Consider the following 72,089-nt stretch of genomic DNA (forward strand, 5'->3'; position numbering starts at 1 on the left):
AAAATACATCACACTTCTGGAATGAATGAATTAGTGCTATATGTTCATGATTTTTTTCATTACATGTACCAAAATTCAAGCATAACTTATTTGGATGTTTTCATTTCAGGTGAAGAATCATATCTGGACAGACTGAGTCTAGCACAACTGACACAACTTTACTTATTCTCAGTCATAGAATATCCTTTCTATAAGGTAAAAACAAAAGGTGTATGGCATTATTTCAAGGAGGGCAAACAGGTTTCTTCTGCCCCTTCTGAAAACTAAGTCTTTTCTCTTTTGACCTGTCTCCATAACTTTATTAAAAGGGAAAACTTTCATTTACTTGGAGCTAGGTGCAACAGCTGGCCTTTTCTTTGATAAATTTACCCCATTTCTGTCTTGTCCTATAGGACCAATTCCTGCTGTGTGAGATTTCTAGATGGTTTCAAGTGTTGAAGGCATACAAATCTTAATATTCCTTGATTCATTTCAAGGGTTTTAAAGGGCTTAGCACGCACAATAGCCATTTGATTAAAAAGTCTGAATCTCTGAACTCTACAAATCCTAATTATTTCTGAGTGTATTTTTTAACCAAGTCAGAAATTTCACTCTTCTCTGGTAGACGTTATTTTAGGTGGTATCTGTGCTATAAAGATTCACTCTCATAAACTTCACAGCACATCTTTTTTGTGTGATTGGAAATCGTCCAAACAGACTTCATCACCTTCTGCTTTGTCCTTCAAACTTGACTCAGGATCATATTGTGGTAAAAGGTAAAGAAGTGGAAAGTCGTTACTCTTTTCTTTTAAAACATTTTTAACAATGCCAAGGCATATAAACACTAAAATTAGTTAACCCCAAACACCTCCCTTCCCTGAAATAACAAATTTGTAACTGTGCTTTCTATGCCCAACATACACAAATATATAAACCAATTTTCTTTTCTCTTTATGTCCAGTATATCATATAATTTACCATTATGTACAGTATACATAGACCTTCCTCAAGGCCAATGTATGTGGAACAAATACGTTCTTCCTCAAAGTGGTGCAGTATTTTATGGGACTTACTCACCAGTTTCCCAGCTTATGATCTTTCAGGTTCTTTCCAACTTTGGTCTCTATCAGCAGTGCTGTAGTAAACACCCTTGTGTGTCATTCTACTGCAGCCCATGTTCCTTTAAGCTGCAGACTAGAATGTTAAGAGTGGGACCACTGGTGTAATGTCAGTAGTGACTCTGAATGGTAGATGTCACACCTCCCCAGCAGTGAGTGAAGGTGGCTGTGTTTTTTTAGTCCTGTTAGCTTTTGCCACTCAGTTCATTGGAAAAGGGTGTCTTGTCATGTATTTAAGTAGCATTTGAGTGAGCAGTAATGAAGTTGAGCATTTTGTCAAATGTTTTTGTCCATTTGTATTTCCTAGGTATTGCCTTCCTGCTCCCTTATTCATCTTTCTATTGCTTTGTGTTTTTAAGTTTTGTGTGACCAAATCTACCTGTCTTTTAATGGTTCCTGACTTTTCCATCATGCATAAGATTATTTCACCAAATATGGGTTAGTGCAAATATTTACTAATTTTTCCCCATTGGATCTTTAATCCACCTGTGATTTATTATATAGGTATACCTCAGACATTTGGCTGGTCGAGTTTCAGGCCACCATAATAAAGTGAGTTACATGCATGTTTTGGTTTCCCAGTGCACGTGTACTATAGCCTTTTAAATATGCAAAGGCATTATTTTTATTTTTAAATGTATATACCTCAATTAAAATGTGACACAGATGAAGAAAGCACACATTGTTGGAAAACTGGAACTGATAGACTTGCTTGACCCAGGATTGCCACAAACACTCAGTTTATTTAAAAAAACAAACAAACACAATATCTGCAAAGTGCAATAAAGCAAAACTCAGTAAAAGGAGATATGCTCACAGTCTGATGTTTGGTAGGAGTTTAACTCTTCTTTACTAGACAGATAACTAATTTTCCAGCACTAGTTGTTCCATTGCAATCCTTTATTTATTGAATTGAGATGTCAGTTTTATCATTTCTTCTTGGATTAAAAATTTTAACTGAGTGTCCTCCTTAAAGCAATTCTGAGAGTTTCAGAGATGTTTCTTGAATTTGACAGCATTGTCATGATGTTTATTGTTCTTTTTTCAGTGACTACTTTTAAAACACATTTTAAGAATATGTTGAGCTATTAGACTTTAACTATAACAAGAATATTTTTCATTGCTGTGTTAAGAAAGATATCAGTCCTAAGTCCTAGAAAAATATCATTCATTAAAGGAATTTTGTATCAAACTTTTACACATAGGTAACTCAATACCTTCACTTTATTCTCTGGTTTTGTATCTTATTTTTCTCTCATGTTTGAATATATGATTTTTAGGATCCCAAACTCCTTCCTAAATATCAAATGAAATCATTTTTTACTCCATACCATTCCCTGGAGACCCCTGTGGATTTTCACTTTCATAAATCTCTGGTAATTGAATTGATCGACCTTTTAGGAGCAAGATCCTATTTTGCTTCCAAAATGTTAATAACCTATTGGTATACAGTAGGTAAGTAACAGGGGATTTATTTACAGAACCTTAGTGGTTGTTATCTCTTTGGGAGACAGCTGGAGCTTAGTAGCCACAGAATGCAAAATGGAATCTTCCCTGCCCCACATGAGGCTCTAGAGTGTAGATGGTAGAATATAGTTTATAGACTGTATTTGAATCCAGCTTGCCACAGAGTAGCAGAATGTCTTTGCACAGTGTGCTTACCCTTTTTAACCTTTTTCTGTTTGCTTCCTCATCTGTAAAATGTGATTAAGAAGAATATTGACCTCAAACACTTATGGTAAGAAGGAATAAATGAGGGAATAACACAGTAAGTGCTCATGTCTGTTTAGCTGCTCTTATAGTCTAGGCCTGCACTGTCCTGTATAGTAGCCACTAGTGCACATGGCAACTTAAATTTACATTAAACATAAGTAAAGTTTATAATTCATTTCCCTAATCATATATCACATTTCAAGTGCTCCAAAGCCTCCCATAGCTGGTGGCTACCACATTATCACAGATATAAGCACACAGATCCTCCCAGAAATAGCTGCTGAACTATGCTGACTTTGAGTCAAAGTCCTTCCTTTCATCAATTAAAAATCATCTCAAAGAGAACCATCTCTGATAGGCTTCAAATGGTCACATGTTCCACCTCTCCTGCTCTCATGGTCCTTTCTACAGAAGGAATGGCATATACCAGAGGGCTGGGAAGGGAACTCCAGCCACTCCCCTTGGCCACATGTTGCAGTTGTGGGGTGCCACGGTCATGGGCTGCATTAGCTGTCAGGAGACATGGAAGAGAGGGATGTGTTGAGCTGCTTAGTTGTCTAATTTTGCTGAACTTAGAACATTTTCTTCACTGTCTGAATTGAAAGTGTGCTCCCATTTGTAAGGAGAAGGAGGAAGTGTGTGGTTCCTCCTGCTCCCCTGTTAATTTGAGGACCTACTCCTTGCTTTAGCCCAGGAAGCCTCCTTAATTTCAGGCTGACAGGCTTGTTCTTGAAGCTGAGTGAGTGAACATCCTCATTTGGTTGTGGTCATTACTTTGCAGGCTTCTGTCCTATTGGTAAATACAGTTTGGAAGAAATCAAAACAGAACAAAGAAGTAAAGGAAGATAGTGTTTGTGAGGGTATCACATGAAGAATTTTTTCCTTCTCTCACTAGATATTGAAATTAAATTAGATAAAGAAGGATTTGTATTACCTTTTACAGTTGATGAAGATGTACACAAAAGATAAAGAAATTGTTCTAGTTTTTATATTAAAACGCCTGTTGAGGTGAATAGGAAAGGATCATTTTCTTAAAAAGGTGAGAAAAATAGATGATTCCAGAAATTAAAACTACATTTCAGGATATGTTTTCTGGAAATTCCTTGTAATATTTTATAAACAGGATCATTAATTAAGCCAAGTACTTTTTCAGTAGACTAAAGAGTAACACATTTATGACTGATGTGAGAGTACTGGCCATTAGGAAAAGCCACATTTTGAGTAAATTTTGGCCAAAAAAATAATGTTTTGGATTGTTATAAAAACTAAGTTTATTTCTCTTTGATTTTTTTTTCAGAGGAGCACTATGCATTAATGGCCCCAAAAGAGTGTGTTTTAACAGCAAAAATTTACTAAGAAAAGAGGCTATTAAACAACGGCAACTCCATTTACTTGGTTTTCAAGTTGTCCAGGTATGGGACCATTCCCTCCACCCCCCAAAGTAATCCCTCATTCATACTTGCTTTTTCCAGGGTCCTAAGTAGTCTGCTAGGACAGTGGGCTGAGAATCTTATATCTCTAATTGAAGTACCCACTTTGTTAATTAGGCTTTTCAATGTACTTGTTATTTTTTATAAATTTTTGGCTTATGTTTTGAAATACAGATTTTTTTTTTTAAGATTTATCTATTTTATTTATTTCTCTCCCCTCCCAACCCCCACCCCGGTTGTCTGTTCTCTGTGTCTATTTGCTGCATCTTCTTTGTCTGCTTCTGTTGTTGTCAGTGGCATGGGAATCTGTGTCTCTTTTGGTTGCGTCATCCTGCTGTGTCAGCTCTCCGTGTGTGCAGCACCATTCCTGGGCAGGCTGCACTTTCTTTTATGCTTTGTGCTCTCCTTATGGGGCGCACTCCTGGCGTGTGGGGCTCCCCTATGCGGGGAAAACCTCTGCATGGCACAGCACTCCTTGCGTGCATCAGCACTGTGCATGGGCCAGCTCCACACGGGTCAAGGAGGCCCGGGGTTTGAACCGTGGACTTCCCATGTGGTACACAGATGCACTAACCACTGGGCCAAGTCTGCTTCCCTTGAAATACAGAAATTTCTGATCTTCAGTTTTCCAAAAGGAGAATATGCCTATATTCTTCATAACATATGCTCAACTCTGCTTTTAGAGTTATTAAATTATTGGAATATCTGTTTTAATTTCCCCCTGATGTAAGTGTAAGAATGGACAGGATGACTCACTAAAACCAGTATCTTCATCACTACCTAATGTCTAAGACCTTATTGTTTCCTTTGTAAGTTACTTAATAAGGCATTATGATGATGAGTGACTAGAATGTAGATGAATTTCCCAAGTTCTCTAAGGTATTGGTGCTAGTCTGCTCCCTGGTTTCCTCTCTGGCTTACTCTTGTCCAGTTCATCTTGCACACCCCAGACTAATCTTCTGAAAACCCTCAGCATGCCAGCCTGTGATCAGAAACCTTGTTTCTTTCCTACTCATGGGATACAGTAGAACCTCCTCTGCTCTGACTTTTGGGATCCCGTGAGGCTGCACCTTGTTACCTGTCTTCAAGCTGGTGGACTCTTCCCTCCCACCTAACCCACTCCATTCTCTCTCCCCTTGCTCCTTTGACCAGGTGCCCCCTCTCCCTCCAGACAGCATCTCCTCATGACTAAATTCTGTCCATTCAGCAACACCCCACTCAGGTCTCTTCTTTCCCCAAAACCTAAAACCCTGACCTCCTCTGAGGGCTGGAATGTTGATTTTCTTCACACACTCTGCATTGGCTTGTTGCATACTTCTAGTATTGATTGTGTCTTCGAGGACAGGAATCACCTTTGATCCTTTAAATATCCCTCTTATTTAAGCAACTAATATTTATTGAGCTCTTATTATGTACTAAGCATTGTTCTGGGCTCTGGGAGTACACAAGTAAGATAGCTGTGACTTTGCCCTCGAGGAGCTTCCATTCTTATGTGTGTGCAAGTATTTGTGGGCAGGTTGTTAGAGACAAACAAGTTCAACACAGTAATTTCAATTGTGAAGGATTATACTAGCCAGTTCCTTTTTTTTTTTTATTCTTCCCATAACAGATCCATTTTCATGAGGCTGAGATGCTAAAATCAAGGCTTGAATTTGTCAAATCTTTATCAAGAAAATTGTTTTCTCAAAACCCCGGGGTTCAGTGCTGACAAGAAGGAATAGTGACTTCAGAACTCAGATCATGAAAGAAGTTGTGTTTTTATGGGTCTCAGCATAAAAAGAGCCTTATTTGTGAATTAGCCATTTTGCAGAATTATGGACTATTTGGTGATCTGAAAAGGATCTGTCTAGATCTTACAGAGACATGGAAGGAGCCTTTATTTTCCCTATACCGTGAACACCAAATGTTAGTGATTGATTTAAAATTAAAGTTCAATTTAATATTAGTATCATAGATAATTGATTTTATATGTCAAACAGAATCGATCAAGTACAATAAATGAATACAATGAATGACCATTTTTAAATCTGCCATCTTGTAACAGTTATCTGCTAAATGAAAAGAGTATGCTTTTTAGAGACCTTCATTTCCTCCTCCTACAAATATAAGAAATGTTTTTTTTCCCATTTCATGATATACTTTGTTTGCAGATATAATGTATGGTGAGGAGGAGCAATGGGAAAACAGATGACAGCACTTTGGATTACTATAACATTTATAAATGTAGAATTATACAGAAATAATCCTTTAATAAAATATAGGGAAGTGGATGTGTCTTAAGCAGCTGGACTCGTACCCACACTGTGGTAGATCCCAGGTTCAGTTCCCAGTGCCTCGTAAAGATGATGAACCAAATAGCAAGCTGACAGGACTAGCTGACTTGGTGAGCTGATGCAACCAGATGACTCAGTGAGCTGATGCAACAAGATGATGCAGTAAGAGACACAGTGAAGAAACACAATGAGACATATGAAATGGAGCAGAGGTGGTTTGAGTAATTAGGTGCCTCCCTCCCACATGGGAGGCCCCAGGTTCAGTTCCCAGTGCCTCCCAAAAAGAAGATGAGCAGACAGCAAGTACAAACAACCAGGGGGGAGGGGTAAATTAAAATAAAATCTTTAAGTATATATATATTCAGGAGTATTCTCTTTTTAAATATACAATGAAGTAAAGTAAATTTAGGTAGGGTTGTAAGGGGGCAGGTTTGATTGGGGGAAAATCTAAAATGTAAATCATGCGTGAATTACATTGTATTTAGTGAAGTACAGATGCTTCACTCTCCAATTACGGTCAGGTTAAAGCTTGAGGGGAGAGTGAGACAAGGCAGGCAGATGTGGAAAGGGCTGCAGAGTTTGGAGACTGGGTTTCTACCTCTGGCTAGTTCCGGGGCCTTGTACAGGGAAAGGAGCTTCCATTTACTTCTCACCCACTCTGTGCTGAGCTCTATGCTAAGCACTTGAACACAGGCTTGTATGATTTCCAGGGGCCTTGGACTTGGGCATTATTTCCTCTCCAAAGCTCACAGATGGTCAATGCCTGCCTTGGATAAAGAACCACGGGTGAAGATGAGACTTGAACCTGGTCTGAGCAGCAATGTAACAGAGGACTGAGAATCTGTGTTCATGAGTCAGGCACGTGGGGTTGATTTCAACCTCTCTCGCAAATTGTATGACCTTGGGCCTCATTTACAAATGGCTAATCAGAAAATAAGGATGAAATGAGTTAATACACATAAAAACATTTAGAAAAAGGCCCACCACAAAGTAATCACAGGACATATTAGCTAGTAACGTCTGCATTTCTACCAGTATTAGGATTCTCTGAAGAAACAGCCAACAGGATATGGGTCCATACGTAAATAGGGAGGGATTTGTTAGTAGAATTGGCTCAGTGACCCTGGGGATAGGCAAGCTCAGATTTCCTAGGGCAGGCCATGCATTGGAGACAGCACAGGGGATGACTTTCCTTGGGAGAAGCTGGAGAAGGAGAGAAAGGATTTGCCACTGCTGAGGGCCTTGGTGTTGCTTTAAGACCTCCAGCTGCCGGGGTGATGGGACTCCTGTCCTTGCTGAAGGCAGTCGCCCTTGTTTGTGGATGTCATCAGCCATAGCTGCAACTGCCTAATGGTCTAAAGCCACCTACAGAATGCCCTCACACTGGCAGGCCAGGGCTTGCATCATCCAATGACTCGGCACCAACTGGATGGTGATTAACCATCGCATGACCCCATCATGCTCTAACATTTTAGATCTCTTTATCTTTACTTTTTAAGGCTTTTTAAGCTTTAGCATAGGTTATTGAAACTCTATGAGTTCTAGAGCTCTAAGTTCCCTTTTAAATTTTATGCTTCTTTGCAGAGAAGGAATGAGACAAATAGAAGCAAATGAAAGATTGACCAGGAGAGAGCTGCAATCGATTCGGATGTGTTCATATACCCAAGTGAATTCCGCTCACCTGGGGGCCAGGCCAAAAGGATTCTCACATCTCTGGGAAACCTGTGAAGTGGTCTCACTTACAGTTCTTAGAGCATTTCATGGCTTTGGGCCTGAGCACTATTCTGGATCATACTATGCCTCAGAAACCCTTCCACAGTCCCTCTTTGCTACCCAGACCAAGCCCAGTGTCACTTCTGCCTTCTGTGAGCTCTCTTGTCCCTCCCTGTCACACCCTATACCCCCCACCCCCCTCACCCTACTCCAACCCCCATAACAACAATCTCTTCCATCATCATTAGACATTCATTGCATTTGGTGAATACAACTCTGAGTACCGCTGCACCTCATGGTCAATCGTCCACACCATAGCCCACACTCTCCCACAGTCCACCCAATGTGCCATGGGAGGACATACAATATCCAGTAACTGTCCCTGCAGCAACACCCAGGACAACTCCAAATCCTGAAAATGCCCCCACATTTACATTTCTTCCTCCCACTCCCACCCCCAGCAGCCAACATGGCCACTTTCTCCACACCAATGCCACATTTTCTTCAATTACTAATCACAATAGTTCATGAATAGAAATATCAGTAAGTCCACTCCAATCCATACTCTATTCCTCCATCCTGTGGACCTTAGAATGGTTGTGTCCATGTGTAAGGAGGTGTAGGAGGAGCACAGACTGGCTTGCTGGGTCATACTTCTAGGGGTGCCATAATTCTAGGGTTCCCTACTGCTAGGTGTGCTGTACTTCTAGGGGTGCCATATTTCTAGGGTGCTCTACTTCTAGGGGTGCCACTGTAAGTGTATGGTTATTGCTTTTGTTAATTAGCATCAAGGACATGGTACTGAAAAATCTCTGAAACTTCTGCCTGAATCAAGGACATACAGGCAAGAAGCCTCCTGAGAGGGGTGCTCATTGGTCCGGGCCTGAGACCGCCCCCTCCCCTGCCTGCCTGTCCACCTGCACTCCCTACTGCCTTCCCCTTCTGAAAGCTGCACCGCCCTTGTCCTCCCTTTCTGCCACCCGCACATCAATGGGCTCGGCCTCAGGGCCACCACAGATGCTCTTCCCTCTGCCTGGAATGACCGACTGTTCCCCAGATTCCACAAGTCTTGCCCCTCTTTATCATTTATGTTTCCAGCCAGTCTTCCTAGAGCCGCCCTGGTTAAAGTATTCCAAAGGCCTGTTTAGTTCTCCTTTTCCTTTTTACTGATACACACACATCCCAGGCTTTAGAATTAAGCGAATTTTCGACAGAAGGAACACACCTCTTGAACCAGCATTTGACTCAAGAAACAGTAGAGCGCTGCGGAACAGCTCAGTTTTGCCAGATACCACTTGAATGGATTCGATTAGTGCCGCTGCACAACAGCACCTGCCAGTACCGTGAGCGGTGCCTGCTCCTGGTGACCGAGGCGCTGAAAACCGACTCGTTGCACGTTGACACGATGCTGCTGCGGACACACTGAGTTAATATACCACGGCAGTGAATTCCACTTGAGTCTTCCGCTACTGTTCCGCGGCTCCTGGAGGGTTTCAGATGCCGCGCTGCCATGGCCTGCTCTTCTTCCGGACAGCCCGCTTGCAACCCTCCGGGAGCGCAAGGGCAAGGGCAAGCAGGCGGAGGCCCCCAGTCCAGCAGACGCGGCTCCTTGTGTCCCAAGTGGGCCCTCCAGGGACCCGCAAGGAGACGGGAGGGCACGGTCCCATCCCCAGCCCAGCTGCGCCCTCCACCCTGCGCCCCTGGCCCTGCGCCCCAGCTCTGCGCCCGCCGCCCAGCTTTGTGACGCGAGGCCGCTGTTCCCCGCAACTGTTGAACGCGGGCGCCGAGCAGCCAGGGAGGCGTACTCGGGCGGGGCCCCCGGCCGGGTGGGACAGACATAGCCTGGGTGGAGAAGCTGGAAGCGGGGGGCCTAGCGGATGAGGAGGAGATCACCGCCGCCACGCTGCGGGGCACGCCAGGGCCGCCGCCCATTCCGCGCAGTCCGCCTTCACCTACATCCCGCCGCGGCGCCTGAATCCCAAGGAGCGCAGCTACTTCTCCCGCCAGACCCGGGTGAGGCGGGAGGGGCTGCACCGCGCGGTGGGGGTGAGACTGTGCTGGGGGCAGGGTTCCCCTGCCAGGGAGGGGCTGGGGCAGGGCTGTGCCACCCGGAGGGGGGACAGGACGCCCAGCGGCACCGCGTGGAAGGGATCTGGGGGCCAAGCAAGGGTGTGGGGGCGGGACCCCGGCAGGGTGGGCGATGCTTCTGTGGGGGTGGGAGCAGGACATCATAGTGGGAAAGGGCTACCGGGAAGGTCAAGTGGGGGGCGAGCAAGGAGGGAGTGCTCACCAGGGAGGAAGACTCAATGAGGCGCCCAGGGGTGGAGAGGGCAGGGGCTGCTCGGCAGGGTCGGTGAGATGGGCGCCTGGACCCAAAAGAGGAGAGCTTTTAGTACTGCGAGACACAGAGGCACCCCTCCCCCGGGCTGGAGGGGCCTTGCAGCAATCCGGGGGTGCGTGGACAGTCTAGAAAGGGAGCCCCAAAGGCTATCCAGTGTGCAGGATGCGGCCCCCTGAGCAGTATGTGCGGTGGTTCCCGCGGCCGTGAATAAGCAACCAGGCTGATGGACGGTCCTGGGCCACTGGAACCCTCTGGCCGCCTTCCCACCGACAAGGAGAACCAGGAATAGGTCTGCACCCTCTGGCCCGGCCCCTCTGGGAAGGTGTGCGTGGTGGGAAGACCTCGGGGGTCTAAGCAGCCGAAGCCCCCAAGAGAGGGCGGAAGGAAGGAAGAGAAGGGTGTTCAGAGTTGTCCAGGTCACCCATTCCTTTCTTTTCAACATTGTTTCTGTCCATCCCCAGGGTGTTCCTCAGGGCATCTGATTAGATAAAAGCCTTGATTGGGGACCCTCAGCCTGGCGGACAGCTGGGCCCCTGGGCTATCCCTCAGGCCTCCTGAAGGGATGGGACTGCCAGAAGAGGGACACCTCACTTTTCTCAGGCTGCTGTCACAAGTGCCATGAACTGGGTGGCTAAAAACACCAGAAACGGCTCTCTCAGCCCGGCAGGCTGAAACCGCAAGTGCGTGGGCCGTGCTGGTGTGTCAGTCCTGGCCGCTGGGGCGCCTGTCCCTTGGCCAGCAAGCCTTTGGTTTTCAGTGCCTCCTCAGTCACTCTATGGCCTGCTCTGCCTCTTTTCCCATGGTGCTCCCGCCCCCCACTTTTGTCTGTGTCCACACCCCCCTCTAAAGACACCAGCCATCCTGGACTAAGGGTCCACCCACTGCAGTCAGCCTCATTCAATTTAAATTATTCTGCTTGCAGTAACGCTTTTCCAAAAAGTTCGTGTTCCCAGGTACCCAGGATTAAGACTTCAAGGTATCTTTTTGGGGTACACAGCTCAACCCATAACGTGGAACACAGATTCCATTGGAAAGGAAGTTAATGGTGTATAAAATAATCCCACAAAATGCCTCCTTCCTCTTCTCCTAGGCACCCACAATCAGTGGTGCCCAGGTGAGTCCCCAGTTCAGGTCAACTCTTGCTCGAGTACTGATGGGACGCCCCTTGAGTCTGATGAGCATCACTTCACACACAGAAGCGTAGTTTCCAGTTGAAGCAACCATGGCCCTCAGCCTGCCCCCCGGGATGTCTCTTGAATCTGAGGTACCCCTCTGCCTGGTTTCTAGCGTGTGGAAGAAATGGATGGAGGAAGGGGACTTCTGGGGCCGTCTGACAAGGTACCTGGCTCCGCTGGCCATTAAAACAGGAGGGGGGTGGAACGGAAGGGTTCCTGACCTGTAAACACTCACCTCATCTGTTTTCTTCCTGTGAGCAATAGCTTTTGAACAGTTGTACATAGTTTCACTACTAAGTGGGGTTTACATTTTGAGTCTACAGTACCTATGATACTGCCAGTGAGTTGATGGCCATCATGAGATAATAGTCAAAAAGCCAAGACTCTTGGTGTATGAAGTTGTTCAAATCTTCTTTATCTAGAGAATATAAAATTCATCTGGATTTTCAGAATAACAGACAGTTCACACTACACCGTTTTGTTTGTACCTTTGAGGAGTCCCTTTCTATAAGGTGGACTGTAGACTGCTCCTCGATGGGGTGTCACTGATGGAAGGTACCGCTGAATACTGCACAGTGGGGCTTGTGGATTCTGAAGCTTAAATGTGGTAGAAATGCAGAGCAGAGCCCCTGCCCCCTGCGGGCCAGGCCCAAGAGGGAGAAGGGCAGAGTGAGCCTGAAGACTCAGTGTCTCCTTCCAGATTTTGGCGGTCTGATAAATGGCCCCGCCTTCCAGGGCTAACTGAACAAGGGCCAGAGAGGGGCCCTGAGGTAAGAAGTGACCAGGGCTCTATCTCTTGGTGGGACATCAGGAATGAGCCATAAGCACACTTTTCTATATGACAGGGTCGGCAAACTAAGGCCTGCAGGCCAAATCTGGCCGCCTGCCTGTTTTGATAAAGTTTTATTAGAACACACCCACACCCATTCATTTCTCTAACGTTCCTGTGCAGGATGTTGGGGTTGAGTGATAACGACAGAGTGCACAGGGCCAGAAGAGTTCCCCCCTGGCCCTCTAGAAAGAAAGTCGCTGACTGCTGCTCGAATGCCTTATTGCCTCCTGGAAAATGGGAAATGTCTTTATTTATTTATTTATTTTTGTCTTTATTTTTTTAATATTACATTCAAAAAATATGAGGTCCCCATATACCCCCCACTCCCCTCACCTCTCTCCTCCCCCCATAGCAACAATCTCCTCCATCATCATGAGACATTCATTGTATTTGGTGAATATATTTTGGAGCACTGCTGCACCCCATAGACTAATTGGCTTTGGCTAGTGATGGTCAGTGCCCTTTTGCTAAAGACTGGGTCCACTGGGCCAAGCCTTTCCTTCCTGATCTGATCACTGTCAGAGATGCACATGATAGAACCTTCAACCTGGGGGCTTAAATAAGCAGTTCTGGGGCATTGTCAGACTAACCCTGGCAAACTGAGACAGTGGCTAAAAGTAAAGATAGACTTCCCATGCCAAGGGGTGTGTGTGTGTGTGTGTGTGTGTGTGTGTTTGTGTATGTGGCAGGGAGGCTCTGCCCAGTCCAGTCTCAGGAACACAGGTGGTGGGCGGGTCCCCAGTCAGGCTGTTGTCCTTTCAATGTGAAGTCTTTGGAGCTTCTGGCCATGGGTGCTTACATGCTTCTGCCTGAAGAGTCTCACGTGGCTCCTTGGTCACATGCAAGCATCTAGCAGAGGAGCAGGGACAGTTACTCCTGTGGGTGACTAGGAGTGGAGGAGAATTGGCTATTGGTGCCATCTACCACTCAGCTGATCCTGAACAACGCTCTGGGGTTGTGTCTCTGGCTCCACTTCCCACTGTTGGAAAGCCCTTGCTTCTCTACCAAGTGCCCTTTCTCAGCCAGCAGCTCTACCTGCAGTACCAAGGTCTCCTCCACTGTCACGTCTGTTTCCTACCCCCAGCACCAACAACCTCAGCAACCCTCCTTCTGTGTCACTCTGCACTTTGTTCACACCTCAGCTATTTTCTGAGGGAAAACTGATGGTAGACAGCAAGGGCCAAACCAGTATCAGGAAACACTGAATTTCAATAATACTCAAAACACAAAGGGCAGGGAAACGGACTTTGGCCCAGTGGTTAGGGCGTCCATCTACCATATGGGAGGTCCAAGGTTCAAACCCCGGGCCTCCTTGACCCGTGTGGAGCTGGCCATGTGCAGTGCTGATGCGCGCAAGGAGTGCCGTGCCACGCAAGGGTGTCCCCTGCGTGGGGGAGACCCATGCGCAAGGAGTACGCCCCGTAAGGAGAGCTGCCCAGCGTGAAAAGAAAGAGCAGCCTGCCCAGGAATGGCGCCGCCCACACTTCCCATACCGCTGACGACAACAGAAGCGGACAAAGAAACAAGACTCAGCAAATAGACACCAAGAACAGACAACCAGGGGAGGGGGGGGAATTAAATAAATAAATAAATCTTTTAAAAAAAACACACACACAAAGGGCGAAATGGACATCAAGAAAGAAAAGTAAGTGGGGTTCTTTTTGCTTTGTGTTTTAAAAGCAACATCCTGTGTGAAACAAGAAATCCCTTGAGAAATGGTAATAATGAAATACCAATAAACCCAGAAGGTCCGTTTTCTGGTAGCATGTAAATCTGGGTCGGTTTTATTAATGACATTCTGCTTCAATCCATAAAGTAGTGAAAGAAAAAAAGAGGAAAGAAGAAAAATTGGTGAAACAAATCAAGGAAAAGCAGATTTTTCAGTTTGATTAGTTTTTGGAAATGGATAGTCATGTTACTAACTGAGGCTGGCTGGTGATGAATATTTTTTTCTTTATTTTTCTGTGATAGAAAATTTCATTTTGTTCTGCAAAAATTCTGAATATGTGAAATCCCCACAAAGAAGATCTGTCTAAGATTGTGATAGCATCCACCAGCATTGCTAAGGGAAGTTATTCTGAGCTATGATAGGCTCCTGGTAACTAATCCAGGGCTTGGGGGACAGGCATTGCTGCTTACTCATCATTCTTACTTTAAAGAGAGTTTTAGAACTCATTCAGAAAAGAAATGGGCATTTTTCAATAATGTTGCATATCATACTCTATTATGCTGGTTTTCTCCAGCTTACGGAACAAAATAAAGTGCCATTAGCTCTTAAATTCAGTGTAGGGTAATTGCATGTTCTGTTCTTGAGTCCATCCTTCCCCTTTAGGATCTTTCTCTCAGAATAAGAACGCTAGGGGTTAACTCAGCTCAGAAGGGTCAGAGGAAGCACAAGCCCAGCCTTTTCCATGAGGATCTTCTGTTTCCTTGTTTCCCTGCTGTTAGTGCTGCCCCCTGCTGGCTGCCCTGCTGCCCTGTCCCCTTTGGCACCAGGCTTTCAGGTGTGAGAGAGGAAGGTGCCTCCCACCTCTCCACCACGTGTCTGGAGGCCTGGTCTATGTGTTGGACCCTGTGGCTCTTCTCCAGCCACACATGTGTTCCACTGGTGGGCAGGCCAGGAAGGACTTAAGCCACAGAATGACCAGGAGCCCAGCTTCCTTCTAAGTCCTTAATTTACTAGGCATATGGAGGTGGTGTGAGTGATGGGGACCATGTTATCTTTTTTTCTTTCCAGCTGGCCTCAAGTGGGCTGGGCAGTAACTCTGAACCTCAGAGGGGAGGGTTTGGATTCCAGAACTTTCCCTGACAGGAGACCAAGTTCCTCCTTTGGAGAATTGACCTTGTATCATCCCAGAAGAGTGGGTGGGGTGCTTGGGCTTCCTTGGGTTCCTGAAGGGCCTTCTGATCTGGGGGTTTACCTACAAAGTTTCCTTCAAGAGGACATAACACTGCCAGTAAGAGGTGACTCTCGGCCAATCAACATCCTATGTTATGTATGTTAAAGATAATGTGATCTCTCCACGGTGTATTACATTTCTTAAAATGTTGGATTTTATTTGATTTAATTCAAATATCTTTAATTTTTATATAGTATAGTCATTTGATACTGTTTATGAATTCCAAACATAGATATTGGATTATGTTTGTAAACTGGTCTCTTCCTATGGGCATAATAGATTGTATTAACTTCAGAGGTTTCACTTTTACTTTGTTAAATTATGATCAGGGGTTGAAATGGCCCATGTCAGTAGGACATTGAGTCTTCACCCCCTTGGTGGGCAGGGACTCACTAAGAAAAAGACATGGCAAAGGAAGTAGTTGGAGTTTTGATGCTGGATCCCAGGGAAGTAAACACACAGGAGAAGAACACAGAGGAACAGAGATGGCTCTATAGACATGGCAGAGGCCTGGAAAGAGAGAGAACCTGATGGTCTACTGTTGACCTTGTGGTGACACCAGAGCCCCACACCCATAAAGAAACAAGCCCCAGACAGAGAGACAAGCCTTATGCCAGCCTACAGCTGAGACCAGAAGAAGCTGGGACCATGGAGTCTGAAGAATAAGGCTGAATCATCACAGAGACCAGCAGCCATCTTGCTCCAACATGTGGCAAAAGACTTTGGTGACGCAAGTAACTTACACTTTATGGCCTTGTGACTGTAAGCTTCTACCCAAAATAAACCCCCTTTGTCAATGCCAACAGATTTCTGGTACTTTGCATCAGTACCCCTTTTGTTGACTAAGGCATATAGTCAAAGTGTTTGATATTTTCTTTTTGATTTCTCCCCATTGCTTTGATGATTAAAAGGCCCTTAGAGCTGTTTTTTTACTTACCTTTTAAAATCCATCCAGAATTTTCTTTTGTCTGCAATGAAGTGGGAAAATACAAGTTTATTTTTAACCCAAAGATCTATCCAGTTTTCACAGTACCAAACACTGAAAACTTTATCACTGGCCATGGTTTGGGCTTCTTGTTAACTTAGGAGTGTAGGAGCCATACTGGAGGAGATGCTTTCCACAGAAGTGAAGGCCACAGTGGACCAGGGCACCCTGTGACCATGCCAGAAGTGGACAGGCACAGTGGACCAGGGCACCCTGTGACCATGCCAGAAGTGGACAAGCTTGAAGGCCACAGTGGGAGGAAGCTCAGGTGTGGTGGGCTTGTTCTGGCCAGTGGTGGTGTGTGAGCAGGAGCCCTGAGCCAATACTGGGAGGTTTTCTGTCCTCCCCATCCTGTAAAGTGACTTGGAGCACAGGCACACCAGATTTTCCAGCAGCTGTGAGACAAGTTCTTTTAGCATGGCACTCCTGGAGTTCTTAAGAACTTTAAGACAATACTAAGGATTGCCTTGCTGGCCTTAGCAGGGTGGCTGTGGACAACAACCAGGCTGACTTATCTTCACACCTTTCTCAGAATGACCAGGTGTCTTGCACAGGATGGAAGGTGTGTGAAGGGTCTGTAGAGACTCAGTTGAAGCTGCTTTCACCCAGTCTGAGTTCCTGGAGTCAATGAGCTTGGGGATTACTGGGTTTTCCAACATACTCTGTATATGTGCTGCATTCTCTTAACTGTACTTTCTACCTTGTGCCTTGTAGTTGGTAGAAATGCTTCCTTTTGTTACCCACCCAGAGGAAAAAAGTAAGGCAAAAACGAACTTAGGCAACCTGGCATTAGGTTCGAGACCTGATCCTGCCCAAATCCAGCAAGACCACATGTCTGAGTTCACTGTCGGGAGGATATAAACAGCCAAAGTGATATACATGGCTAACCAGGGGAGGATTAAAGAACAGCTAGCAAGTGCATTTCTTCATCTTTTTTAGATAATGAGGCAGACGTACTTTCCCTTTAAGGACAAGCTGGGATGAACATATGGAGATATTAAAAGATGATAGCTGATGGGTGGGGAAAGATGGCACCTGAGTGAATGCACTTCATAATTGTTCCTGCAAAAGGCCGGCTGAGTACAGTTGGAATCTTGCTGCAGTGGGCTGTTTCGGGGACTTACAAGGCAGGAAGTGTTTGGACATTGATTTGGAGAGACTGGAACAGAAGTCGTGCTTGCTAAGGGTAGAATTGTGGGTTTCTAACACTGAGGTCAGAAGTTGTGGAGAGGTGGGACTCTTCCCCCTAGGGCATTCCCTGAACTGTTAGTAGTGTGGCAACATTCCCAAGCCCTGTGTTCCCCAGAAGAATGGTCCCCAGGTCCATGACCCCTAAGCCACCGCAGCCCACATTCCACAGACCCACAGGCCCCAAGTGGACAATATCCCAGACTTCCCACTCCCAAATCCAGCGCTCTGCCAAATCCAGTGCTCCCTGCGGTAAGTGAATACAGTTGCCGTTCAGTGTTGGAGTGACTCTGTGAGTTGGAGGGTTTTGGTGGGAGGTGCAGAGGGGCCAAATGAGATGGGGGTTCAATTTTCAGGTCCTGACACCCCACATCTTTTTTTTTTGAGCTGGCTTGGGGAAAACTGGGGAAGAAAGGAAAGGCAAATCTGCTGAGAAAGCCCAATTTACCTAAAAGTGCTGGGATCGGAAACTTGGTCTGGGAGAAGGTGGAGTCAGAAAATCAACTAGGCAGCAGACTTGGCCCAGTTGTTATAGTGTCTGCCTACCACATAGGAGGTCTGCAGTTCAAACCTCCGGGCCTCACTGACCTGTGTGGAGCTGGCCCATGCGCAGTGTTGATGCACGCAAAGAGTACCCCTGCTAAGCAGGGGGGTCCCACACATAGGGGAGCCCCATGTGCAAGGAGTGTGCCCTGTAAGGAGAGCCACCCAGCATGAAAGAAAGTCCAGTCTGCCCAGGATTGATGCCGCACACACGGAGAGCTGACACAACAAGATGATGCAACAAAAAGAAACACAGATTCCCGTGCCCCTGACAACAACAGAAGCGAACAAAGAAGACACAGCAAATAGACACCGAAAACTGGGGGGGGGGGGGGGGGGGGGGAAGTGGAGAGAAATAAATAAGTAAATAAATCTTTAAAAAAAATTCAAGTAGCCCTCCTGTAGTACAACTAAGGGAGATGGACTGTAAGATGTGTTTTGAAAACTTCCATTAGCATATTTGGTGTTCCTGGTGATGTGTGGGCACGCTCTCTTTGGAAATTAAGAGACATTGTTTTCTCTGGTGATTTGGTTCACCAAGGACCCACTTGATTCTCCTACTGGACACCTCACACAGCTTTCCTGCTGCCCTGGGAGAGAGAGAAGGGAAAAAGGGAGAAAGGGGGAAGGTCAGACTCCTAAGCATTTTATTTAAATGCAAAGAGGATTCCTTGCTTGAAATGTTGTTCTTTTTTACTTGGGTTATTTTTTTGTTTTTCCTTCCTCTTTATAACCCCACAGCCCTTTCCTCCTCCCCCTCCTCCTTCTCCTCCTCCTCCTCCTCTTCTTCTTCATCCCCATTTTCTTGCTTGAATTTCCACCCCCACTTTTCCCCCTTTTTTCCCTTTCTCTTCTTTTTTATATTTTTTACATTAGGTGTGGCAGGGAGTGATTCACATTTGCTGTGTTTCCTCATCCTCTATTTTCCTCTTTTCTGTGTGTACTGATTTTGGCTACCAATACTTACCCCTTTCCTCTACATCTTTCTATCCTCCACCATTTAGTGTTTCTCTTACATTCCACTGCTCTTAATTTAGCCCCCAATTTTTATTTCTAATACCTTTGTACTGTTTTCTGTCTTTTATTCACTCTCTATATTATTGTCCTTTCCTTTCTCTTCCCACTTTCCTGACCACACTGGTCTTTTAATTAATACTATATTCCTCACCATATTCAGGTTACTGTCTCATTATAGATACTCCATTTTTCTTACTGTTATAACTCTACACAGCTTACATGAGTCTAATACCCATTCTTCTAGATCTCACATGGTTCTTCTGCTAATATTTACTAACAATACTACTATTATACTTTTTTCTTTTCTTACTCTTTTTGCTTTCACTTACCCTAATATTTTCCTTCAAGTGAACTTAGCCAACAGGACAGAAATAGAATAAGAAGAACAAAATGGCAAAGAGAAGACTTAACACACATGAAAAGCAGCAACTAATTAAACCCTGACACTAGACAAAGAAGCTAATCAACCCACCAAGATAAAATGATGACCAGACAGCAACAAAAAACTACAAACCAAACCAATAATCAGGAAAACATGACCCAATCCAATGAACAAACTAAAAAGTAGGAAGAAGAGCAGAACATCAAACAAGTAATTAAAGCTCTCAAAACATTTAATAGGGCCAATTTAATGAGGTGAAGGAAGAGATAAGACTATGAAGAAACACTTAGAGAGCATACAGAAGAAATTGCAATCATGCAAAAAAAAAAAAAAGACAATGGATATGATTGGGAGTAACAGCACAATCCAAGAAATCAAAAATACACTCTCAGCAAATAACAGCAGATTTGAAGAGGGAGAGAAAAGAACTAGTGATGTACTGTCTTCCATTATGGAAGATAGTACATCCTAAATCAAACAGACAGTAGAATTGATAGATAAAAAGAGAGAAAAAATTCAACAGGGACCTGAATGACTAAGCAAAATGTGAAAACATATGCATTATAGGCATCCCAGAATAAGAAGAGAAGGGAAAGGGAACAGAAGGGGTGTTGGAGGAAATAATGGGTGAAAACCTCCCAAAACTATTGACGGAGATGAATGTCCACATCCAGGAAGCACAATGCACCCTAAATAGCATAAATCCCAACAGGCCTACCCAAAGACATATACTTGTCAAATTATCCAATGCTCAAGACAAAGAGAAAATACTAAAAGCAGCAGGAGAAAAGAGAAACATCACATACAAAGGAGGCTTCATAAAACTAAGTGCTGATTTCTCATCTCAAACCAAGGAGGCAAGAAGGCAGTGGTATGATATAGTCAAAGTACTAAAAGAATAATTTCCAAAAAAGAATACTCTGTCCACCTAAACTGACATTCAATATGATAGAGAGTTCAAATATTCACAGACAAACAGAAATTAATAGATTATACCAACAAGAATACTGCCCTTCAAGAAATAGTAAAGGAAGTTCTATAGGAGGAAAGATAAAAAACAGGAGAGACAGAGTTGGAGGAGAGTGTAAGAACAATAAAAAGACAAAAAAAAGTAAAAAACCAAACAAAATATAACAAACACAAATCCAAAGAAAATATGGCTAATATAAATAATTCCTTGAAAGTGATAACACTGAATGTCAATGGATTAAACTCACCTGTCAAGGGACTCAGACTGGAAGATTGGATAAGAAAGTATGATCGATCTATATGTTGTCTACATGAAAAACATCTTAGATCTAGGGATTCAAGGAGGTTGAAAGTGAATAGCTGGAAAACATCTTACAGGCAAATAATAACCAAAAATGGGCAGGAGTAACTATGTTAATATCAGACAAAATAGACTTTAAATGCAAAATAATCGTGAGAGACAAATATGGACACTACATATTAGTGAAAGGGATAATCATTCAAAAAGGGGAAGAACAGGTGTAAACATTTATGCTCCTGGGAAGCAGCCTTGACTCAGTGATTAGGGCATCTGTCTACCACATGGGAGGTCCACAGTTCAAACCCTGGACCTGCTTGGGGCCTCCTTGACCCATGTGGAGCTGGCCCATGCACAGTGCTGATGTGCACATGGATTGTTGTGCCATGCAGGGGTGTCCCCGTGTAGGGGAGCCCCAAGCGTAAGGAGTGCACCCTGTAAGGAGAGCTGCTCAGTGTGAAAGAAAGTGCAGCCTACTCAGGAATGGCACTGCACACACAGAGAGCTGACACAGCAAGATGATGCAACAAAAAGAAACACAGATTCCAATGCCACTGACAACAGAAGCAGACAAAGAAGATGCAGCAAAAAGACAGAGAACAGACAACTAGTGTGTGGGGGAGGGGAGAGAAATAAATAAATACATCTTTAACAACAAAAACAAAACAAACAAAAAACATTACACTCCTAACCAGGGTGCCTACAAATATGTAAGACAAACACTGGAGAATCTAAGGGAAGGAATTGATGCCTCTACAGTTATAGTGGGGGACTTTAATACACCACTATCACCTTTGGACAGAACATCTCAAAAGAAAATCAATAAAGAAGAAAAGACTTTGAACAATATATTAGAGGAACTGGACCTAATAGACATATACAGAACATTACATCCAAATAAATCAGGATAAACATTCTTCTCAAGTGCACATGGATCATTCTCCAAGATAGACAACAGGATAGGTTGCTGAGAAAGTCTCAGTGAATTCAGAAAGTTTGAAATCATACAAAATAATTTCTCTGACTACAGTGGAATGAAGCTGGAAATCTGCAAAGGTCAGAGACCTGGATTTGGCAACAAGATATGAAAGTTAAATAACACACTCTTAGAAAAACAGTGGGTCAAGGAGGAACTCTCAAAAGAAATCAATAACTACCTTGAAACAAATGAAAATGATAATGCACATATCAAAACTTATGGGATGCAGCAAAAGTGGTACTGAGAGGGCAATTTATAGCCATAAATTCACACGTGATAAAATAAGAGCTAAAATTGAAAAACTAACTTCACAGTTGGAGGATTTAGTAAAAGAAAAAAAGCAATGACAAACTAAACGCAAAGGAAAAGGAAAGAAATAACAAAGATCAGAGCAGAACTAAATGAAAAAATAAGAAAGCACTTGAAAAAATAAACAAAACCAAGAGCCAGTTCTTTGACAAGATCTATAAAATTGACAAACCCTTAGCTAGACTAACAAGAAAAAAAAAGATGCAAATACAGAAAATAAGAAATGAGAAAGGGGATATCACCACTGAACCCACAGAAAAAAAGACTATCATAAGAGGATACTTTGAAAAACTATATTCCAACAAAAATGAAAATTCAGAGAAAATGGACAAATTCCTGGAAACACATAAGCAACCTATATTAATGAAAGAGGAAACTGACAATCTCAATAAATTTCAACCACAAGTAAAGATATAAAATCAGTCATTAAAAGCCTCCCAACTAATAAGAGTTCTGGGCCAGATGGCTTCAGAGGTGAATTCTACCAAACTTTCCATAAAGAACTAATGCCAATCTTGCTGAAACTCTTCCAAAAAATTGAAACAGAAGAACATTGCTTAACTTATACTATGATGCCAATATTGCCCTAATATCAAAGCTGAACAAAGACGCCACAGGAAAGAAAAATTACCGACAATTCTCTCTAATGAACATAGATGTGGAAATCCTCAACAAAATACTTACTAATCATGTTCAGCAGCACATTAAACGAATTATACACCATGACCAGGAGGAATTCATTCCTCGTATGCAAGGATGGTTCAACATAAGAAAATACACTAATGTAAACACCACATAAACATATCGAAGGAAAAAAATCACATGATCATATCTGCAGATGCAGAAAAAGTATTTGACAAAATACAGCACTATTTCTTAATAAAAACTCTGCAAAAGATTGGAGTAGATGGAAACTTTCTGAACATGATAAAAGATATATATGGAAAACCCCCAGTTAACATCATTTACAATTTTGAAATCTGAAAATCTTTCCCTCTAAGATCAAGAACAAGACAACGATGCCCATTATTACCCCTGCTATTTAATATTGTGTTAGAAGTACTTGCCTGAGCATTGAGGCAAGAACCAGACATAAAAGGCATTCAAATTTGAAAAGAAGAAGTCAAAATTCCACTATTTGCAGATGATATGATCCTATACATAGAAAACCCTGAGAAATCTACAACAAAACTTCTAGAATTTATAAATGAGTTCAGTAATGTCACAGGTTATGAGATCAATGCGCAAAAATCAGTAGCATGTCTGTACAACACTAATGAAAAACCTGAGGAGGAAATCAAGAAAAAATACCATTTGCAATAGTAAATTAAAAAATCAAATACCTAGAAATAAATTTAACTAAAGATGTACAAAATTTATACACAGAAAAATACACAACACTGTTCAAGGAAATCAAAGAAGACTTAAATAAATGGACGAATAATCCCTGTTCATGGATAAGAAGGCTAAATATTATTAAGATGTCTATCCTACCAAAACTGATCTACACATTCAATGTAATCCCAATGAAAATCAACACAACATTCTTTAGTGAAATAGAAAAACTCACTAAGAAATTTATTTGGAAAGGAAAGAGGCCCCGAATAGCCAAAGACATATTGAAAAAGAAAAAACAAAATTGGAGGAATTACACTACCTGACTTCAAAACATAGTACAGTAGTGAAAACAGCATGGTACTGGCACAAGGAGAGACACACTGACCAATGGAACCAATTTGAAAATTCTGATATAGCTCCTCATAGATACAGTCATATGATATTCACAAGACCACCAAACCCACTGAAAGAGGATTACCAACTCACACCTTATAAAAAAATCAACTCAAGATGGATCAAAGACCTGAATATAAGAGCCAAGACCGTAAGACCATAAGGACCTTAGAACGCAATGTAGGGAAACACCTACAGGACCTTGTAATAGGAAATGGCTTCATGTACTTCACACCAGAAGCATGAGTAGAAGAACAAATAGATACATGAGACTTCTTCAAAATTAAAGCCTTTTGCACCTCAAAGGACTTTGTCAAGAAAATGAAAAGAGAGGCTACCCCATGGGGAAAAATATTTGGTAACCATATATCTGATAGGAGACCAATATCCTTCAAATATAAAGAATTCCTATATCTCAAAAATAAAAAGACAACCCACCCATTTTAAAAAGTGGCAAGACTTAAATAGAAACTTCTCAGTTCCACACATTTAACGTCCATTTTCCCTTCCACCTTGGTGCCTACAGTGACAGCCAACCTCCGTTTCCCGAGGAGCTACTTCCAAAGATAGATGGAATAGTGTTCAGGGCCTAACTTGCTCAACTGCCCCAATGCCCTGGGAGCCACCCTTTCTCTCGAGGGGATACAGTTCCCTCTATTTGATGGCATTAGTCCTCCCCAGGATGTGGGTCCACCCCCACTCTCACTACTTGGGTTTCTACCCCATGGTGTCACCCACTCTGGCAGAATGAGCATTTAGACATTCACCAGGAGCCCGTCCAGCATCAGACCCTTCCCTCCGAGCGTTCTAAACAGGTAAACCTCTTTATTATATTTTGATATGATTTTCTCTGCATTTTACTCTCCACCAACACCTGACCCTCTCCTGTGTTCATATGCTACTCCTCCCTCCCCCACTTTTGGGCATTGTTACCCATCCGCCCCTCCCCAGCTACCCTCACACCCACAAACCAAGGTAAATGGGGGGTAAGAGAGGAGTTTCGTGAGAGTACACAAGGATGGATATAAAACATGTAATATTACACCATAACATATAGGAGATGACAGACTGATAATGTAAACCATAATGTAAAACATAGGATAACTAAGAATGTAAAAAACTGTGTATCCTAAATTATGCACCACAATGTAAGCACAGATGTCACCTTGTTAGAAAGCTATTGTCTCAGACTCTGTACATCACGTTAAGTAAATATGATATGAATAGGGTGTAAGGGTATCGCTGTGGAAGGGAAAAGGTTTTGTGGTGGATGTATGGGAGTGCTGTATATTATATATATGCATTGCTGTGGTCTAGGGCTCCTGTGAAGAGAAGCTCAATAATTAGGGGAAAAAAAAAAAAAAGAAAAAGATAGGATGTAGAATTTTTTCCAAGTCATCATGTATTCTTTATCTAACCTTTAAACCTATTGCTATATGCCATTTCCTAGTAAGGGACCCTGACATTATATTGGGCTTCAAATTTCAGGGAGTTCTGGATCACAGAGTGGTTCAAAAATGGCAATGGAGGGATACTGGTATAGGATACCATTGACAGGTGATATATGGCTGACAGGGAGCTGTACAGAACATATGTCCAGGGTGCATGGTAATGTTTGGATATACTCATAGTGGTAACAATTAAAAACCACAGCACGGGGGGTACTGGGTTCCTGGCCAGTGGTGCTCTGTCGTGGTACCTAGGGGAGCAGCGACAGTCTCCCAGGTGCAGCGGTGGGGACTGGGAGGGAGTGAGGGTTCAACAGTGAGCCCATGATGCTAATGACTATGCTTGTGAGCTGATAAGCCTAAAATAAGAACAAGGCCTAGAGCAGCATTGTGCCTGGGAATTTCCTCCTGTCAGCCTTCATGTTACTCAAATGTGGCCAGTCTCGAAGCCAAACTCAGCATGTAAATGCAATGCCTTCCCCCCAGCGTGGGACATAACACCTGGGGGTGAGCCTCCCTGGCACCGAGGGACCACTATCAACTGCCAACTGATGATGCAACTGGAAAATGACCTTATATGGAAGGTTCAATGCGGATCAGCAGAATATCCCTGTCTACATAAAATAACATGACTTTAAAACACTGTTTGACTAATGTAAGGGGGAAATGGAAAGGAGAAATGAGTTTATATGTCTACAAGTCTCTAAAAAAGAGTCTGGAGGCTGGCAGAAAGATTGCCCTTATGCACAACTGAGCAGAGTCAGAGAGACAGATAAAGCAGATACAAACCCCAGGTGTTGGTTCCTTTGAGGGCTAAAGAGACCCATGGGAGTTATGGTCAAGGCCGATGGGCTTACCTACCAGGTCAGATGGCCCCTCTTTGGAAATGGTGTTTATGTGTGATGAATCTGGACTCAGATGGGATCTCTCTTCATAAGACTTTCATGCTAATGTGCTGGAGGTGCAGTTAGTTTTGGGGTTTAAGAAATATTTAGGGGATTTGAATCTCTGGACTGACAATGTGATAGCAAGGTCCTGAGCCTCAACAGACTCCAGAACCTACAATCTGATTCATTGGACTCACCACACTCAGCTAAGATGGAGTTGAAGAAGGACAACCACCACACCATGGAGCCTAGAGTGATTACAACTGAAAGTGGGAGGATTGCATCCAGCATCCATGTGGATTCTGAGCCTCCTCTTGACATAGAGGTGCAATGGACACAACCAATCCAATGTCCACATAGAAAAGGTGGCATTGGATTGGGAAAAGTGGACATGGTGGCTGATGGGTATGGGGAAAGGCAGGAAGAGATGAGAGGTGGAGGCATCTTTGGGACATGGAGCTGCCCTGGATGGTGCTTCAGGGGCAATCACCGAACATTGTAAATCCTCACAGGGCCCACTGGATGGAATGGGGGAGAGTATGGGCCATGATGTGGACCATTGACCATTAGGTGCAGAGGTGCCCAAAGATGTACTAACCAAATGCAATGGATGTGTCATGATGATGGGAATGAGTGTTGCTGGGGGGAAGAGTTGGGGTGGGGGTAGTGGGGTTGAATGGGACCTCATATATATATATATATTTTAATGTAATATTATTACAAAGTCAATAAATAAATAAATAAATAAATAAATAATAAAAATAAAAAAATAAATAGAAACATCTCCAAATAAGAAATGCAAATGACTAAAAAGCACATGAAAAATGCTCAAAATCACTAGATATTAGGGAAATGCAAATCAAAACTACAATGAGATACCATCTTACTCCCACGAGACTGGCAGCCATCAAAAACACAGAAGACTACAAGTACTGGAGAGGATGTGGAGGAATGGGAACACTCACTCATGGTGGTGAAAAAGCAGAAGGATACAGCCATTCTGGAGAACAGTTTGTTGGTTTGTCAAAAAAAAACTAGCTATGGATTTGCCATATGGCCCAGCAAGTCCACTGGTGGGTATTTACCCAGTAGAACTGAAAGAAGGATACAAACTGATATATGCACACCAATGTTCATAGCAGCATTATTTACTATTGCCAAAAGTTGGAATCAATGCAAATGCCCATCAATAGATGAATGGATAAATAAAATGTGGCATATACATACAATGAACTACTACTCAGCTCTAAGATGGAATACAGTACAAACACATGTGACAACATGGATGAATCTTGAAAACCTTATGTTGAGTGAAGCAACCCAGGCATTGAAGCACAAATATTACATGATAAGTTGTCTCAGAGAGCTACAGACTAGTTGATAGGTTTAAAGAAAGTTTGGAAGAGAGCTAACACCTACATGGGTGAAATCTATGGTAAGCTGTATGTAAATATTTGTAGAGGGAAGGGATAAAATGGGGGCATACGGATGCCTTGGGTGGAGCTTTGATGGCTTGAGGGGGGTAGGGATGGGAGGAAGGGTCAGATGGCCCTAGAAATTGGGGGGAGGGTGGGGAAATATTTGGACATAGTAGATTGTCAGGTATGTGGTTGAAACTGTAATGTTGAGAAAACTTTTTAGAAAATATAATAAGGAAGTTTACCTGTTTAAGATGCTTAAGGGGGGACATCTTACACAGGTCAGGCTTCCAGGTAGTGTGTGAATGGTCATTTTGTCATAGTGGGTTATATCACTTGGTGGAGATCCATACAATTAGTGTGAAGTTATACCCACATCCTGAGGACTGATGTTCTCAAACAGGGAAATGTGTCTCTCAAGAATACTGGTGGCTCTCAATGGGTTAGGACAGTCGAGTATGTCAAGCCATCAACACTGTTGCAAGTATCTCTGAATATGGTCCTTCAAGTAATGAAGACTGATTGTCACTGTGGGTGCTATGGGGAGGGGGAGAGGGGTATTGAATAGATGGAATCAGGGTAACTGTAGGGTAATGGAAGTGTTCCACAAGATCATGCAATGATGGATGCAATGATGGATATAGGACATGTTAAATTACACCAAAATTGTATAAAAGTATATAGGTTAAAATGTAAACCATAATGTTACACATAAGATACCTAAAAAATTTAGAAAATTGTATAGTCTAAAATATAGATCATAATGTAAGCCAAAATGGAACCTTGGTTGCAATCTATGTTTCAATATCTGTACATCAAGTGCAGCAAACACAATATGAACATGTAAAAATATCATTGCTAGGGAAGGGACAAAATGTTTGATATTGGATATGTGGGAATACCCTATATTATATATGTGAATTACTGTGATCTAAACATTTTGTGAAGACAAAACAAACAATTAGAAAAAAAGAAATGATGTAGACACTGAGGAAGAAATGAAATTGCCTTGCCACTGTACATACGGGGCAACACCTATTGCATTAATGAAAGACAAAACATCAAAAATGAAGCATTTTCATTTTTTTGATACCCCAATTTATTTTTACTTTATTTAGCTTTTCTAAATTACTATGTATTCTATATCTAACCTTTAAATCCATCACTATCTTCCACTTTATTATTTGTGGAAATTGACAATATATTAGGCTTCATTTTTTAAGAAGATTTTTTTTGTGTGTTGAACAAAATTTTAATATTCTAAATTTAATCAACATCCAGCAGGTTATTTTGACTATATATTGTAACATTGGAAGGAAGAATCAATTAATTTCAAAATCACATTTAGATTTCAAAGAGTAAATATTAAAATAGTCTCAGTGTGAACAGAGAGGTTCAACTCTGGCAGGGGAGGAACACTGTGTGGGATGTTATTGATGGGAGCCACATGGTTGGGAGGGAGTTCTCCAGGCATGTATGTAGGGTACATAAAAATGTTTGGATATTTTCATAGTGGTTACAATTAAAAACTTCAAATAAGGGAATGTTGAGTTCCTAAACTAGGGAGCTCTATCACATTCCCCAATGGAACAGCATCAATCCCCAAATGCAATGACAAAGACTAATAAGGATGGTCCAACAATGAGCCCTTTATACCGATGACTATGCTTATGAGCCTGTGTGCCTAAAATATGACCTAGGCCTAGAGGTGCAGTTTGCCTAAGAGTTACCTCCTGAGATCCTCCATGTTGGTCAAATGTGGCCACTCTCTAAGCCAAACTCAGCATGAAAATGCATTACTTTCCCCCAGCATGGGACATGACTCCCAGGGATGAGCTTCTCTGGTGCTGAGGGATTACTACCAAGCACCAGCTGATGATGTCACTAGAAGACTTTGAATAAAAGGGTCAAGTCAGACCAGCAGAACCATCTCAACCTTCACGTAATAACATAATAACAGTTGTTAAAAACTGTTTTTTGACCTTGAATAAAAGGGGGAAATGGAAAGGAGAAATGAGTTTATATGGCTATGAGTTTCCAAAAAAGAGTAAGGGGGTCATCAGAAGGGTCGTGCTTATGCATGCCTCAGCAGGGTCCCAGAGACAGCCAAAGTAGATAGAAGGCCAGGTACTAGTTCTCCTGAAGGCTGCAGAGACCCACGGGTTCTATGGTCATGGCAGCTGGCTCTGGAGTTCAGCGCCATGTCAGTGGGCCCTACTTTGGAGTTTGTATTCCTGAGTATGATGGAATTTTACTCAGATGTGACCTTTCTGCACATCCCTCATTCATTTTTAATTTTAGTCATTCAACAGCCATTTAGTCATCAAACACATCATGGAAGTTACTAAATAATATTTTTGTTAATAAAGAGATAAGTAAAATATTCTTCCACATCTTATAGAGATTATGTGCAAGCAAAAATAGTAGTGACTACATGAAATACCCTGAGATGGCACTGACATCCTGGTGAAGTGGATCTAAAAGTTTATGCTCATTCTGTGGAGACAAGTGAAGGCTTCACAAGGGAGATGACTGCACTGACAATGAAAGTAGAGATTGGGGTAACTTCAAGAGGAGAAAGGTGTAGAAGCACACCAAGAAGAAACAAGAGGGAAACAATCCAATCAAGGTAACCATATGGTGTGGTGAGGTTTTAAAATTAGTTCTTGCTATCTGATGAACAATGAAGGGGTAGGATGAAAAGGGGATAAGCAGCCTGACCAGTTTGGCAGTAGCCATAGTATAGAGAGCCTGGTGTTTTGTGCAGAAGATGGATATTTATGTTTTAAATTATTGAGAGTCAGGGCAGGTTTATAGAAGGTGATGGTCGTGAAATTACTTGCCATGATGTAAGCTTACTCTCAGTCAACATGATGATCGCTGTTGCCAAAACCCTACAGAGAGGATGAGGGATGGAAATAGCACAATTGTAGTGGGAAGTGAATCTGTGTTGGCTTGGACTACAAAGAAAAATATTCATTTTTTATCCTAAGCACAGTGTCAGGCATTTTGTATTCATTATTTCATTTAATTCAATTATTCCATGAAATTGTTTTTCACTATTCTGATTTAATGGAAGAATAATGTGAGGCAGCAATGCCATATTCTTATCCAAGGTATGTAAATGTAATTGTCATGGATTGAACCTTGGAGTTCAAAGTTTCTAGAATTTTGCACTTAACTAATAATTTATTTATTAATAAAATTAATATTTTAAAACTGTGTTAGATTTACAGAAAAGGTGCAAGGGTAGTAGAGAGGATTTTCAAGAACTTCTCACATACTTTCCCAATATCTTAACACCTCCAAGCCAGAATAGCAAATTATATTTATTTTCAAAAATTCTTAAGCCATTCAGGCAGTGAAAACGTCTCAGATTTTCTCCTCATGTTTTATGACTTGTATACTTTTGAGGAGTGTAGGTCGGGTATTTTGTAAAGTGCCCCTCACTCTGAATTTGCCTGATATTCTTCTCATGTTTAGACAGGGTTAATGGGATTTTGGAGGAAGATACCAGGATAATGTGTTATTTTCATTGCATCATATCTAGGGTGCATCCTATCAACATGACTTATCACTCTTGATTTTGACCTTGATCAACAGTGTTTGGAGCTTCCCTAGCTTCCCCAATACTCAATAAATTCTCTGCATTTCCATATATGGCTTTTGGAATGAAATTAATACATGAAGCCCACATTCAGGAGTGTGATGTTTGTGCCACTGCCTTGAGAGAAAAATATCTCCATATATTATGGAATTCATCTTCACAATAAATATGTATCTTTTAAAAATCAATTATTTATATTAGGATTGCCTCATGACATTTATTTCTTACTTTGTGTTGTGATACAGTACTACTTTATTTTGTTTTTCAGTTTATTCCAGTTTTAACCTTTGGAACCCTTTTGGCTATGTCCTATGTCTACTTGAAATTATCCCCAACATTACCAGTTTTATTTTAACACATACTAACTTTTTGGTACTAAGAGATACTCCAGACTCTTTTTGTATATTTCTTGACCTAGTCCTGCAGGCAGCTATTTCTCCAAGAAAATTCTTCTTGCAAAAATGCTTTTAATATCTAAAGTCTGGACACTATATGTGCCTTGCTACTGGGCCATCTCCATGGATATTTCAAAAACACACATGTGTACACAATCCTATGAATATATACATATCTGCAAATATTTCTACAAGCAACCCTGTGTAACTATATTTACCTCCACACGAATTCACACTGATGTGTCTGTCTCTAAATCATTAACAGAACAATCTAACATCCTCCCCTTGCTTATCTGAATCCTTCCACACCATGTTGGGAAGCATATTTCCCATATTCCATTCATTTACTTCATTGTTAATTCCAGTGTATATGTATTAAAGTAAAATTTGTTAACTCATACACTGATGGGACACAATATCAAATAGAGTAGCATACCTGTGTACAGTGCCCATTGATTTCATATTACAGGCACTGTTCATATCCAATATTACTAATCCAGCATCTTTTCCTCCCATACCCCTCAGATAGGGCATTTGATGCATTTACAATACAGTTAGATTATTTTTGAACTTGAATGTTGTCAAGTTCAATGGGTTTTGAAAAATGCATAATGTCATATGCCTGCAATCCCAGTATAATAGAGAATAATTTCACTCTTCTGAAAATTTCTGAGCTTCACCTACTCAATGTACCTCCCTTTGTCTAAGGCCTGGGCAAACAGTGATCATTCTAATATCTCTGCTGTTTTGTCTTATCCTACTTAGACTGGTTTCTTTTTTAAAAAATATTTTTTTAAAATTATTTTATAGGTACTTAGATTACATAAATGTTACATAAAAAGTGTAGGAATTTCCATATGCCCTGCTCCTCGTAGCTCCCACATTCTCCCACATAAACAACATCTTTCATTAGGGACATACATTCATTGCAATTGATAAACACATTTCAGGATATTGCTAATGAGCATTGATTATAGTTTACATTGTAGTTGACACTCTCTCCCACATAATTTTGTAGGTTATGGGAAGACATATAATGGCCTATATCTGTCATTGCAAAGCCATTCAGAACAACTCCAAATCCCCAAAATGCCCCCGTGTTACAACTGTTTTTCCCTCTCCTTGCCCTCAGATCCTCCAGCGGTCACTGCCTCCACACCAATGTTATAATTTCTTCCATTGCTAGAATTACAATAAGTAACAATAAGTATAGACAATAAGGCTATAGAAGAATACCAGTAAGTCCACTCTAGTCCATAGTTCTTTCCCATTCTTAAGGATTCTGGGATGGTGATGCCCAATCCACCTCTAATTGAGAGGGGAGTTTGATCCCATATATGGATGGGATGCTCTTGCTGGCAGTTGTAGGCTTTCTTATTTCCTTGGTATAGTGGTTGCCCGTCCTCACCTCTTTGTTAATTGCCCTGGGTGGGTCCAATGAACTGGAGAGTAGGTGTTGCAACTCCACTGAGGCTCAGGGCACAGCTGGCACATGGGCAGTCCAAAGGCTTAAGTTTCTTGGGTGTACACCTACTAACACCATCACCAAGTATAAGTTCAAATAGAAGGGACAGATGAGCTATGTGTAGGGAAGTCATAACTGAGTCCCAACTCTGTCACAATGGGGAGCACAAACCCCAAGGTAGGCCCACTGGGAAGGTACCAAATTCCTGACATATCTACCATGACCATAGGACCTAGGTGTCTCCAGAGCTCTCAGGAGACTCACTATTTGGGGTAGTATCTATTTTGGCAGTCTATGAGATCCTGCTGAGATGTGCATAAGTGCTACCTCTGAAATGACCTCCCAATTCACTTTGAAGTCTCTCAGCCTTCTGAACTCGTTTGTTTTTACATTCCCACCCCCCCCTTTTCTTTTACATCTTTTTCCAGTTACCCTGCTATTTGATTGGTGATGGTAATCCCTCAGTGTACAGAAGGCTCATTCCTAGGAGTCATGTCCTACTCTGGGGGGAAGACAACACATTTGTATGCTGAATTTGTCTTAGAAAGAGGCTACATTTGAGCAACAAGGAGGATCTCAGAAGGTAACTTTTAGGAACCCTAAACACAAGGCTAAGTTTCAATTTCAAGAACAAAGGATCATAAGCATAGTCATTAATATTAAGGGTCCATCAATGGACCATTTTTCTTCACTAGTCATTGCCCCTGTACTTGGGGGATTGCTGCTGTTCCATTAGAGAGTGTAGCAGAGCTCTCCAGGATTAGAATTCAATATTCTCTCAGTTATTGTGTGACTCTGCACCCACTGTGGCAATGCCACATGAATATTTCAAAACATTTATATACCTAGAAAAGAACAGTTAAACTGCTACCAAACATCAGACTATGGGCATGTCTCCTTTTACTGAGTTTTGCTTTATTGCACTTTGCAGATATTGTGTTTGTTTGTTTTTTTAAATAGACTGAGGGTTTGTGGCAATCCTGTGTCAAGCAAGTCTATCAGTGCCAGTTTTCCAACAACGTGTGCTTGCCTCATCAGTGTCACATTTTATTTTGCCCGTTTTCCAACAACATGTGCTCGCTTCATCTGTGTCACATTTTAATTGAAGTATATGTATTTAAAAATAAAAAATAATGTTATAGCATACTTAAAAGACTATAGTATATGTGCACTGGGAAACCAAAACATGCATGTAACTCACTTTATTATGGTGGTCTGGAACTGAACCTGCCAAATCTCTGAGGTATACCTATATAATAAATCCCAGGTGCATTAAAGATCCAATGGGGAAAAATTAGTAAAATATTTGCACTAACACATATTTAGTGAAATAATCTTATGCATGATGGGAAAGTCAGGAACCATTAAATGACATGTAGATTTGGTCACACAAATCTTAAAAACACAACGCAATAGAAAGATGAGTTGGGGAACAGGAAGGCAATTCCTAGAAAATACAAATGGCCAATAAACATTTGACAAAATGCTCAACTTCATTATTGCTCACTCAAATGCAATTTAAATACATGACAAGACACCCTTTTCCACTGAATTGAGTGGCAAAAGCTAACAGGACAAAAAAACTCTATGGTGGAGGTGGGGGTGACACAGCCACCTTCACTCTCTGCTGCGGAGGTGTGACATCTATCATTCAGAATCACTATCTACTGACATTACACCAGTAGTCCCACTCTTAACATTCTAGTCTGCCGCTTGAAGGAGCATGGGCCCCAGTAGAATGACATGCAAGGATGTTTACTACAGCATTGTGGATAGAGACCAAAGATGGAAAGAACCTGAAAGATTATAAGCTGGGGAACTGGTGAGTAAGTCCCATAAAATACACCACTTCGAAAAAGAATGTATTTGATCCACACACATTGGTCTTGAGGAAGGTCTACATATACTGGCCATAACGGTAAATTGTATGATACACTGAACATAACAAAGAGAAAAGAAAATTGGTTTCCATATTTGTGTACGTTTTGCATAGAAAGCACAGTTACAAATTTGTTATTTCAGGGAATTGAGGTGGTTGGGGTTAACTAATTTTAGTGTTTATCTTTATAGGCCTTGGCATTGTTAAAAATTTTTTAAAAGAAAAGAGTAATGACTTTTCATATATTTAGCTTTTACCAGAATATGATCCTGAGTCAAGTTTGAAGGACAAAGCAGAAGGTGTTGAAGTCTGTTGAGACTATTTCCAATCACACAAAAAAGGTGTGCTGTGAAATTTATGAGAGTGAATCTTTATAGCTCAGATACCACCTAAACTAAAGTCTCCCGGAAAAGAGTGAAATTTCTGACTTGGTTTAAAAATGCACTCAGAAATAATTAGGATTTGTAGAGTTCAGAGATTCAGACTTTTTAATCAAATGGCTATTGTGCATGCTAAACCCTTTAAAACCCTTGAAGTGAATCAAGGAATACTAAGACTCATACACCTTCAACACTTGAAACCATCTAGAAATCTCATACAGCAGGAACTGGTCTTATAGGACAAGACAGAAATGGGGTCAATTTACCAAAGAAAAGGCCAGCTATTTCACATAGCTCCAAGTAAATGAAAGTTTTCCCTTTTAATAAAGTTATGGAGACAGGTCAAAAGAGAAGCGACTTAGTTTTCAGAAGGGGCACAAGAAAACTGTTCGCCCTCAGTGAAATAATGCCATACACTTTTTGTTTTTACCTTTTAGAAAGGATATTCTAGGACTGAGGATAAGTACAGTTGTGTCAGTTGTGCTAGACTCAGTCTGTCCAGACATGATTCTTCACCTGAAATGAAAAGCATCCCAATCAGTTACATTTCAATTTTCCTACATGTAATGAAAAAAATCATGAACATCCAGCACTAATTCATTCATTCCAGAAGTGTGATGGATTTTTAAGTGACACTAGAAAATGAACTTGTTAGAATTATGCCCTCATGCTTGCTTAACCAGTGACATCTTATTTTGACTTCTACAAACCCAATCTCCTAACTTTTGCCCCTTGTTGGGAGTCAGGCAGTTACAGCAGCAGACCCCTGCTAATGGGAGCATCTCGATGATTCCCCACAGGAGCATGAATGGCCCATTGAGGTGCTGATGGCTTCCACCTATAGGAAGCACATCCACCAGCCCATCACGCCACTGAACCACCACCATGGCAGCGCCAACCACGTGAGGGCTGACTTCTAAGGAAGAACGACATCCCCAGCATCAAGGCTCCCAGCTTTAGGTACTTTTCTCCAGCCTGAGGGTCACTTCAGGCCCCAAAGGCCCAGGAGCTCCTTTCACGGGGGAGGAGGGACACCTGGGGCCTTAAATCCTCATTGTGCTGACATCTCAAAATTGCAGAGATTCCCCCATTTGGCCTTATGGTCGGACAATGAACGACAAGTGATAATGGGCGATAATGCTGGGGCCATCTGAATTTCCTCATATAGTCTGCCCACCAACCCTGTAGCGGTGTTAGACAAAGCAGGTGACATCTAGTAGCAAGTGAAACCAAGATTCAAACCATTTTAGTATTCACTGCGTAGCACTGGTCTCTGATGATGACCCTGAAGAATTAGAGGTGACATTCACATAAATGGTTAGAGATTAGCAAAACATTTCCCAGTGTCCCTGTTGGAAGTGTTGGAGCCATGCATATGAAGATAATTTTGAACACAGCATCTTCTTGCCATTAGTCTTCAAAATTAAAGCAGAGAAAGGAAAATGATTAAGAGCTGTACTAAAAAAAAAAAAAAAAAAAAAGAACTGTACTTGTGAGCATCACCTCTTAAGCAATGGAGGTATTCTCCGGTCAGTAGGGGGCAGCAAAGCTTAGATTTATTGGCCACCCTCGAAACACTGGATGGTCCCTGGATCCTGTAATTGCTGGGCAGAGCAGTAGCTGCAGAAGTGTACAGTGACAGTTCCGGCTGAGCAACAGGGGAGCAGTTTCTCTTGCAACATTTACCTTCCTCCCAGTGAAGAAGCACTTTGCCTGAGCCAGGCCTGGAGGCAGAGGGATGGTGCTGCTGGGAGAGGTGCCTGTGCAGTGTGTGGTCCTAAAGTTGCTGCCTTCCAAGCCTTCGTAGGCTGGTGCATAAGGAACTTGGGGAATGCTTGTCAGATGGAAGGAAAACTAAGGAGGAGCAGAAATCAGTGTAGTTGAGATAGTCCTGGGGAAGAAGAGCAGTCAGTTCCCTCCAAAAATGCTACACCACCACAAGGGCTTGGGCCACAAATCCAGAGGGGATTTTGGCTCATTGGTGAACTGAGTACCTCTGGAGGCTGAGATATTCCCAAAATTTCAAATAAGTGTAGTCTAAATAGTGGAGGATAGTCAATGAAACATGCCATGGAATTGCTTAGGGCAGCACCTGGCAAACAGTGAAGGGAATGCTTAGTCAAAGGCAGGTGCTATCGTCGCTTCTCATAGAGGTGCCTAGGGTGCTTTCTTTTCCAGTCAGATTTTATTGACACAGCTTTTGGTGAGGGTATGTGTAAGGAAGGGTAGGAGGAGCACAGACTGGCTTGCTGGGTCATACTTCTAGGGGTGCCATAATTCTAGGGTTCCCTACTGCTAGTGTGCTGTACTTCTAGGGGTGCCATACTTCTAGGGTCCTCTACTTCTAGGGGTGCCACTGTGAATGTGTGGTTACTGTTTTTGTTAATTAGCATCAAGGACATGGTACTGAAAAATCTCTAAAACCTCTGCCTGCAGCAAGGACCTGCAGGCAAGAAGCCCCCTGAGAGGGGTGCTCATTGGTCCCGGCCTGAGACCGCCCCCTCCCCTGCCTGCCTGTCCACCTGCACTCCCTGCTGCCTTCCCCTTCTGAAAGCTGCACCGTCCTCGTCCCCCCTTTCTGCCGCCTGCACATCAATGGGCTCAGACTCAGGGCCACCACAGACGCTCTTCCCTCTGCCTGGAATGACCCACTGTTCCCCAGATTTCACAAGTCTGGCTCCTCATTATCATTTATATTTCAAGCCGGTCTTCCTAGAGCCGCCCTGGTTAAAGTATTCCCAAGGCCAGTTTGGTTCCCCTTTTCCTTTTTACTGATACACACACATTCGAGGCTTTAGAATTAAGTGAATTTTCCACAAAAGGAACGCACCTCTTGAACCAGCATTTGACCCAAGAAACAGCAGAGCGCTGCGGAACATTTCAGTTTTGCCAGATATCACTTGGCTGGATTCGATTCGTGCCGCTGCACACTCGCACCTGCCAGTACCGTGAGCGGTGACCCCTCGCAGTGACCGAGGCGCTGAAAACTAACTCGTTGCACGTTGCCACGATGCTGCTGCGGACACACTGAGTTAATATATGATGGCAGTGAATTCCACCTGTTTCTTCCACTACTGTTCCGCGGCTCCTGGAGGGTTTCAGATGCCACGCTGGGGTGGCCTGCACTTCTTCCAGACAGTCCGCTTGGGACCCTCCGTGAGCTCAAGGGCAAGGGCAAGGGCAAGCAGGCGGAGGCCCCCAGTCCAGCAGACGCGGCTCCTTCGGTCCGAAGTGGGCGCTCCAGGGACCCGCAGGGAGACGGGAGGGCACGGTCCCATCCCCATCCTGGCAGCGCCCTCGGCCCTGCGCCCCTAGCCCTGCGCCCCAGCCCTGCGCCCCCCGCCCAGCTTTGTGACGCGAGGCTGCGTTTTCCCGGCAACTGCCAAAAGCGGGCGCCGGGAAGCCAGGCAGGCGGACTCGGGCGGGCCCCTGGCCGGGTGAGACCAACATGGCCTGGGCGGAGAAGCTTGATGGGGGCGGCCTGGGGGACGAGGAGATCGCCGCCCCCACGCTGCGGGGCAAAGCCCTGGCCGCCGCCCACCTCGGCGCTGTAGGCCTTCAGCTACTTCCCCCCTCGGCGCCTGGACCCCAAGGAGCGCAGCGACTTCTCCCGCCAGGCCAGGGTGAGACTGGAGGGGCGGCATCGAGCGGCGGGGGTGAGGCGGGGCTGGGGGCAGGGCTCCCCTGCCAGGGAGCGGCTGGGGCGGGGTTGTGCCACCCGGAGCGGGGACTGGACACCCAGCGGCACCGCCTGGAATAGGTCTGGGGCCAGGCAGGAGGTGGGGGCGGGGCCCGGGCAGTGTGGGGGATGCTTCTGTAGGGGGTGGGAGCAGGACATCATACTGGGAAAGGTCTACCGGGAAGGTCAAGTGAAGGGAGGGGGGAGGGGATTGCTCACCAGGGAGGAAGACTCAATGGGGCGCCCGGGAGTGGAAGGGGCAGGGGCTGCTTGGCGGGGTCGGTGGGACAGGCACCTGGACCCTGAAAAGCAGAGCTTCTATTACTGAGAGACACAGATGCACTCCTCCCCCCCAGAGCTGGAGGGGCCCCGCGGCAATCCCGGGGTGCTCGAAGAGTCTAGAAAGGGAGCCGCGAGGCTATCCAGTGTGCAGGATGCGGCCCCCTGAGCAGTATGTGCGGTGGTTCCCGGGGCTGTGAATAAGCAGCCAGGCTGATGGACGGTCCTGGGCCACTGGAACCCTCTGGCCGCCTTCCCACCCGCCAAGAACCAGGAATAGGTCTGCACCATCTGGCCCGGCCCCTCTGGGAAGGTGTGCGTGGTGGGAAGAGCTCTGGGGTCTAAGCACCTGAAGCACCCAAGAGAGGGCAGCAGGAAGGAAGAGAAGGGTGTTCAGAGTTGTCCAGGTCACCCATTCCTTTCTTTTCAACATTGTTTCTGTCCGTCCCCAGGGCGTTCCTCAGGGCATCTGATTAGATAAAAGCCTTGGTTGGGGACCCTCAGCCTGGCAGACAGCTGGGCACCTGGGCTATCCTTCAGCCCTCCTGGAGGGATGGGACTGCCAGAAGAGGGACACCTCACTTTTGCCAGGCTGCTGTCAAAAAGTGCCACGAACTAGGTGGCTAAAAACACCAGAACAGCTCTCTCAGCCCTGCAGGCTGAAGCCGCAAGTGCGTGGGCTGTGCTGGTGGGTCAGTCCTGGCCGCTGGGGCACCTGTCCCTTGGCCAGCAAGCCTTGGGTTTTCAGTGCCTCCTCAGTCACCCTTTGTCCTGCTCTGTCTCTCTTCCCATTGCGCACTTCCCTTCTATCTGTGCCCACACCCCCTTTCTAAAGACACCAGCCATCCTGGACTAAAGGTCCACCCACTGCAGTCGGCCTCATTCAGTTTAAATGATTCTGCTTGCAGTAATGCTTTTGCAAAAAGTTCATGTTCCCAATACCTGGGATTAGGACTTCAAGGTATCTTTTTGGGGCACACAGCTCAACCCATAACGTGGAACACAGATTCCTTTGGAAAAGAAGTTAATGGTGTGTAAAGTAATCCCAAAAAATGCCTCCTTCCTCTTCTCCTAGCCACCCAATATTAGTGGCGCCCAGGTGAGTCCCCAGTTCTGGACAACTCTCACTGGAGTACTAGTGGGAGACCTCTTGAGTCTCATGAGCTTCACTTCACACATAGAAGCGTAGTTTCCAGTTGAAGCAACTATGGCCCTCAGTCTGCCCCCCGGGATGTCTCTTGAATCCGAGGTACCCCTCTGCCTGGCTTCTAGCATGTGGAAGGACTGGATGGAGGAAGGAAGGAAGGAAGGGGACCTCTGGGGCCATCTGACAAGGTACCTGTCTCTGCTGGCCATTGAAACGGAGAGGGGTGGAAACGAAGGATTCCTGACCTTCGGCCAACACACACTTCATATATTTTCTTCCTGTAAGCAATAGGATTTGAACAACTGTAAATAGTTTCACTTATTAAATGGGGTTTACATTTTGAGTCTATGGTACCTATGATACTGCCAGTGAGTTGATGGCCATCATGTGATAATAGTGAAAAAGCCAGGACTCTTGGTGCCTGAAGATGTTCAATGCTTCCTTATTGAGAGAATATAAAATTCATCTGGATTTTCAGAAAACAAAGAGAGTTCATGATACACCATTTTGTTTGTACCTTTGAGGAGTCCTTTTCCATAGCACCCTAAGGTGGATTGTAGACTGCTCCTTGATAGGGTGTCACTGATGGAAATTACTGCTGAGGACTCCACAGTGGGGCTTGTGGCTTCTGAAGCTCAAATGCGTGAAGAGCAGAGCAGAACCCCTGCCCCCTGCGGGCCAGGCCCAAGACGGAGAAGGGCAGAGTGAGCCTGAAGACTCAGTGTCTCCTTCTTGAATTTGCCGGTCTGATAAGCAGTCCCACCTTCCAGGGCTGACTGAACAAGGGCCGGAGAGGGGCCTGGAGGTAGGAAGTGACTGGGGCTCTGCCCCTTGGAGGAAAATCAAGAATGAGCCATAAGCATGCTTTTCTATATGACACTGTTGGCACACTAAGGCCTGTGGGCCAAATCTGGCCCCCAGCCAGTTTTGATAAAGTTTTATTAGAACATAGCCACACCCATTCATTTCTCTATCCTCCCTGTGTAGGATGTCGGGGTTGAGTGATAGTGACAGAGCCCCTGGGACAGAAGAGTTCCCACCTGGCCCTTCACAGAGAAAGTCGCTGACTCCTGCTCCAATGCCTTACTGCCGCCTGGAAAATGGGAATTGTCTTTAGAATACATTCATTCAAATGGGATTTTATGTGTTTAAAGCATTTCATGGCCGTTTTGATTAGCTGGGGTTACAGGCAAATTCAAGTCCTGGAGCTTTGTTTATGCCAAAAGGAAATTATGCAACTGAAATAAATATTAATTAAAATCTAAAGTAAAGAGCCTTAAAAGCAACAAGAACAGCCAAAGGCATTTCAAAGTCCATTTGTACCAATGTTCACACCATGGTATTGGGATTATGGGCACTGGTATTTGATCAACTCCAGGGCTCCAGGCGCAGTTTCTCCAACCTTGGGATCATTGATCATAAAGAGTGTGAATTCTGTACTACAGGTTTGCTGAAGGACCACACTGCCCCAAAATTCATTGCAGGTACGTTCAGCCCCTAGCAAAGCTGACCAAATTACTTCCTAAGTCAATTTCCTTGGAGCACAGTTAACAGTAGTCAGTGTGTTGGTTAGCATCACAGGCTGAGGAGTCCCGGGTGGAAATATCAGAGCTACGGTGACTAGCTGTGGAGCCTTCACAAGTCACAGCCTCTCTGTGTCACTTTGCCATTCTAGGACAGATCAAACAGAACTGACCTCATGGACCACTTATAAGAATGAATGTAATTAGCATGCATACAGTGGCTCACAATAAGCCCTGGGTCAGTGGAGCTCTAATTACTGTTTGGTTTTTAATTTTTAATCTTTTAATTATCTTTTTTTAAAGTTAATAGATCACACAAAAAGTTACATTAAAAAACATAAGAGGTTCCCATATACTCCACTCCCCACTCCCATCAATTTTTTAGTTGTATTTTTTAAAAATACATAGATCACAAAAAATGTTACATTCAAAAAATATAAGAGGTTCCCCTATACCCCCACCCCCCTCACTCCACTCCTCCCACATCATCAACCTCTTTCATTAGTGTGGCACATTCATTCGATTTGGTGAATACATTTTGGAGCACTGCTACACCCCATAGACTAATTGGCTTTGGCTAGTGATGGTCAGTGCCCTTTTGCTGAGGACTGGGTCCACAGGGCCAAGCCTTTCCTTCCTGATCTGGTCACTGTCAGAGAGGCACATGATAGAACCTTCAACCTGGGGGCTTAAATGAGCAGTTCTGGGGTATTGTCAGACTAGCCCTGGCAAACTGAGACAGTGGCTAAAAGTAAAGATAGACTTCCCATGCCAAGGGGTGTGTGTGTGTGTGTGTGTGTGTGTGTGTGTGTGTGTGGCAGGGATGCTCTGCTCAGTCCAGTCTCAGGAACCCAGGTGGAGGGAGGGTCACCAGTCAGGCTGTTGTCCTTTCAGTGTGAAGTCTCTGGAGCTCCTGGCCATGGGTGCTTACATGCTTCTGCCTGAAGAGTCACACATGGCTCCTTGATCACATGCAATCACCTAGCAGAGGAGCAGGGATGGTTATTCCTGTGGGTGGCCGGGAGTGCAGGAGAATTGGCTATTGGTGCCATCTACCACTCAGCTGATCCTGAAGTGCCCTCCAGGGTTGGGTCTCTGGCTGCATTTCCCACTGCTGGAAAGCCCTTGCTTCTCCTACCAAGTGCCCTTTCTCAGCCAGCAGCTCTATCTGCAGTACCAAGGTCTCCTCCACTGTCACGTCCATTTCCCACCCGCAGCACCACCAACATCAGCAACCCTCCTTCTGTGTCACCCTGCACTTTGTTCACACCTCAGCTATTTCCTGAGGGAAAACTGATGGTACACAACAAGGGCCAAACCAGTATCAGGAAACAATCAATTTCAGCAATACTCAAAACACAAAGGGCCAAATGGATATCAAGGGAGAAAGGTAAATGGAGTTTGTTTTATTTTGTGTTTTTATTTTTTTAATTCATTTTTTAAAATATTACATTAAAAAAATATGAGGTCTGCATGTACCCCCCATCCCCCTATCCACACTACTCCCCCCATAGCAACATTCTCCTCCATCATCATGACACATTCATTGCATTTGGTGAATACATCTCTGAGCAGCGCTGCACCTCATGGTCAATGGTCCACATCATAGCCCACACTCTCCCACGTTCCATCCAGTGGGCCATGGGAAGATCTACAATGTCCAGTAATTGTCCCTGCAGCACCACTCAGGACAACTCCAAGTCCCGAGGATGCCTCCACATCTCATCTCTTACTCCCATTCCCCAAACCCAGCAGCCACCATGTCCACTTTTTCCATACCAATGCCACATTTTCTTTGAATACTAACCACAATAGTTCATGAATAGAATATCAGTAAATCCACTCTAATCCATATTCTATCCCTCCATCCTGTGGATCTTAGATTGGTTGTGTCCATTCCACATCTATGTCAACAGAGGGCTCAGATTCCACATGGATGCTGGATGCATTCCTTCTGCTTTCAGTTGTAGGTACTCTAGGCTCCATGGTGTGGTGATTGACCTTCTTCATCTCCATGTTATCTGAGTGGGGTAAGTCCAATAAACCAGAGTGTAGGAGCTGAAGTCTGTTGAGGCTCAGGGCCTGACTATCACGTGTTCAGTCCAGAGATTTAGATGCCCTAGAAATATCTTAAACCCCAGCACCAACTACAATTCTGATAAAATAACAGGAAAAGCTTGTGAAAAGAGATCACATCTGAGTCCAGCTCTATCACACAGAAACACAAACTCCAAAGAAGGGCCAACTGACATGGCACTGAACTCCATCTGCCATGACCATAAGACCTGTGGGTCTCTGTAGCCCTCAGAAGAACCAATATCTGGGGTTGTATCTACTTTATCTGTCTCTGAGACTCTGCTCAGGTGTGCATAATGGCAAACCCTCTGATAACGTCCAGGCTCTTTTTTAGAGACTCATAGCCATATAAACTCATTTGTCCTTTCCATTTCGCCCTTGATTTAGGCCAAAAAGCATTTTTAACTCCTGTTATTATATGTAGACAGGGATATTCTGCTGGTCCGAGTTGAACCATTTATTCAAGGTCATTGTCTAGTTACATCATCAGCTGGTACTCGGTAGTGATCCCTCAGCACCAGGGAGGCTCATCCCCAGGAGTCATGTCCCATGCTGGGGGTGGGGGGGTGGGGAAGGCAATGCATTTACATGCTGAGTTTGGCTTTGAGACTTGCCATATTTGAGCAACACAGAGGCTCTCAGGAGGTAACTCTTAGGCACACTACTGCTTTAGGCCTTGCTCTTATTTCAGGTGCACAGACTCACAAGCATAGTCATTAGTATCAGGGGCTCATTGTTGGAACTTCATTTCTTTTTCGTCTTTGCCATTGCACTTGGGGAATTGTTGCTGTTCCCTTAGGGACTGTGATAGAGCTCCCTGGTTAGGAATTCAGCACTCCCTCAGTTGTTATTTTTAATTGTTTCCACTAAGAAAATATACAAACATATATGCCCTGTAGAACTCCCTGTCAACCATATGTCCCCTGTCAATAACATACCACACCAGTATTCCTCTGCTGCCGTTGTTGAACTACTCTGTGATCCAAAACTTCCTGAAAAGTGAAGCCCAATATATTGCCAGGTTCCCTTAATAGTAAATGGAATATAGCAATGAGTTTAAAGGTTAAATATAGAGTACATACTAATTTGGAAAAATTCAACATCCTATCTTTTTCTTTTCTTTTTTCTAATTATTAAGCTTATCTTCACAAGAGTTTTAGATCACAGTAATTCATATATACAATATACAGTATTCCCACATATCCAACAGAAAACCTTTTCCCTTCCACAGCAATAATCTTTTAACATAGTCATACCATATTTACTGAAACTGATGTACAGACATTGAGACAATAGCTTTCAAACAAGGTAACATTTGTGTTTACATTGTGTTTTATACTTTAGGCTATACGATTTTCTAAATTTATAGTTATCTTATGTTTTACATTATGATTTACATTTTAGGCTATCAGCCCCTATGTATTTTTGGTGTAATTTTACATGTCTTATATCCATCCTTGCGTACTCTTATGAAAAACTTCTATTGCCCTCACAGTTATGTTGGTTCCATCTATTCAATACCTATTTCCTCCTCCCCTTAGGGCCTACAGTGACAGTCCATCTTCATTTCTTGAAGAGCCATGTTCAGAGATACTTGCAACAGTGTTGAGGGCTTGACATGCTCAACTGCCCTAATGCCCTGGGAGCCACCATTTCTCTTGAGAGATACAGTTCCCTCTATTTGATGGCATCAGTCCTCCCCAGGATGTGGGTATACCTTTACTCTCATTATATGGGTCTCTACCCAGTGATATAAACCTCTCTGGCAAAATGAGAATTCACATATTCCCTAGGAGTCTGTCCTGCATCAGATTATCCCCTTTAAGGAAGTTAAACAGGTAACTTTCCTTATTATATTTTTGAAAAGGTTTTCTCAGCTTTATACTCGCAACCAAATACCTGACAATCTTCTATGTTCGTATGTTGCCCCAATCTCCCCCCAATTTCTTGGCAATATTACCCATTTGCCTATCCCTAGCCCCACTAAAGCCCACAAAGCCCCACCCAAAGGTAACACTATGCCCCAATTTTATCCCTTCTGGGTACACATATTTACCTCCAGCTTATCACAGATTTCACCCATGTAGATGTCAGCTTACATCCTTCCTCTATACCACGATTTCCTGTAAGCCTATCATCCAGTCTCTAGCTCTCTAAGGCACCTTGTGTTTACTTATTTCATATCATTAATGTCATGTAGTATTTGTCCTTCAATTCCTGGGTTGCTTCACAGAATATAAGGTTCTCAAGATTCATCCATGTTATCACATGTGTTTGTAGTGTATTTGTTCTTAAAGCCAAGTAGTATTCCATTGTATGTATATACCACATTTTCTTGATCCATTCATCTGTTGATGGGCACTTGGGTTGATTCCAACTTTTGGCAATAGTGAACAATGCTGCTATGAACATTGGTGTGCATCTATCAGTTTGTGTCCTTGTTTTCAGTTCTGCTGCATATATACCCAGCAGCGGAATTGCTGAGTCATATGGCAAATCTATGGTTAGTTTTGAGCAACAGCCAAAATGTCCTCCAGAATGGTTGGATCCTTATGCATTTCCACCAGCAGTGGATGAGTGTTCCCATTCCTCCACATCCTCTCCAGCATTTGTACTCTTCTGTTTTTTTCATAGCTGCCAATTTTATGGGAATAAGATGGTATCTCATTGTAGTTTTGATTTGCATTTCCCTGATAGCTAGAGATTTGGAGCATTTTTTCATGTCCTTTTTAGCCATTTGTATTTCTTCTTTGGAGAAGTGTCTGTTTAAACTTTTCGCCCATTTTTAAAATGGGTTGTTTATCTTTATATTTTCAAGATATAGGATTTCTTTATATATGCAAGTTATAAGTCTCCTATCTGTTATATGTTTTCCAAATATTTTCTCCCATTGTGTAGGCTCCCTTTTTACTTTCTTGACAAACTCCTTTGAGGTCCAGAAGGCTTTAATTTTCAGGAAATCCCATTTATCTATTTGTTCTTTTGCTGCGTGTGCTTTTGGTGTGAAGTTCATGAAGCCATTTCCTATTACTTGACTCTTATATTTAGGTCTTTGATCCATCTTGAGTTGATCTTTGTATAAGGTGTGAGATGGTAATTCTCTTTCATTCTTTTACATATGGATATCCAGTTCTCCAGGCACTATTTGATGAATAGGCCATTCTCTCCCTGTTGAGAGTGTATGGTGGCTTTATCAAATATTATATGGCTATATATATGAGAATCTATGTCAGAACTCTCAGGTCGGTTCCATTGGTCTGTGTGTCTCTCCTTATGCCAATACCATGCTGTTTTCACTACTGTAGCTTTGTAGTATGTTTTGAAGTCAGGTAGTGTGATTCCTCCAATTATATTTTTCTTTTTCAATATGTCTTTGGCTATTGCGGGTCTCTTTCCTTTCCAAATAAATTTCACAATTACTTTTTTCTAGTTCCTTAAAGAATGCTGTGTTGATTTTTATTGGGATTGCATTGAATGTGTAGATCAGTTTTGGTAGGATAGACATCTTAATAATATTTAGTCTTCCTATCCATGAACAGGGAATATTCTTCTATTTATTTAGGTCTTCTTTGATTTCCTTGAACAATCTTGTGTAGTTCTGTCTGTATAAGTTCTTTACCTCTTTAGTTAATTTTATTCCTAGGTATTTAATTTTTAGTGACTATTGTAAATGGTATTTGTTTCTTGATTTCCTCCTGAGCTTGCTCATTATTGTTGTATAGAAATGCTACTGATTTTTGCACATTGATATTATAACCTGCGACTTTACTAAACTCATGAGTTCGAGAAGCATTCTTGGAGACCTCTCAGGGTTTTCTATGTATAGGATCATGTCATCTGCAAATAATGAAATTTTTACTTCCTCCTTTCCAATTTGAATGCCTTTTATATCTGGTTCTTGCCTCAGTCCTTGAGCAAGTACTTCTAAGACAATGTTTAATAGAAGACGTGATAGTGGACATCCTTGTCTTGTTCCTGATCTTAGAGGAAGAATTTTAGGATTTCACCATTGTAAACGATGTTGGCTATAGGTTTTTCATATATACTCTTTATCATGTTCAAAAAATTTCCTTGTATTCCAATCTTTTGCAGTGTTTTTATCATGAAAGGGTGCTGTATTTTGTCAAATGCTTTTCCTGCATCTATAAATATAATCACGTCATTTTTTTCATTCAATCTGTTTAGATGGTGTATTACTTTCATTGATTTTCTTATGTTGAACCATCCTTGCATACCTGGAATGAATCCCAATTGGTCATGGTGTATAATTCGTTTAACGTGTTGTTGAATATGGTTAGCAAGTATTTGTTAGGTATTTTTGCGTCTAAATTCATTAGAGAAATTGGTCTGTAATTTTCCTTTTGTGGTGCTTTGTTTGGCTTTGCTACTAGGGTATTGTTTATTGTTGGCATCATAGAATGAGTTTGAAAATATTCCTTCTGTTTCAGTTTTTTGGAAGAGTTTTAGCAAGATTGGTGTTAGTTCTTTCTGGAATGTATTCTAGAATTCACCTGCGAAGCCATCTGGCCCTGGGCTCTTCTTAGTTGGGAGGTTTTTAAAGACTGATTCTTTTACTTGTGATTGGTTTGTTGAGATCAGTAATTTCTTCTTTTGTCAGTATAGGCTGCTTATGTGTTTCTATGAATTTCTCCATTTCCTCTGAATTGTCATTTTTGTTGGAAAATACTTTTTCAAAGTATCCTCTTATGATAGTCTTTATTTCCATTATACAGATGGGGCTCACTGCCATGTCAGATGGCCCTTCTTTGGAGTTGGTGTTTCTGCATGATGGAACTGGACTCAGAGGGGATCTCTTTTCACAAGACTCACATGCTACTTTACTGGAATTGTAGTTGGTGCTGGGGTTTGAAATATATTTGGGGGATTTGAATCTCTGGACTGACAATATGATAGCCAGGCCCTTAGCCTCAACAATCTTCAACTCCTACACTCTGATTTATTAGACTTACCCCACTCAGCTAACATGGAGTTGAAGAAGGTCAACCACCACACCATGGAGCCTAGAGTGTCTACAACTGAAAGCAGGAGGAGTGCATCCAGTATCCATGTGGAATCTAAGCCCCCACTTGACATAGATGTGCAATGGACACAACCAATCCAATGTCCACAGAGAAAATGTGACATGGGCGTGAGAAGGGTGGCCATGGTGGCTGCGGGGTGCTGGAAATGGGAGGAAGAGATGAGATGGGGAGGCGTTTTCGGGACATGGAGTTGTCCTGGGCGGAGCTTCATGCACAATTACGGGACATTGTAGATCCTCCCAGGGCCCACTGGATGGAACGTGGGAGAGTGTGGGCTATGATGTGGACCATTGACTATGGGGTGCAGTGATGCTCAGGGATGTACTTACCAGGTGCAATGGATGTGTCATGATGATGGGAGAGAGTGTTGCTGTGGGGGGAGTGGGGGGTGTGGGCGGTGGGGTTGAATGGGACCTCAAATTTTTTGAATGTATTATTAAAAAAAAAAGTCTCCCATTATAGTCGTAGAGGCATCTATTCTTTCCCTTAGTTTTCCACTGTTCGCCTCATGTATTTGGAGGCGCCCTAGTTAGGAGCATAAATATTTATGATTGTTCATTCTTCTTGAGAGATTGTCCCTTTCACTAATATGTAGTATCCTTCTTTGCCTCTCACAATTGTTTTGCAATTAAAGTCCATTTTGTATGATAAAAATAGAGCTACTGCTGCTTTTTTTTGTTTTGTTTTTGTTATTGTTTGCTTGTAAGATTGTTTTCCAACTATTCACTTTCTGCCTCCATGAATCCCTGGGTCTAAGATGTGTTTCTTGTAGACAGCATATAGATGGGTCATATTTCCTTATCCAATGTCTGTCTGAATCTTTTGATAGGTGAGCTTAATCCATTGACATTCAGTGTTAATACTTTCTAGGAATTATTTATGTTAGCCATATTTTGATTGGACCTGTGTTTGTCATATTTTGTTTGTTTTTTTCCTTCTCTTTTTGTCTTTTTTGTTGCTCTTACACTCTCCTCAAACTCTGTCTCTCCTGTATTTTCCTTTCTCCTGCAGAGCTCCCTTTAGTATTTCTTGAAGGGGAGGTTTCTTGTTGGCATACTCTTTCAATTTCTGTTTATCTGTGAATATTTTGAACTCTCCATCATTTTTGAATGCTAGTTTAGCTTGGTAGAGTATTCTGGGTTGGAATTTTTTCTTTTAGTACGTTGACTATAGCATACCACTGCCTTCTTGCCTCCATGGTTTCAGATGAGAAATCAGCACTTAATCTTATGGACCCTCCTTGTATGTAATCATTTTCTATTCTCTTAATGCTTTTAGAATTTTCTCTTTGTCTTGAGCATTGGATAATATGACAAGTATATGTCCTGGGGTGGGCCTGTTGGGATTTATGATGTTTGGGGTGAATTGTGCTTCCTGGATATGTACATCTGTCTCTCTCAGTAGATTTGGGAAATTTTCAGCCATTATTTCCTGCAACACCCCTTCTGACCCCTCTCCCTTCTCTACTCCTTCTGGGATGTCTATAATACGTATGTTTGTGCATTTTGCATTGTCATTCAGGTCCCTAAGTCCTAGCTGGATTTTTTCTATCTTTTTATCGATGAATTCTAATATCTGTTTGATTTCCGATGTACTGCCTTCCACGTTGCTAATTCTCTCCTCTGCCTCTTCTAATCTGCTATTTGCTGCGGGTGTATTTTTGATTTCTTGAACTGTGGTGTTCATTCCCATCATATTTGTTATCTTTTTGTGTATGTCTGCAATTTCCTTTCCAAGTGCTTTCTTCATATTTTTAAACTCTTCCTTTCCTTCATTAAGTTGGTCTCTAATATATGTTCTGAGATCTTTAATTACTTGTCCAATGTTCTGCCCCTTCCTGGTTTTTAGTTTGTTCATTGGATTCAGCATGTTTTCCTGATTATTCTTTTGGTTTGTAGCTTTTTTTCGCTGTCTGGCCATCGTTTTATCTTCATGAGTTTAATCATCCTTAGTTTCTTTGTCTAGTCTAGGGGATTAATTAGTTGATGTTCTTGCATAAGGGTCATATCTTCTCTTTGTAACTTTGTTCTTCTTATTCTAATTTCTTGTTGCTGGATGAGTTCACTTTGAAGGAAAATATTAGGGCCAGGGAAAGGAAATTGTATAAGAAGAGAAAATGTTTAGAGTAGTATTGGTAATAAATGTTAACAGAGCAGCAATATGAGGTCTGGGAGAATGGATATTAGATTCATGTAAGTTGTGTAGAGTTATAGCAGTAATTAAAGTATCTGTAATGAGACAGTCAACTGATTATTGGGAGAATATAGTATGAATTAAAAGGCCAGTGTTTTCATGAGAGAGGAAAGAGAAAAGAAAGACAATAGTATCAAGAGTGGATAAAAGACAGAAAACAGAACAAAGGTATTAGAAAATAAAAGTTAGACAATTTGGGGACCAAAGAAATGCAGGTGGAATGTAAGAAAAACAGTAGGTGGTGGTGGATAGAAAGATGTGGGGGAAAGAGGTTACTGTAGGTGACCAAAATCAATTCACACAGAACTGAGTAAATGGAGGATGAGGAAACACAGCAAATGTGAGGCGCTCCCTGCAGCACCTATTGTATAAATAAAATAATATAAAATAGGAAGAAAAAGAGAGAAAAGAAAAAAAAGAGAAGGAAAAAAGGGGGTGGGCAAAGAAAAGAGAGGGAAACTAGCAAGAAAAAGAAAAGAAGAAAGAAAAAAAAAACCAATAAACAAAAAAGGACCTTGGGGGATACAATGGGAGAAAAGACCAGGAGATAATGCAATATTAGTAACCAAGACAGTGAAAAAAAAAAAAAAGGAAAAAAAAAAAACCACAAATGCCAAGGGCTAGGACAGTCAAGGACCTTGATGGCCCTCAGGGCATGGAGGATTCAGGGATAGGAAGTCTGTGATATTGCAGACTCAAGAGGTGTGAGTCTCTGGGGTGTAAGCCACCAGGGTTTATGGGGCACAGACCTGGGAACCACAAATCCAGTTAACAGGGAGCCTGGGAGCACCACAGTGCAAGACAGCCTTCAGGGATCCCCACAGCTGGGCACCAGCCCTAGGGGGAGGGGTCACGCCCACAAACTCTGACCTCTATGTCAGAAACCCAAAATTCCCCCTCTCACAAGAGTCTCTTCTGTCACTGTCTCACCAAGTCAACTTCAGGACACCTCCTGCCCTGCAAGCCCCTGAAACAGCCTGCTGGGGATGCCACTGTACTATAGACAATTCAGGGACTGCTGCAGATGGGCCGCCAGCCCTACGAGAAGGGGCTCTAGCCAGAAACTCTGAGCTCCATCTCAGAAATCCAAAATTCCACATCTCGCAAAAATCTCCGTCTTTGTCTAATTGGCTTCCAGACACCTCCCATCCTGCAAGTCCCTGAAACAGCCTGCTGGGGGCACCGCTGTACTACAAGCAGTTTGGGGATGCGGTAGATGGGCTGTCTGCTCTAGTGGGAGGGGCTCTAGCTGGAAGCTCTGATCTCTGTGTCAGAAACCAAAAATTCCACGTCTCGCAAGAATGCCTCCATCTCTGTCTCACCAAATCGACTTCCAGACACCTCCCACCCTGCAAGACCCCAAATAGCCCACTCAGGTCTTGGGAATTCCCTGGTTCAGCAAAGTCTCCAGGACTGCCCACCCCAGGGGGAAGCTTCGTATGAGCAGCTCCAATCTCCATGAAAGAGACCCAAAATTCTACATTATACACGAATCTTCTTTTTCACTGTGCCACTAATTTGATATGCAGACACCTCCTGCCCTGCAAATGCCTGAAACAGCCCAGTCCAGCAAAATTCCAACCCTATTCAGCTGCTTCTTTGCAGGAGAGGTTATAAGGTGCACTCACTCAGATGCCGTCTTGCCTGAGTATAGCCTTGCTTTGTGTTTTAAAAGCAACATCCTTTGTGAAACAAGAAATCCCTTGAGAAATGGTAATAATGAAATACTAATAAACCCAGAAGCTCTGTTTTGTGGTAGCATCTAAATTTGGATCATTTTTATTAATGACATTCTGCTTCAATCCATAAAGTAGTGAAAGAAAAAAAAAAAGAGGAAAGAAGAAAAATTGATGACACAAATCAAGGAAAAGCAGATTTTTCAGTTTGATTAGTTGTTGGAAATGGATAACCATGTTATTAACTGAGGTTGACTGTTGATGAATATTATTTTCTTTATTTTTCTGTGATAAAAAAATTTCATTTTGTTCTGCAAAAGTTCTGAAGACACGAAATCCCCACAAAGAAGAGCTGTCTAAGATTCTGATAACATCCACCAGCATTGTTAAAGAAGGTTATTCTGAGCTATGATAGGCTCCTGGTAACTAATCCAGGGTTTGGGAGGCAGGCATTGCTGCTTTCTTATCATTCATACATTAAACAGAGTTTTAGAACTAATTAGAAGGAGAAGAAATGGGCATTTTTCTGTCATGTTGCATATCATACTCTATTATGCTGATTTTCTCCAGCTTAGGGAACAAAATTAAGTGCCATTTGCCCTCACATTCAGTGTAGGGTCATTGCATGTTCTGTTCTTGAGTCCCTTCTTCCCCTTTAGGATCTTCCCCTCAGAATAAGAACCCTAGGGACTTACTTAGCCTAGAAGGATCAGAGGAAAGCACAAGCCCAGCCTCTTCCATGAGGATCTTCCCTTTCCCTGTTCCCCTGCTGTTATTGCCGCCCCCAGCTGGCTGACCTACTGCCCTATCCACTCTGGCACCAGGCTTTCAGGTGTGAGAGAGGAAGGTGCCTCCCACCTCTCCACCAGGTGTCTCGAGGCCTGGTCTATGTGTTCTCCAGCCACGTATGTGTTGCACGGGTGGGCTGGCCAGGAGTGACTTAAGCCACAGAATGACTAGGAACCCAGCTCCCTTCTAAGTCCTTAATTTACTGGGCATATGGAAGTGGTGTGAGTGATGGAGAGCATGTTATCTTTCTTTCTTGCCAGCTGGCCTCAAGTGGGCTGGGCAGTAACTCTGAACCTCTGGATTCCAGAACTTTGCCTGACAGGAGACCAAGTTCCTTCTTTGGAGAATTGACATTCCATCATCCCAGGAGTGTGGGTGGGGTGCTTGGGCTTCCTTGGGTTCCTGAAGGGCCTTCTGGTCTAGGGGCTTAACTACAAAGTTTCCTTCTAGAGGACATAACACTGCTAGCTAGAGGTGACTCTCGGCCTATCAACATCCTACGTTATGTATGTTAAAGATAATGTGGTCTCTCCATGGTGCATTACGTTTTTTAAACTGTTGGATTTTATTTGATTTAATTCAAATATCTTTAATTTTTATATAGTGTAGCCATTTGATATTGTTTATGAATTCCAAACATAAATATTGGATTATGTTTGTAAACTGGTCTGTTCCTCTGGGCATGATAGATTGTATTAACTTCATAGGTTTAATTTTTACGTACTAAATTATGATCAGGGGTTTGAATGGCCCATGTCAGTAGGACATTGAGTCTTCACCCCCTTGGTGGGCAGGGACTCAGCAAGAAAAAGACATGGCAAAGGATGTAGTTGGAGTTTTGATGCTGGAACTTGGGGAAGTAAACACACAGGAGAAGAACACAGAGAAATAGAGATGGCTCCTTAGACATTGCAGAGGCCTGGGAAGAGACATAACCTGAAGGTATACGGCTGACCTTGTGGAGAGACCAGAGAAGCCAAGCCCATAAAGTAACAAGTGCCAGACAGAGAGACAAGCCTTATGCCAATCTACATCTGAGACCAGAAGAAGCTGGGACCATGGAGTGTGAAGAAGAAGCCTGAATCCTCACAGAGACCAGCAGCCATCTTGCTCCAACATGTGGCAACAGACTTTGGTAAGGAGAGTAACTTACACTTTATGATCATGTGACTGTAAGCTTCTACCCAAAATAAACCCTCTTTGTAAATACCAACAGCTTTCTGGTACTTTGCATCAGTACACCTTTAGTTGACTAATACATATAGTCAAAGTGGTTGATTTTTTTTGTGATTGCTCCCCATTGCTTTGATGATTAGAAGACCCTTAGAGCTGTTTTTCACGTTTTAAAATCTATCCAGAATTTTCTTTTTTCTTCAATGAAGTGGGAAGATACAAGTTTATTTTTAACCTAAAGAGCTATCCAACTTTCACAGTACCAAACACTGAAACCTTTATCACTGGCCATTGTTTGGGCTTCTTGTTAACCTAGGAGTGTAGGAGCCATACTGGAGGTGATGCTTTCCACAGAAGTGAAGGCCACAGTGGAACAGGGCACCCTGTGACCATCCCAGAAGTGGACAAGCTTGAAGGCAGCTGTGGGAGGAAGCTCGGTTATGGTGGGCTGGCTCTGGCTAGCCGTGGTATGGGACCAGGAGCCCTGATCCCATGCTGGGAGGTTTTCTGTCCTCCCCGTCCTGTAAAGTGACTTGGAGCACAGGCACACCAGGATTTCCAGCAGCCATGGGACAAGTTCCTTTAGTATGGCACCCCTGGAATTCTCAAGAACTTTAAGACAATACTAAGGATTGCCTTGTTGGCCTTAACAGGTGGCTGTGGACAACAACCAGGCTGACTTATCTTCACACCGCTCCCAGAATGACCAGGTGTCTTGCACAGGATGGAAGGTGTGTGAAGGGTCTGTAGAGACTCAATTGAAGCTGCTTTCACCCAATCTGAGTTCCTTGGAGTCAGTGAGCATGGGGGTTACTGGGTTTTCCAACATACTCTGCATATGTGCTGCATTCTCTTCACTGTACTTTCTGCCTTGTGCCTTGCAGTTGGTAGAAATGCTTCCTAGCATTACTACCCAGAGGAAAAAAGTAATGCAAAAACAAACTTAGGTAACCTGGCATCGAGACCTGATACTTCCCAAATCCAGCAAGAACAAGTGTCTGAGTTCACTGTTGGGAGTATCTAAGCAGCCAGAGTGATATACATGGCTAACCAGGAGAGGATTAAGGAAGAGCTAGCATATGCTTTTCTTCATCTTTTATTAGATAATGAGGCAGATGTACTTTCCCTTTAAGGACAAGCTGGGGTGAACAAATGGAGATATTAAAAGATGATAGCTGATGGGTGGGGCAAGATGGCATCTGAGTGAATGCACTTCATAACTGCGCCCTCAGAAGAGCAGCTGAGTAAGGTTGGAATCTTGCTGCAGTGGGCTGTTTTGGGAACTTGCAAGGCAGGAGGTGTTTGGACATTGATTTGGAGAGACAGAAATCATGCTTGCTAAGGTAGAATTGTAGGTTTCTAGCACCGAGGTCGGAAGTTGTGGAGAGGTGGGACTCTTCCCCCTTAGGCATTCCCTGGACTGTCAGTAGTGTGGTGGCATTCCTAGGCCCTGTGTTCCTCAGAAGCATGGTCTCCAGATCCATGTCCCCTAAGCCACCACAGCGGACGTTCCACAGACCTACATACCCTAAGTCTACAATATCCCAGACTTCCCACTCCCAAATCCAGAGCTCCCTGCAGTAAAAGAATACACTAGCCATTCAGTTTTGGACTGACTCTGTGAGTTGGAGGGTTTGGGTGGGAGGTGCAGAGGGGCAAAATGAGTGCGGGTTCATTTTCAGGTCCTGACCCCCCTTTTTTTTTTGAACTTGGAGGAGCATACCACCTGGCTTGGGGAAAGCTGGGGAAGAAAGGAGAGGCAAATCTGCCGAGAAAGCCCTATTTACCTAAAAATGCTGGGTTAGGAAACTTGGTCTGGAAGAAGGTGGAGTCAGAAAATCAACTGACCCTCCTGTAGCACACCTAAGGGAGATAGCTGTAAGATGTGTTTTGAAAACTTCCATTAGCATATTTGGGGTTCCTGGTGAGGTGGGGGCTCTCTGTCTTTGGAAATTAAGACACATTGTTTTCTCTGGTGATTTGGTACACCAAGGACCCACTTGAATCTCCTACTGGACACCTCACACAGCTTCCCTGCTGCCCTGGGAGAGAGGGAAGTGAGAAAGGGAGAAAGGGGGAAGGTCAGACTCCTAAGCATTTTATTTAAGTACAGAAAGGATTCCTTGCTTGAAATTTTGGTCATTTTTATTGGTTTATTTTCTTATTTTTTCCTTCCTCTTTACACCCCCACAGCCCTTTCCTCCTCCTCCTCCTCCTCCTCTTCTTTTTCTTCATCTTCCTGTTTTTCTTGCTTGCATTTCCACTCCCGTTTCCCCGCCTTCCCTCCCTTTTTTCCTTCTCTTCTTTTTTTAATATTAGGTGTTCCAGGAAGTGACTCACATTTGCTGTGTTTCCTCATCCTCGATTTCCTCTTTTCTGTGTGTACTGATTTTGGCTACCAATGCTAACCCCTTTCCTCTACATCTTTTTATCCTCCATCATTTAGTGTCTCTCTTACATTCCACTGCTCTTAATTTAGCCCTCAATTTTCATTTCTAATACCTTTGTGTGGTTTTGTCTTTTATTCGCTCTCCATATTATTGTCTTTTCCTTTCTCTTTCCCACTTTCCTGACCACACTGGTCTTTTAATTCATACCATATTCCTCCCCATATTCAGTTTACTGTCTCATTATAGATACTCCATTTTTCTTACTGTTCTAACTCTACACAGCTTACATGAGTCTAATACCCATTGTCCTAGATCTCACATGGTTCTTCTGCTAACATTTACTATCAATCCTACTATTCTACTTTTTTCTTTTCTTACTTGTTTTGTTTTCACTTGCCCTAATATTTTACTTCAAGTGAACTTAGCCAACAGCAAGGAAATAGAATAAGAACAAAGTGGCAAAGAGAAGACTTAACACACACGCAAAAACAACTAGCTATCCCTGAGACTAGACAAAGAAGTTAATCAAGCGAGCAAGATAAAATGATGACCAGACAGCAACAAGAAACTATAAGCCAAACCAATAATCAGGAAAACATGACCCAATCCAGTGAACAAACTTAAATTAGGAAGAAGAGCAGAACATCAAGCAAGTAATTAAACCTCTCAAAACATTTAATAAGGGCCAATTTAATGAGGTGAAGTAAGAGATAAGAATATGAAGAAAACACTTGGAGAGCATGCAGGAGAAATTGCAATCATGAAAAAAAAAAAAGACAACGGATATGATGGGAAGGAACAGCATAATCCAAGAAATCAAAAATACACTCTCAGCAAATAACAGTACATTTGAAGAGGGAGAGGAACTAGTGATGTGGAAGACAGTACATCTGAAATCAAACAGTAGAATTGATAGATAAAAAGAGAAAAAAATTCAACAGGGACTTTGGGACCTGAATGACAATGCAAAATGTGAAAACATATGCATTATAAGCATCCCAGAAAAAGAAGAGAAGGGAAAGGGAACAAAAGGGGTGTTGGAGGAAATAATGGATAAAAACTTCCCACACCTAGTGAGGGAGATGAACATCCACATCCAGGAAGCACAATGCACCCTAAATAGCATAAATCCCAACAGGCCTACCCAAAGACATATACTTGTCAAATTATCCAATGCTCAAGACAAAGAGAAAATTCTAAAAGCAGCAAGAGAAAAAAAACACACATACAAAGGAGGCTTCATAAGATTGAGTGCTGATTTCTAATCTGAAACCATGGAGGCAAGAAGGCAGTCTTACGACATAGTCAAGATACTAAATGAAAAAAAATTTCCGAAAAAGAATACTCTTTCCAGCTAAACTAACAATCAAATATGATAGAGAGTTCAAATACTCACAGATAAACAGAAATTAATAGAGTATGCCAACAAGAATCCTGCCCTTCAAGAAATACTAAAGGAAATTCTATAGGAGGAAAGAAAAAAACAGGAGAGACAGAGTTGGAGGAGAGTGTAAGAACAACTAAAAAGACTAAAAAACTGAACAAAATATAACAAACACAAATCCAAAGAAAAAATTGCTAATATAAATAATTCCTTGAAAGTGATAACACTGAATGTCAATGAATTAAACTCACCTGTCCAGAGTCTCAGACTGGAAAATTGGATAAGAAAGTATGATCCATCTATATGTTGTCTACATGAAAAACATCTTAGACCCAGGGATTCAAGGAGTTTGAAAATGAATGGCTGGAAAAGAATCTTACAAGCAAATAATAACCAAAAATGGGCAGGAGTAACTATGTTAATATCAGACAAAACAGACTTTAAATGCAAAACATTTGTGAGAGACAAATATGGACACTACATATAAGTGAAAGGGATAATCATTCAAACAGAAAGAACAGTTATAAACATTTATGCTCCTAACAAGGGTACCTCCAAATATCTGAGGCAAACACTGGAGAAACTAAGGGAAGGAATAGATGTCTCTACAATTATAGTGGGGGATTTTAATACACCACTATCAAGCTGAAAATCTGCAAGGGCCAGAGGCCCAGATTTCACACCAAGATATGGAAATTAAACAGCACACTCTTAGAAATACAGTGGGTCAAAGAGGAATTCTCAAAAGAAATTAATAACTGCCTTGAAACTAATGAAAATGATAACACAACATACCAAAACTTATGGGATGCAGCAAAGCAGTACTGAGAGTGAAACTTAGAACCATAAATTCATACATCAAAAAAGAAGAAAGAGGAAAAATTGAGGAACTAACTGCATATTTGGAGGAATTAGGAAAAAAACAACAAATAACCCTGCCAGAAGAAGAAAGAAAGAAATAACAAAGATAAGAGCAGAACTAAGTGAAATAGAAAATAAGAAAGCACTTGAAAAGATAAACAAAACCAAGAGATGGGTCTTTGAGAAGATCAATAAAATTGACAAACCCTTAGCTAGACTAACAAAGAAAAAAATAGACAAGATGCAAATACACAAAATAAGAAATAACAAAGGAGATATCACCACTGGCCCCACAGAAATAAAGACTATCATAAGAGGATACTTTGAAAAACTATATTCCAACAAAAATGACAATTCAGAGGAAATGGACAAATTTCTAGAAATACATAACCAGCCTATATTGATGAAAGAAGAAATTGATGATCTCAACAAACTAATCACAAGTAAAGAGATAGAATCAGTCATTAAAAACCTCCCAACTAAGAGCCCTGGGCCAAATGGCTTCACAGGTGAATTCTACCAAACTTTCCATAAAGAACTAACACGAATCTTGCTGAAACTCTTCCAAAAATTTGAAACAGAAGAACATTGCATAACTCATACTATGATGCCAAAATTACCCTAATATGAAAGCCAAACAAAGACACCACAGGAAAGGAAAATTACAGACCAATCTCTCTAATGAATATAGATGTGGAAATCCTTAACAAAATACTTACTAATCATATTCAACAGCACCATAAATCAATTATACTCCATGACCAGGTGGAATTCATTCCTGGTGTGCAAGGATTGGTCACCATAAGAAAATTCATCAATGTAAAAACCACATAAACAGATTGAAGGAAAAAATCACATGATCATATCTATAGATGCAGAAACAGCATTTGACAAAATACAGCACTATTTCTTAATAAAAACACTGCAAAATTTGGAGTAGAGGGAAACTTTCTGAACATAATAAAAGATATATATGAAAACCTCCAGTTAACATCATTTACAATTTTGAAATCTGAAAATCTTTCCCTCTAAAATCAGGGACAAGGAAGGAACCCATTATCACCTCTTCTATTTAATATTTGTTAGAAGTACTTGGGTGAGCATTGAAGCAAGAATCAGACATAAAAGGCATTCAAATTGGAAAGGAAGAAGTCAAAATTTACTATTTGCAGATGATATGATCCTATACATAGAAAACCCTGAGAAGTCTACAACGAAACTTCTAAAACTTATATATGAGTTCAGTAATGTTGAAGGTTATAAAATCACTGTGCAAAAATCAGGAGCATGTCTGTACACCAATAATGAAAAATGTGAGGAGGCAATCAAGAAAAAAATACCATTTACAATAGTAAATTTAAAAATCAAATACTTAGGGTTAAATTTAACTAAAGATGTAAAAAATTTATACACAGAAAACTACACAACACTATTCAACGAAACCAAAGAAAACTTAAACAAGAGGAAGAATACTCCCCGTTCATGGATAGGAAGGCTAAATATTCGTATGATGTCTATCCTACCAAAACTGATCTACACATTCAATACAATCCCAATAAAAATCAACACAGCATTCTTTAAGGAACTAGAAAAACTAGCTATGAAATTTATTTGGAAATGAAAGAGGCCACGAATATCCAAAGATATATTGAAAAAGAAAAATGAAATAGGAGGAATCACACTACCTGACTTCAAAACATAGTACACTAGTGAAAACAGCATGGTATTGGCACAAGGAGAGGTACACTGATCAATGGAACCAATTTGAAAATTCTGATATAGATCCTCATAGATACAGACACATGATATTCCGAAGGCCACCAAACACACTGAAAGGGAATTACCAACTCACACCTTATACAAAAACCAACTCAAGGTGAATCAAAGACCTAAATATAAGAGCCAAGACTATAAGGACCTTAGAAAGCAATGTAGGGAAACATCTACAGGACCTTGTAATAGGAAATGACTTCATGAATTTCACACCCAAAACACGAGCAGCAAAAGAACAAATAGATAAATGAGACTTCTTCAAAATTAAAGCCTTTTGAACCTCAAAAGACTTTGTCAAGAAAATGAAAAGAGAGCCTACCCAATGGGAAAAAATATTTGGTAACCATGTATATGATAGGAGACTAATATCCTTCAAATATAAAGAACTTCTATATCTCAAAAAATAAAAAGACAACCTACACATCTTAAAAAGTGGCAAGACTTAAACAGATACTTCTCCAAATAAAAAATACAAATGGCTAAAAAGCATATGAAAAATACTCAAAATCACTAGATGTTATGGAAACGCAAATCAAAATTACAGTGTGATATCGTCTTACTCCCATGAGACTGGCAGCTATCAAAAACACAGAGGACTACAAGTGCTGGAGAGGATGTGGAGGAATGGGAACACTCAGCCATTGCTGGTGGAAATGCAGAAGGATCCAGCCATTCTGGAGGACAGTTTGGCAGTTTCTCAAAAAACTAGCTATAGATTTGCCATATGACCCAGCAATTCCACTGCTGGGTATATGCCCAGTAGAACTGAAAACAAGGACACAAACCGATATATGCACACCAATGTTCATAGCAGCATTGTTCACTATTGCCAAAAGTTGGAATCAACCCAAATGCCCACCAACAGATGAATGGATAAATAAATAAATGAAATGTGGTATATCCATACAATGAAATACTACTCAGCTTTAAGAATGAATACACTACAAACACAAGTGATAACATGGATGAATCTTGAGACCCTTATACTGAGTGAAACAACCCAAGCATTGAAGGACAAATACTACATGATCTCAATGATATGAAATAAGTAAACCAAGCTGCCTCAGAGAGCTGGAGACTGGATGATAGGTTTAAAGAATATTGGGGGGTAGAGGAAAGATGTAAGCTGACACCTACATGGGAGAAATCTATATAAGCTGAAGGTATTTGCACAAAGAAGGGGTAAAATGGGACATAGGGCTAAATTTGGGTAGGGCTTTGTGGACTTGAGGGGGGCTAGCAATGGGAGGATGGGTAATATTGGCCAAGAAATTAGGAGGACGGTGGGGGAACATAGGAACATAGGAGATTCTCAGGTATTTGGTTGAGAATACAATGCTGAGAAAACTTTTTCAAAAATATAAGGAAAGTTACCTATTTAAGATGCTCAAAGGTAATAATCTGATGCAGAACAGGCTTCTAGGGAGTGTGTGAGTGCTCATTTTGCCATAGCGGGTTATATAATTGGATAGAGACCCATATAATGAGAGCAAAGTTATACCCATTTCCTGGGGAGGACTGATGTTCTCAATTAGAGGAAATTGTATCTCTTGAGAGAAATGGTGGCACCCAATGCATTAGGGCAGTTGACCATGTCAAGCCCTCAACACTGTTGCAAGTATCTCTGTACATGGCCCTTCAAGCAGTGAAGATTGGCTGTCACTGTGGGCCCTGATGGGAGGGGGAAAGAAGTATTGAATAGATGGAACCAATATAACTGTGTGGGCAATAGAAGTGTTCCACAAGGTTTTGCAAGGATGGATATAAGACATGTTAAATTACACCAAAAATGTATAGGGGCTGATAGGCTAAAATGTAAATCATAATGTAAAACATAAGATAACTAAAAATTTAGAAAATTGTATAGTCTAAAATATAAACCACAATGTAAACAGAAATGTTACCTTGTTTGAAAGCTATTGTGTCAATATCTGTACATCAGTTTCAGTAAATATAGTATGAATATGTAAAAAAATTATTGCTGTGGAAGGGAAAAGAGTTTAATGTTGGATATGTGAGAGTACTGTACATTGTATATGTGAATTACAGTGCCCTAAAACTTTTGTGAAGGTAAGCTAAATAATTAGGAAATAAAAGAAAAAAAAGGACATAGACAGTGAGGAAAAGACGGAAGAAGTTGCCTTGCCAATGTGCATACAGGGCAACATTTATTGCAGTAATGGAAGACAGAGCATCAAAAACAAAGCTTTGAATTTTTAAATTTTTTGATTCCCCAATTTATTTGTACGTTATTTTTTCTAAATTAATATGTATTCTATATCTAACCTTTACACTCATCACTATGTTCCTTTTTACTATTAATGGACCTGGCAATATATTTGACTTCATTTTTGAAGAAGTTTTGGATCACAGAGAAGCTCAACAATGGCAGGGTAGGAATACTGGTGTGGGATATTATGGACAGGTGATGCACGTTTGGGAGGGAGTTTTCTAGGGCATATATCCAGGGTACATAAAAATGTTTGGATATTTTCATAGTGCTTACAATTAAAAACAACTAAGGGAGTGCTGAGTCCCTAGCCAGGGGAGCTCTATCACAATCCTGAAACGAACAGTAACAATCCCCCAAGTGCAATGGCAAAGACCAAAAAAGAAGGAAGGTCCAACAATGAGCCCTTGAAACTAATAACTATGCTCTTAAGCCTGTGCACCTGAAATAAAAACAAGGCCTAGAGCTGCAGGGTGCCTAAGAGTTACCTCCTGAGAGCCTCCGTGTTGCTACAATGTGGCCAGTCTCAAAGCCAAACTCAGCACGTAAGTGTGTTGTCTTCCCCCCAGCGTGGCAAATGACTCCTGGGGATGAGCCTTCCTGGCACCGAGGGATTACTACCAAGTACCAGTTGATGATGCAACTAGAAAATGACCTTGAATAAAAGGGTCAACTCAGACCAGCAGAATATCTCAGTCTACATATAATACGAGGAGTTAAAATGTTTTTTGACCTGAATAAAAGGGGAAAATGGAAAGGACAAATGAGTTTATATGGCTTTGAGTCTCCAAAAATAGCTGAGAGCTTATTAGAGGGGTTGCCCTTACGCAAACCTCAGCAGAGTCCCAGAGACAGATAAAGTAGATACAACCCCAGGTATTGGTTCTTCTGAGGGCTACAGAGACCCACAGGTTTTATGGTAATGGAAGATGGAGTTCAGTGCCATGTCAGATGGCCCTACTTTGGAGTTTGTGTTTCTGTGTGATGGAGCTGACCTCAGATGTGTTCTTTGTCCACAAGCCTCTCCTGTTGGTTTTACTGGATCTGTAGTTGGTGCTAGGGTTTAGTGTATACCCAGAGTACCTGAATCTCTGAACTAATGATCTGATAGCCAGGCCCTGAGCCCCAACAGACTTGCAACCCCTGTACTCTGGTTTATTGGACTTACCCCACTCAGCTAACATGAAGGTCAAGAAGGTCAACCACCACACCAGGAAGCCAAGAGAGCCTACAACTGAAAGCAGGAGAAGTGCATCCGGCATCTATGTGGACTCTAAGCCCCCTCTTGATATATATGTGGAGTGGACACAACCATTCTAAGGTCCACAGGATGGAGGAATAGAGTATGGATTAGAGTGGACTTACTGATATTCTATTCATGAACTATTGTGATTAGTAATCGAAGAAAATATGGCATTGGTGTGGAGAAAGTGGCCATGGTGGCTTCTGGGGGTAGCGAGTGGGAGGAGATGAGATGTGGGGGCGATTTTTGGGCTTGGAGTTGTCCTGGATGGTGCTGCAGGGACAGTTACCAGACATTGTATGTCCTCCCATTGCCCACTGGGTGGAATGTGGGAGTATGTGCTATGGTGTGGACCACTGACCATGAGGTGCAGTGGTGCTCAGAGATGTATTCATCAAATGCAATGAATGTCTCATGATGATGGAGGAGATTGTTGTTATGGGGGGAGGAGTGTGGTGAGGGTGTGGGGGGTATATGGAGACCTCATATAGAGGTGGTATATGAGGACCTCATATAAAGAAAACAAAAATGAAAATTTTTATAAATTTTTTTTAAGGTTTTGCCTTTCATCACTCTAATAGGTGTTGTCTTGTATAAATAGTGGCAAGGCAATCTCTTTCATTTCTTCCTCAGTGTCTTGCCTTTTTTATTTTTCATTATATCTTCAAAAAAGTTTAATGTCACAGTAAAATCATGCACAGAATATAGGTATCTCCCATATACCCAACATCATCCCTCTTCCTCACCAATGATGTTTTTACTTGTGGATGTTACATTTGCTACAACTGATGTACAAATATTGGATAGCTACCAACCATGCTCAGTAGTACACAATATGGTTTACAATTTAGACCATACGCTTTTATAAATTTTTGTTGAAATTTATCATGGCCTGTATCCATCATTGAAAGATCATAAAGAACACTTCCATTTACCCCCATTTACCCCCTCTTCCATCTATTTTCTCTCTCTCTCCCTCTCCTTGGGGCCCACATTGGCAACCAAGCTTCATTGCTTGAAGGACAAGATTCATAGATACTTGCAACAATGCTGAGGGCTTGACAAACTGGTCTATCCTCTCCCATTAGGAGCAAGCCTTGCTCTTGAGAGATACACTCCCCTCTATTTGAGAACATCTAAGTGTCCTCTCCATTATCGGTGTACAACAATTCTTGCTCATTGTATTGCTCTACACTCACGAATATAACACACTGGGTCAGTTGGTCCATGGAATTGTGGGTATTTTCGGTGTGGAAAGGTGAACACGCAGGATTGATGTGTGCGTGGTTGAAATTATAATGTTGAGAAAACACTTTTTTTTCCCACTATAATCCTGATTCTGCATCTTTATTTTATTTCCACTTTTTTGGTCTTTATTCATTTTTTTTAATATTACATTAAAAAAATACGAGGTCCCCATATATCCCCTACTCCCCTCACCCCACTACTCCCCCCATAGCAACATTCTCCTCCATCATCATGACACGTTCATTGCATTTGGTGAATACATGTCTGAGCATCGCTGCACCTCATGGTGAATGGTCCACATCATAGCCCACACTCTCCCATGTTCCATCCAGTGGGCCATGGGAGGACCTACAATGTCCACTAATTGTCCCTGCAGCACCACCCAGGACAACTCCAAGTCCCCAAAAACGCCTCCACAGCTCATCTCTTCATCCCATTCCCCACACCCAGCAGCCACCATGGCCAATTTCTCCACACCAATGCCACATTTTCTTCGATTACTAATCACAATAGTTCATGAGTAGAATATCAGTAAGTCCACTCTAATCCATATTCTATTCCTACATCCTGTGGACCTTGGATTGGTTGTGTCCATTCCACATCTATGTCAACAGGGGGCTTAGATTCCACATGGATGCTGGATGCAATTCTCCTGCTTTCAGTTGTAGGCACTCTTGACTCCATGGTGTGGTGGTTGACCTTCTTCAACTCCATGTTCTCTGAGTGGGGTAAGTCCAATAAACCAGTGTAGGAGCTGAAGTCTGTTGAGGCTCAGGGCCTGGCTATTGTATGGTCAGTCCAGAGATTCAGATCCCCTGGTTATATATTAATCCCCATCACCAACTACAATTCTGGTAAAGTAACAGGAAAGACTTGTGAAGAGTGATCACATCTGAGTCCAGCTCCATCATACAGGAACACAAACTCCAAAGAAGGGCCAACTGACATGGCACTGAACTCCATCTGCCATGACCATAAAACCTGTGGGTCTCTGTAGCCCTCAGAAGAACAAATACCTGGGGTTCTATCTACTTTATCTGTCTCTAAGACTCTGCTGAGTTGTGCATGAGGGCAACCCCTCTGATAAACTCCCAGCTCTTTTTTGGTCTCATAGCCATATAAACTCATTTGCCCTTTCCATTTGCCCCTTGGTTTAGGTCAAAAAGCATTTTTAACTCCTGTTATTATATGTAGACAGAGATATTCTGCTGGTCCGAGTTGAACCTTTTATTCAAGGATATTTTCTAGTTACTTCATCAGCTGGTACTTGGTATTAATCCCTCGGCACCAGGGAGGCTTATCCCTCAGATTCATGTCCCATGCTGGGGGGAAGGCAACAAATTTATATGCTGAGTTTGGCTTCAAGACTGGCCATATTTGCGTAACACGGAGGCTCTCAGGAGTTAACTTTTAGGCACATTGCTGCTCTAGCCCTTGTTCTTATTTCAGGTGCACAGGCTCACAAGCATAGTCATTAGTATCAGGGGCTCATTGTTGGACCTTCATTCTTATTTGTCTTTGTTGTTGCACTTGGGGGATTGTTGATATTCCTTTAGGGACTGTGGTAGAGCTTCCCTGGCTAGGAACTCAGCACTCCCTCAGTTGTTTTTAATTGTTTCCACTATGAAAATATCCAAACATTTTTATGTACCTTGGATATATGCCCTGTAGCACTCCTTGTCAACCATGTGTCCCCTGTCAATAACATCCCACACCAGTATTCCTCCCCTGCCATTGTTGAACCTCTCTGTGATCCAAAACTTCCTGAAAAGTGAAGCCCAATATATTGCCAGGTTCCCTTAATAGTAAAATGGAATATAGCGATGAGTTTAAAGGTTAGATATACAGTACATATTAATTTGGAAAAATCCAACATCCTATCTTTTCCTTTTCTTTTTTCTAATTATTAAGTTTATCTTCACAAGAGTTTTAGATCACAGTAATTCATATATAAAATATACAGTAATCCCACATATCCAACATAATATCTTTTCCCTTCCACAGCAGTAATCTTTTAACATTCATACCATATTTTCTAAAACTGATGTACAGATATGAGACAATAACTTTCAAATAAGGTAACATTTGTGTTTACACTGTGGTTTATTTTTTAGACTATACAATTTTCTATATATTTAGTTATCTTATGTTTTACATTATGATTTATATTTAGCCTATCAGCCCCTATATATTTTCTGTGTAATTTTAAATGTCTTATATCCATCCTTGAGAAAACACTGTTGATGATATAATAAAGAAGGGTTACTGTTTTAGGGTATTGGAAGGTGGACATCTGGCACAAGGTGCACCAGGGGCAGGCTTCTAAGGATTGTGTGAGTGCTCAATTCTTGGCTTTTTAAAACTGTGAGCAGTTTGTTAGGAAACACTGTACCTTTGTCTTCTCTTCATTCCCAGAATGTACTTTAGGATTTACCATATAATATTGCTGAATAAATATTGTTGAATGACTGAGAAACCAGATGGTTGTGTGGGTTGAACAGATATTGCTAATTATGGGCGAGAAAGGAGAAGCAGTGAGACAAGAGGAAATTCACTTGTGAGTGGGTGTCTCCATTCATGACAGCCAACTCCAGAGGAGAAAAATTGGGAAATAAGATAGTTTAATGTATTCAGAATCTTACTCCAGAAGCAACAAGAGGGAAATCAGTATGGGAAACCTTACAAGACTAGAGCCCACACCTTAATAAGGGTGACCTCCTCCTGGGAGGTAGGTGTCCACAGGGATAAGAGATGAACATGGAGCTCCAAAGCTGTCACAAGGGACTAAACTGGTGCAAATTTGCATTGTGTTTTCCTTTCTTATCTCCAGAGAAATAATTATCTCAGGGAGATTGATACAAAAGAATACTTCATTAATGTGGTTCATGGGAATGGAATCCCTAATTGCTCAGATACTCTATGTGCTTCTCCTTCACTGTATCAAAGAAAACACAATTTGTCTTCTACAGACCTTATGACTCATTCCATCTCACTTCACTTCTTGGGAACAGAGTTTCCAACTTCATTCATCTGTCAAGGAAGAACCTGCATTGGTGAACTTAGACCCTGACTTGATAATTTCAGAGCGACTTACAGAATCTTCACAGGTACTGGGGGAATATATTTTTGACTCCATGGACACCTTTTATTGGTAGAAGCTTTAAGGAAATCAGCAGATTATGACCACAGAGAAAACTTAAAACACAAAGTTCTGTCTTATTAAAAAGCCTGAGTGAAAATAGCAGATAAACTAAAATAGATTTTTTTCCCCAATCTGCTTCCTCTGATCTCTTACTCTTGGGTCTTCCCTCTCTCAAAAGCATTGTTTCCTTGTTTCACTCATTCTTCTTTCACTATACTTGTAGAAATTATATGTTTACCTGTGTTTATTCAATTTTTTCCTTTTAGTCATTCAATATATGTGGCTCTGGAATTCTGGTGAAGTGGATCAGAAATTACCGACTCATCCTGGGGAGGTTAGTAAAGGCATCACAAGGGAGATTTTAATTGCAATAAGGCTTGAAGGAGGATTTAGAGTAATTTCAGAAGGAGAAAAGGCTAGAAGTACATGAAGAAGAGATGACATGGACACAAATATGGAGTCAAAAATTATATGGTGTGGTGAGGTTTTAAAAATAGTTCTTTTTAAAAAAGAAATCAACTTTATTGATACATATTAAAAAGCATACAATTCCTGTGACATGTAAAATTTGTTGTATTTGCCTTAATGACATAACTGTGCATTTATTACTTCAGTCATTATTACAGTATGTTCACTGAGATGTAAAGATTTTTCTTGTTTGTTTTTATAAATTCGCTATGAGATTTCTTTAGCAAAAATTATTATGGTCTTCTTTTTTTAAGATACATAGATCACACTAAATTTTACATTTTAAAATATGACATTCCCATATACCCCAATCCCTAAATTCCCCATCCTCCCACATTAACAACCTTTCATCAGTGTGGCACAATCCTTTTATTTAATGAATACATTTTGGATCATTGCTACAAAGCTTGGATTATTGTTTACATGTTAGTTTACACTCTCTTCCAGTCCATTCAGTGTGATATGGTAGGATATATAATATCCTGCATCTGTCCATGAGATATATCTCAGGACAACTCCAAGTCCCCAAAAAAGCCACCACATCACACCCTCTTCTTCCCTCTCCCTGCACTCAACAACTCCAGTGGTCACTGTCTCCATGACAGTGACACAATTTCTTCCATTGCTAGAGTCACAATAAGTCTATAGTAGAATACCACTAAGCCCACTCTAATTATTATTTTATTCCTCTATCTTGAGGATCTTGGGATGGTGATGACCACTCCACCTCTAAATCAAGAGGGGCCTTAGATCCCACATGTTTGATGGATGGAATTCTGTTTGCAGTTGTGGACTCTCTCTGTTCCCTGGTGTGGTGGTTGACCAACATTTTGTTTGCTTTCAGATTTGGAGTTTAAAAATATAGCTGCTGTAAACGTTCATGTGTGGACTTTTGTGTGGACTCTAATTTTCATATCATATATATATATATGATATGGTGTGTATATTTATATACCTAAAAGCAAAACTGCTGGATTGTATGGTAAGACAATGTTTAGTTTTAAAAGAAACTGTCTTCTGGATGAACCATTTTGTGTTCTCACTAGCAGTGAATGAGAGATGTATTGCTCCATATACTCAACAGCAATTGGTATTCTCAGTTTTTAGGTTTTTATCTCTTCTAATAAACATGTGGTCATATATTATTGTGTTCATAGTCTTCCAAGTCCCTAATGACAGATGATGTTTAATTTTTAAAAGAGATTTAATGAGTTTATTTATTCATTTATTTATTTAAATTTTAAAATTTTAAAACAGGTTTAGAGTACATAAATGTTACATAAAATATAGAGGGGACCCATATGCCCCAACCCTTCACCCTCCCACTCTTTCCCATAGTAACAACAACTTTCATTAGTATAGTACATTTGCTACAATTGATGAATGCATATAGAAACAATGCTGCTAACCATGAATTATAGTTTATATTATAGTTAAGAGCCTGTCCTGCACAATTTTAGGTAATGATAAAACATATAATGGCCTGTATCCGTCATTGCAGTGTCATGCAGAACAATCCCAATGTCCTGAAAATGCCCTGATATAACACCTATTCTGCCTGCTCCCTCCTCTCAGAATCTCTGGTGGTCATGGCCTTTATATCAATGATAAACCTTCTTCCATTGCTAGAATAGTAAGTCTATAATATAAAAATAATGTCTACTTTAGTCCATTGTTCATTCCCCAATCTTCAGGATTTTGTGATGGTGATGCCCACTGTTTCTAATTGAGAGGGGGCTTAGATCCCTTGGGATATATGGGTGGAGCTAGCTTGCTTAGAGGTGCAGACATTCTTTGCTCGTTGGGATAGGTTTGTCCATTACCATCTCCTTATTAGTTGTTCTACATAGGTCCAATGAACTGGAGAGTAAGTGTTGAAACTCTGCTTAGATTAAGGGTTCAACTGGCACATGAACAGACCAAAAACAGAATGCTCTGGCTCATGTATTTAACAAGGATAGTGCCAACACATGGCTTTATGTAAATAACATTTAGAGAAGAGCCACATGTTGGGAATCTACAAATGAGGCTAACTCTTTTACACTGGGGAGCATAAATTCCAAAGTAAGGTCTACTGACAGGGTGCCAAATTCCTGAGATTCCCTGCACTATTTACACTGTCTAGATATCTCTAGAACCATCAGGATCCCTACTGTTTGAGTCACTGTTTACTGTAACAGATAGTGAGATTCTGCTGAGATGAGCATAAGCATAACCTCTGGAATGACCACCAAACTCACTTTAAAATCTCTTAATCATAAAATTTCATCTGCACTGAATATTTCCCCTTTTTGGCCAAGGTCTTTTTCAGAGACATTGCTAGTTGGCATTTGGTCATAATACCTAGGTGCCAGTGAAGTTGAATTTCTTTTTATATATTGTATTTTGTATTTGTATTTTGAATTTCTTCTTAAGTTAG

Source organism: Dasypus novemcinctus, unplaced genomic scaffold, assembly GCF_030445035.2.
Source record: "Dasypus novemcinctus isolate mDasNov1 unplaced genomic scaffold, mDasNov1.1.hap2 scaffold_98, whole genome shotgun sequence".
In the NCBI taxonomy this organism is placed as follows: Eukaryota; Metazoa; Chordata; class Mammalia; order Cingulata; family Dasypodidae; genus Dasypus; species Dasypus novemcinctus.